At 40.1% G+C, this 72,089-nt stretch overlaps 1 protein-coding gene across 1 annotated transcript; it reads left to right on the forward strand.

Moving 5' to 3' along the window:
• The first annotated feature begins 6,876 nt into the window (after positions 1–6,876).
• Positions 6,877–51,343, forward strand: LOC122022298 (NAD(P)H-quinone oxidoreductase subunit M, chloroplastic-like). Its single transcript, XM_042580255.1, has 2 exons — positions 6,877–7,442; positions 50,967–51,343. Exons 1-2 carry the CDS (start codon positions 6,972–6,974, stop codon positions 51,126–51,128), a joined length of 633 nt encoding a protein of 210 aa, XP_042436189.1. The 5' UTR covers positions 6,877–6,971; the 3' UTR covers positions 51,129–51,343.
• Positions 51,344–72,089: the final 20,746 nt, after the last annotated feature.

A 72,089-nucleotide genomic window follows, 5' to 3' on the forward strand; every position in this document is an offset into this window, starting at 1 on the left:
AGTCAACTTCAGAAACTTCCCAAAAATTCAAAAAAATTCTAAAAATCGTGAAAATTCATGTAGACACTACTTAGGGGGATATACTATCAAGGAAAAATAGTTTTCTATGAAAATACATTCTATTTTCCAAGATTGACACAAACTTGAAAACTTGTAAAAACTTTAGTGTTTTCTTCTAGTTTGTGTTTAACATTTCAATAATGATTACTATCAAAAGATAAACTTGAAAAATAGTTTAGGTAGTCTTAGCATGGAGAGCCATATGTTTTTTTTTTAATGTTATCATGCTTCCTATTCTTATAGTAAATAGAATTAAAATGATATAAATTTAAATTAGCATGCTTTTTACCATTATTTAATAGGGTAGGCTCAACAAATGATACCTTTCATTTTACCTTGGAGGCTCCCCCGAGAGTTGTGCTTCCTCCTTGAGCCTTGACCGCTTTCTTCCCCTTTGGACATTGTAATAACCTAAATTTTCTCATTCTGAGTCCTAATAGTACTTAAAAATATTTAGAAATGCTTTAGAAAAATTCTAGAGATTTTTAGAAATTTTTAAAGTATTTTTATACAATTTTTAGAGGTCGTTTGGTATTTTTATCAAAAGGAAGAAGTTGGAAAAAATAGGGGGGGTTCGAACCCGCGACCTCCGACTCAACCCGAGTCTTAAGCGAAGTGTGATAGCCAAGTGCCCAAGCTGGCGTTGCTGATCAAATAGAAGTCGGAATTATATTTAAGCAGTAGTTAGATAACATAATGCCCTAGTTATAAAAAGAGGACTTAATTTTCCCGAGACCTAATTCCTCTCTTCCCTTCTCTCGCGTGCACCGTTCTCTGTTCGGGCGAAAACAAGAAGACGAAGCTAGGGCTTCGTCTTCGGCGGCCAGCGAGCACCTTTCTCCGTGAGGTTTTCACACATTCGTAATCCCCTCGTCAAGAAGAGCAAGTAGATACAAAGAGATCATTGAGGAAGCACATCTCCGAAACCCTAGAAGCTTCCCTTCGGTTGTAAGTCAGCAACTCACCTGCAGTAGGATAGCTCCGAGGTTTATTCCTTGTTCCTCTCCTTGTTCCCGAAGCTTTGCATGAAACCTTAAAGTTTGCTTGTAGGTGAATTGATGAGGTATTGTTGTCTCACAGCATGCCTCAAGAGTCGTACTTCCTTTTTATTTCACAGCACGCCCTCAAGAGTTGTATTTCTTTTGTTGCTATTCTTTTTGTCAAGCCAGGACAACCCTTATATTTAGCATACAATTTTGGATTCCTTGTTACTGCCGTGAGCATGAAATAGTCTTCATCTATAGGAGCATGCAGATTTAGGTTCTTACTTTGCCACGGTATTGAGCATGAATGATGTTTAGCCTTGCAGTTTTCTGTTTATGGTTCCTTTGTGACTTTAGTGAGCATGAACAACCCTACCATGAACGTGCAGATTTAATTAATTCCATGTTATCCAATGAGTATGAGCAGTTTTATTTTAGAGCATGCAATTACAGAATTTATGCTACTTTCATGAACCTGAACATCTTCTCATTTTGTGCATGTAGTCCTAGATTTTCTGTGTCATTTAATAAGCATGAATAGCCATGAATTTTGGTGGAGTGTTTATGTGTTCCATTAAACCCTTTTTGAGGATTATGAGTAGCTATAAGTAAGAAAAGACCTAGGTCTTGATAGGATTCCTAAATTTTAAGAATTGGGATCAGCAGCACACCAAGTGCTCAAAGAAATGCCAAGATATTTTATTATAAGAATATTAAAAGATAACAAGTATTTTATTTTAAAAAAGGCTAGTACCCGACTTCCAAGGTTGTCGTTAAACAAATCCAGGTGACCAATTCCAAGGTCTTGGCCCTGGTAAGACCAAGGTCTTTACCCTCGTAGGACTGGTGACTAGCTACCACAGTCTCTATTAGGGAGCGCGCATTGGTACTAAGCCTGGGCCCAAGAGAAGCTTTATTATTATTTTGAAGTATTAAACTGTATGTATTTGAACTAGCAAAGCAAGTGTCATAAAAGTTTAATTCAACAAGTTAGCTTCTTTATTTTCAAGTTCAGCAAGTTAGAATTGATGGTTTCTTTTAGCACTGCAAACCTTAGTTTGATTGCTACTTTTATGAAGCATTGAAGATATTAATTTTTAATTAGTAGATTTCTAGATTTCTTTGCTATTAGAATTACATGAGTAGATTTTCTAGTTTTCATTTGCTATTATTAAGCACGTGCAGCTTTTATTTGCCATGAGTTGAGCATGACCAGTTTTCTTTACTATCAGATATACATGAGCAGATTCTTTAGTTTTCATTTGCTATTGATTCGAGCATGAGCAGTATTGATTCTTATTTCTAATTCCTTGCTATTAGTTGAGCTTGAGTAATTTTCCTTGCTATCAGATGAGCATGAGCAGCTTCCCTGTTAAAGCATTCAGTTTCTAGTTTCTTTTTTAATACATGCATATTCGAGTTTTGTGAGTTAGATAGCGCTTACTAAATAATTTTGCTTATAGATTGCATTTCCTCTTACTGCAGATAAAGGAAAGGAAAAGCTATAGCAAAGGAAGACGACAAGGAGGTGTTCGATGATGTGTGATGCCAAGACTATGGGAGAGACTTGGGGCATTATTAAGTTTCCGTGTTTTAGTGGATAAGAAACATTTGAGATTGTACCTTATATTCCATGTCATTTGAGATTATTCTTGTTTTATATTGCATGCTAAGATGAGTTCAGTTTAGTAAGTAGGTACTTTTGTGGTTGCATTGAGATATAGTTTCACATGTTTATGCTATTATGAGTTACATGTGCATGTTCTAAATTTGGAGTATTGCATTGTATTTTAGTCCTGCCGAACTGCATATACTCTGCCGAAATTTTAAGTTTTCTGGGAAAAAAAAATCAAGTACAGTTTGCTATACTAGTTAAGTAAGAATCTATAGTAGATATGTAACGGTCACCTTTAGGGAGTAGTGAGAAGGGTGGTCGTTACAGACATTGGCTCCGGTAATGTCCCTTTTGATTGCAAGAAAAGCACATAATGTGCTCCTTGCTCTTCTTTGTTCCAGGAGCGGTCTCCTTGGGCTTCTCCTTGCCCTTTGGTGCCACTTGGCCCTTTTTCTTGGCTAATTTAGGGTATTTGCTCTTGTAGTGCCTATGTTCCCTACATTCAAAACATATAATGTGATTTTTATTTTTAATTGAACTAGTTATACCTTCATGTGTAGGGATGACACTTGATCCTCCTTTTGATCCGGAGGTAGTTGCTTCCTATTGATTTGACACTGATGCTCCTCCAATAGATTTGACTCGACTTGTGGAGGTGGAAGCTTCTTTATCCTCTTCTTCTCTTGACCCGGATGTGGAGACTTCTTTTTCTTCTTGATCCGATGTCAATGAAAATCGCTCCCCCTCAATCCCAGAGGTGGAGGCTTCATCATCTTCATCTTGTACATGGAACAAAGAGTATGCTCCCTCTTTGCTCTTTTCATTGCATTTCTTTGAAGATGAGGCTTCTTGGACTTCTTCTTCGGAAGTTGAGCATCTCTCAACTTCGGAGTCCACTTCCTCTTGATCTTGACCCACGGAGTCACCCTCTTTGTATTCTTCTTGAATTGGTATAGTGGAGGAGATCTCATGAATCGTTGCCAATTTGCTCCAAAGCTCCTTGGCATCTTTGAATTCTCTGACTTGAGCCAAAATATTGCTTGGCAATAAATTAACCAATAGCTTGGTCACTTTGTCATTTGTCTCGCTTCTTTGAATTTGCTCTTGACTCTATTTGCTCTTCTTTAAGATCTTGCCTTTTGAATTCTTTGGAGTTTCGAAGCCTTCTATTAGAGCAAACCTTTGCTCTATCTCCACCATCAAGAAATTCTCGATCCTTGATCTCCAAAGATCGAAGCTCATCATTGTGAATAGTGGAGACACCCTTGTATCGAATCCAAGTCCGTCTTGAAATTCCATCTTGAAGTTGAGCCCTTTTTGAATTCTTTGACTTGATGAATTTGCTTCAAACTTCTTCACCCTCTAGCTTCTTGCCCCTTCCGGTGATGATTCCGATGAAGAGCAACCTCGCTCTGATACCACTTGTTGGGACCAAAATATAGTTAGAGGGGGGTGAATAGCTCGGCGCGTTCTCGTGCTCTTCATTGCTTGTTTCTTGTAGTGAAATGCAGCGGAAAATACAAAGAAACAACACTCAATGCTAACACTAGGGATTTACTTGGTATCCACATCAAGAAGAGGTGACTAATCCAAGGATCCACACACTCACGCACCCTCCACTATTTAAACACTCCTTTTTCGATAACTACCGAAGGCGGAGAAGCCCTACAATACTCTCAATACAATAAGAAACAAAGAGAAGCAAATACAAGGGAAAGCTTACACGGTTTACACAATAAACCCTAACCCTAGCTTCTTCTTCTTGTTGTAGATTCGCCTCTTGACTTGGAAATACCTCCAAGAACCTTCAAGATCTGGCGTGAGAGTGACTGTGAAGAAGCTCTGTGGTCACTGTTGTCGTTTGAGAAGAACGCCAAGAGATCTGCGGAGAGAAATGCTCACCAACAGCTAAATACGATGGCAACGGTAGAATCCCAATCGATTGGATTGCTCCCAATCGATTGGGGAGACTTTGGATCGATCGACCGATCGATCCAGAGCGCCTCTGTGCTCCTGGAAATTGCCTGGATCGATCGGCTGATCGATCCAGGGCTTATCGTGCAAAATCGCAGCTCCCAATCGATCAGCCGATCGATTGGAGGCTCCCAATCGATCGGCCGATCAATTGGGAGGCTTTCTGTGCGATCGACGATTCTCCCAATCGATCTACTGATCGATTAGGAGGAAGCTTATCGTGGGGACTCACCTAATCGATCGGCCGATCGATTGGGCATGAGCCAATCGATCGGCTGATCGATTCAATTCATGGTTTTTGCCCAAAACCAAGTCCAAAGTCCTCCAAACCATCATCCGGTCAACCATGACCTGTTGGTACATCATGCCTAGCATCCGGTGACACTTGACCTACCAGGACTTCCTCACCAAGTGTCCGGTCAATACCTTTGACCCACTTGGACTTTTCTCCTCGTGCCAAGTGTCCAGTCATCCTTGACCCACTTGGACTTTTCTCCACCAGGTGTCCGATCAGCCTTGATCCACCTGGATTTTCCATGCCTGACTTCACTCACCAGGACTTCCCTTCTTCCTAGCCTCACTCACTAGGACTTTCCATCTGCCTGGTCTCACTCACCAGGACTTTCCTTCTGTCTATCTTCACTCACTAGGACTTTCCATCTGCCTAGTTTCATTCACTAGGACTTCTCATCTGCCTGACTTCACTCACCAGGACTTTCCATCTACCTAGCTTCACTTACTAGGACTTTCCTTCTGCCTAGCTTCACTCACTAGGACTTTCCTTCTGCCCAGCTTCACTCACTAGGACTTTCCATCTGCCTAGCTTCACTCACTAGGACTTCTCATCTGCCTGACTTCACTCACCAGGACTTTCCATCTGCCTAGCTTCACTCACTAGGACTTTCCTTCTGCCTAGCTTCACTCACTAGGACTTCTCATCTGCCTGACTTCACTCACCAGGACTTTCCATCTGCCTAGCTTCACTCACTAGGACTTTCCTTTTGCCTAACTTCACTCACTAGGACTTCTCATATGCCTGGCTTCACTCACCAGAACTTTCCATCTGTCTAGCTTCACTCACTAGGACTTTCCTTCTGTCTGACTTCACTCACCATGACTTTCCTTCTGCTTAGCTTCACTCACTAGGACTTTCCAGTCAAGTATCCAGTCAACCTTGGCCTACTTGACTCTCCTTCACAATCTTCCCACATGAACAATTGCACCTGCAATCTCCATGTGTTGTCTATATGTATTGTCAAATATCGAAACTCAAACATCAAGCCTCGAGCTTGAGTCAATTCAAGCTCAGTCAACAAGGTCAACCTTGACCTAGGGAATATTGTACCAATATCTAGAAGCTCTAGACTCCCTCCCAGCTCCGTTTTGTTCTAAATTATGTTCTATCAATCGAAACAAGTTTAGAATAAATCTCTAAATTGAATAGTAGATAATATATATATATATAAAATAGAATTGAAAAAGTAACGTTTATTCTGAAAGGTAAAAATAGAAGAGCAGATCTTACATTGAGAGACTGCTAAGATGACGAATTTATGATTCTGTTTAGGTTGGATATCTCCGTTACGATGAAGCAATACAACATTTAATGGATTCACAGGGTATAACGTTTGAAACTCAACCAGGGCAAGGACATACCTTTCAGTGGATATCGACTACGGGCGAATTACCGTGCGTGTTAAACTAGGAAGGAGAGTCGTCTGTCTCCGAAATTAATCGGTCCAAGGATTTGAATATGGATTAAAAAAATGGATATATATGCACCAATCATCTTTCCAACCGACTAGGATAGGTCTGTGGGCACCAACATTGATGTCATATTTACCTCTTGCATCCTCAAGTTTTTCAAACAATATTCCCTTTTCGTTTATTTAGATTAATAATTATGCTCCTATTTATTTTAATTACATTTGATTATAATTTAATTCAAAATAAAATAATTTTTTTTAAAAAAGTTTTCATCACTTAAATTTCTATTTTATATTAATTTTTGATTCACTAATTAATCTATTTTATGATAAGCAACTCCTAAAATAAAATATTTATCTTTTACTTTTATTAATTAAGTAAAATTAACTTTAAACCGCCGAGGTTAGAAAATGTCCCTATAATCTACAGTGGTATTGAAATCTAAGAGATAAAGCAGAAAAAATAAAGCTAATCGGTTTACAGTGTCTTAAATGGCTAAAATCTTATCCATTAATTTAGGGATGCAGGGCTGAGGCTGAGGCTGAGGCTGAGGCAACGAGTGGAACTGAAGATGAAAATGAATAAAATTCGAAAGAGGAACAAGCTTCCGCAGACGAAATTAAAGAGTGTTTATGGCTACCACTGCTTTTCTTGCTCCAAGTGGCTTCTCCATCCAGAGATTGTCAGCATATGGCGAAGCACGGGGGAGGAAGAAAGCATGCTCTATAAGAGCCCAGCAGCAACAGCAGCTGAAACAGGAACGAGAACAGCAAAGTCAAACACTAAGCGAAGGAAAGTTGCCGGGGAAGCAGCAGCAGCAGCAAGGGGGAGGAGCAAGGGTGCAGCAGCAGCAGCCATCGCCGCCGCAGTCAATGGCGAAGAGCAAGAACATGAGCAGAGAGTACGGAGGGCAGTGGCTGAGCTGCTGTACCCGCCATGTGAGGATATACGCTGCCTACATTGATCCCGTTACTCATGCCTTCGACCAGACGCAGATGGACAAGCTCACCCTCCTTCTCGATCCCACCGACGAGTTCGTGTGGACGCCCGATACCTGTCAAAAGGTCTACGCCTACTTCCAAGAACTCGTCGATCATTATGAGGTACGTACGTGTATTCGTACTTAACAAGTCCATTACCGTCCTGTCTAACCTTGTTGAGCAAGCAAGAGATTCAAGAACTTTTTTAGCTAATACATTTCACGTTAGGCAGAGCAGGATCTAACCAATTTTTAGCTTATTTAAATGAGACAAATGTAAAAGTTCACCCACTTGACTTTTGTGAAACTCAAAGAACGAGTAGAATATGAGTAGTAGAAAACACAGCTCACGCACGCACTTGAATTCTTCACACCAATCGCACGAGATGAAACCAAATGTTGCCTTGTCAACGGTAACCCCATCACACTATCATGTGAATTTCTGGAGCTTCAACTTTAATGTTGATTTGAAAAAATTGCCAAATGACCATTATCTGTCTACAAAATAAGTTCTTGGGACTCCATTTCATCAGAGGTTACATGTACAAGTCAAATACAACAACCACCATTTACGTAGATGGATTAAGTTCGCTCATCAAAGTTGGCCAACAAACAGAACTCCAAGATGCTAGACATTGAACCAAGCATTGCCTATGGTGCCAAAAAGATCCCCTAGGATTGTCCGGATAATCTCTAACCTGAACAAGAAGAAGAGACACTGGGGCTAGATAATCGGTCATGTAAGATATAAGAACAATGCTCACTAGGGTACTTCCTACCAAGGGTCCAATCCTCAAGATACTTTAGTGATAAGACCATCCTAAAAATCTCTGACAAGGCTTATTGGAACAAAGCTGAAAACTGAGATAAGATGGGATAGTTGTTGGACAGGGTATCAAAAAAATCCAAACTAAAGCCATCCTCAAAGTTAAGATAATGAAAGCTTGTAGTATAATAATACTGTAAAGGGATTTGCTCTTGAGAACAGCAAGGTATCATTTACATATAGAACCAAGACTTAGAGCAACTCCTATTAAGGTCCTTGGCCTAACCATGGAGTAATGCTTGGTATAAAACATCCATCAACAAAATGTTTTAATGAAGAGATACAAACACAATTGATTACTTGGCTTAACCCCCGCCAACATTAGAACCAAGAACCGTGGTGGTAAATGGCCATGTTGGGTGGCACCACCTATGTTGACCCAATAATTCATTTGGGGGATGGAGCTAATAGATGGAATCACAAACGAGAAGAGAGGTGAAGTCATGGAGGAAGGTGAGTGGAGACAGTTCATAGAGGGTGGTGGTGCAAAGTTGAAGTTGTGAGATGTTGCGCGATGGTGAAAAAGTCACCATCGCTACTTCTTCCTTGTTTAGGTATTCCAAAACAAAATTGAATAACTATATATCATATATAATAAGTCTCAAAATTTTATACCAGTACGACATGGTATGACACTAAAATTTTATCATTCTGATCGGAGACTGAAACTATGATATGGTTCAACATTTGAAACTTTGCTAATAACCAATATTATGGTTGATTAGAATTGCCTGAGATCACTAGATATAATTAATATTATCTATGAGATCCTTTGCTTCAATAGTAAGTAGCTAGTACCTTTAAGATTAACACTGATGAGACTGAGCTATGAAATCCCCCCCCTCCCAAAAAAAAAAAAAAAAAAAACTTTCCTTCAATGTTAGAACTTATATCTAAAGCCTTTTACAAAAATGTAAATTATTGTTCTACTCCCTACTAATCTCTCGGTTGAATCTTTTACAACATCACTCAAAGATGTCATCATAAGGTGATATTCCAAGTGTGGAACAAGAGCTCGATGATCTTCTAGAGAAGAGAATGACACTAGTCATATTGAGATTTTAAATCACAATCCTCCCACTGATAAATGAATCTCACTATCAACAACATGAACTAGATTTCTAAGTAAATAGATAGAAAACTATCACTATTATGATTCTCCTATTCAAGGAGATATCCTCACCCATTGACCAAAATGTTCATTAGTTATAGCTAACGGCCAAAAGTCAATATTACTTTGAGTTTCACCCTAACAAAAGAGTCAACCAAACATTATAGTGAAACCCCAACATAGTGATCTAGGGACCCTATAAAGCCCTCTTCCACCAACTTGTTCGTGTAGAATCAATGAGCAAGAGATTAGCATTTGTTTGTCCTCAATGGCAATGATGCCATATCTTGACCATCTATTGAGCCACACCAAAATGTCACTTGATCTCAGGATTTTGGGTTTAGGGTCGACACTCTGAGACATGCATTAAAAGTTCCATGGTATAGAGGCTTGCTCTATGACCATGCTTTGAGCATTGATAGAAAATGATAATATTTTGACATTCAGTCGCTAGATGACCTTGCGCAAGATAGTGAAGCTTGAGGGTCTATGTTGAATAATAAGGTCATTGTTAAAGGCCACAACGTCATCATAAGAACAAGAATGCCTCTTGGCCTTCGATCCCAACTCAACACCTTCCTTTGGAACTAAACCTCTAAACTTGACACTAAAACAAGTATGAGAGTACCATCTTCCTTGAAAGGAGGAGGGCCTTGGATGCTCTTGTAAGCCCTACCCATTGTTAGCATCCCGTCACCAACCTCATGTTAACAAGCACCTCATCCGCTAAATTTCCTCCTTGATCATAATAAATTAAAACCTGTTAATCTATTCTCAAAGAGCCTTTAATAATGTATGATTTCATTAATATGTCAAACAAAACAAAGTGCCTATGAAGAGATTCCATTGAAGTTGTCTGAGACACATTACAAATAAACGACTAGCAATTATCACCATAGCAGGTCATCAGGCACACTTCACTCCTATATTGTGCTCTTTTCAATATTTTGTATATTCACAATGAATATTGAAAGAGTATGCTAATGTATTCATTCATAACATCATAATTGAAATTATATAAAAAATCACTTTTGCAAATTTTGAAAAAGAAAAAGAGTTGATAAAATTTATGCCCATACAACCTAAATACTCATGTCCCTATGATAATAAAAGAAAATCTTAAAGTACAACAATAAGAATATTTGCATGTCTCATATTTTGTGTGGTGTCTCTTTCCAATGTTCTAATTATCATGAAGTAGTTTAGTCTAGCTGTTCGACGGATTTGTCCAATTGTCATGCTGAACACTATGATCAAATAGTTGAGTGATGAAAAAAAGTTTGATGCAAGATAATAGAAAAGGAACTTTAAATGATCTATTTACTCTAGTCTTGAGTTTCCTTAACAACCTTAAAGAAAAAGTTCTTTGAAAAGATGAATTTAAACTGTCTCAATTTTTGAAGCCAGCTTCTGGTGTTTATTAGGATCATTTTTATTCATTTTTCTTGATGATGCATTCATGACCTTGCTCAAGTATGCTCATGTAATTTCTAGATGATCTTTGTTGTTTCTTTGAGATCACAACTAAAATTTTGAATAATACGAAGAGGATTTAAATAAATAGAATTAGTAGATTATGACCAAACATAATTTCAAAGAAACTTGTTTACTTAAAGACATTGTTAGAAAATTTAGCATGAGTTAAAAACAAGTATCATTGGCATAGATTCTTACCAAGTAAACTCTTTAAGAGATTTTTAAAAATTTGATTGGTTGTTACTATTTATCCATTAGTTTGAGGATGATGAGAAGAACTACATTGAAGTAAGGTACCATGTCGCCTGGATAATGTATGACAAAAATGACTACTAATTTAGAATCTTTGTTCGATGTAATAGGGCTTTAAAAATCATTGCAATTTGACCATCTTTTTGAAACCAAGATTGACTTAATGAAAAATAACGAAACTTATGAAATGATTCATTTTAGAAAAATGATCATCAACTGCCATATTTGAATCATTCTACCTTTCAATGTGGATTAGCAATCTGGAAAATATGGAATCTCTTATTATAGGACATCTTTAGGTAAAAATGGTCAATAATTATGTTCTTGTGATAATGTAAAATTTTTATCTTCACCAAAAGATCCATTAAGTCTCTCTTCATATGCTTCTTCAATAACAAATTCACATAGTGAACAATTAGGAATACATGATAGAGATTACTACTTAAAAGAAAGTCATATTAGTGCAAAAATTGTTGAAAAGGATAATCTTGATATACTTTTCAAATTTCGCCAAATTAATTATTTGGCCACTTCAATTTCACCTACATTGATAGGCAAATAGTGTCTTCTACTAAGAACATCAACCGCCTAATTTAGAATACCTACTTTATATGGAAATAAAAATGTAGAATAAGATTAATACAACATTAAATATCCCAATAAGTGAAAGACAATAAAGTATCTCCTCCAAAAAAAAATACCTTGAGTTTAACTCAACTATAGAATTAATTGAAGGATGACAATCAAGAAAATTAGAACTTAAAAAAAATAAGATAAGTGAATGCTTCCACTTGACACCTATCGTAATGATAAACGGCTCGTCTCGCCGTGACCTTATCTTGGATTCTCAATACTTCTGTCGCTCCATCCCCGCAGGACAGAGAACCCGTCGCTGTCTCGGTTGTGCTACCGGGGACTCTGGGGAAGTCGGAATAACCCTTTAGGACATTTAAATTACCTATAAAATTTGATATTCTAAAAGGAATTCTACTAGCCTTCCCTTTAGAAGGTTTGGGATTACTTATAAGTTTGTGTTAGTGCATTCTTACCCTAAGTGGTCCCCTTGTATCATATTGTTTAATGTGTTTGACGAAGGAGTTAAGTAGTGCATGAACATAGCAAGATTCACATGAAGTTTTTATAGGTTGATAGCTTGAGATTCACTGAAGATTGGAGAAGGATGGAATGAGACATTTGAGGGACCATAAAACAACAAGCATTGAGGTGGCAATGTTAATGACAGTTAGAAGAAGGCGTACTACATTGGTGAAGCATGGAGACATTGGAGGGAAGCTCAATGCATTTGAAGAACAAGTAACCTAATAAGAGATGACCTTGTCGGGGAAGTCAAGCTAACGATGGTAAGTTCTTAAGTGAGTTGTGAGTGTTAAGTAGATTCTTATGGAGGCATAAGATTCAAAAAAGTAAAAGAAAAAGTGTTTTAAGGTTATAGTTAATGTTTTAGACAATTAATGAGTTAAGTCAACTAGGAGTCAACTAAGGTCTAATTAGCTATGAAGAGAATGTTTCTGTTTGGTTTCAATATGGGCTTAGTCGACTGAACAGTCAATTGATTAATTGGTTGAGTTATAAATTTAAAAAAAAAAAGATTGTTTAAAGAAGATCTTGCTCGTTATAAATTAAAAAAAAAAGATTGTTTAAAGAAGATCTTGCTCAAAGCAATTCTAACGTGACTTTGATTCAACTTGGTTAGTTTTGAGTCAATTGAATGGACAAAGGGTCAATTGGAGACAACAGTTAATCTTGTCATTCAACTTTGACTGGTGGCTTAAGTAAGCCGCAAAAATTATAGAACAAATATTGGTGTTTAGCCATGGCCACTTAGAGGGTTATAAAGGTGGACAAAGGGCACTCGAAAATTTCCAAAATTCCACTGTGTTGGATTGAGAGAGACGGGGGTGGGGTGAATAGATAATGAAGTTTCCAAAATAGCCTATCACTTTGCTTCATGCTTATTTCTATAATGAAGTTTAGTGCAACGGAAAACAAACAAATATACAACAAATAGATAAGAACAAACAACCAAAATTGTACCTATGATCTATTAATGGATTATCTCTTGAAGTCCACTATATTTTCTCCTTGGCAAACAACTAGAGTTCGAGAAACCTATTACATTTCTTATAAAAGGATTTAAGATTGAGTAAATAGAAGGAAATCAATTACACATGGGAACACGAATATTGAGCTTATGAAAAAAAAAATAAAACACTTCAGTAATCTTATATATTAGGTCTACAAGACCCCATATATATGCTCAGGTTTTTTCTCCTTTTTATATGTTTTTCCAAGTTGCAATTAGTCAACTAAATCATAAATCAGTCAATTGCCAACTTGATTTTGTTAACTTGCTGCCCCATAATAGATACTTAAGTTGACTAACTATAGATATCTATCCTTTAACTGCTAATTTGATTTTGTTAACCTGGCTGCACCATAATAAATACATTTGTCGACTGACCTGTAGATATCTAGCCATTGCAGGCCATTGTTGTTAGATTAATAGCTCTTTTTCATTTTCAATTGCTCATCAATCAATTGACCATTACATCCAGTCATCTGCCTTGACTTTAGTTGATTGACTATTTGACTGATCCTTGAATACAAACATTCTGTTCATTTTCATTTCTATGTAGTGTCGAGTCAATTGATTTGAAGTATCAGTACACCTATACCCATGAATTAGCCCTAAGTTGACTACCTACTTGACTCATATACCAGTCGAGTAAAAGACTCTTTCACTTGACGATTGTTCTTGGTACCTTAATTACTTATAATTTTGAATTTGCTTTATAAGTCTAGTCTTGTGCCCCAAGTATAATTGCACTTGACTCTACTAATGAGAGCTTATCTTCATGCCAAGATGCTTTCCATGCCTTTGGGAGAGTTGTCATGCAAATAAGCCTTCTCGCTTTCTAGTCTTCCATGCCTAAGGACTCCTCATCGCTAGAACTTTATCACTTTTCCTAACGTTCCATGTCTTAAGTACTAAGTATTTTTTCCTTGTCAACCTACTCGGTCTTCCACATGTTAAGTATTTGGTCCACATTTACCTATTTAGACTCTCACGTGTTAACTATCCCATCTGTTGGGTGCTACTAGGAATTCCGTTCTGTTTCCCCTGTACAAAAATTTGTACAAGCACAGAACTTTTCCTAGCAACCCATGTGTTCTTAAACTTAGATTGGAAACGAAACTTAACATTTTTATTCCAAGTTCAAAATATGTGTTCTTTATAAGTTAAACTTGGATTGGAAACGAAACTTAACATTTTTACTCCAATTCAACTTATGTGTTCTTCAGAAGTTAAACCATATTACATAAGTTGATTAAATATCTATTTCAAGGATTGACTTCCAGGTCATTGGCGAGACACTCGGCCTTCTTGGTCATGAGATCATCCACCACTTCCTATACAAAGCCTTTCAAAGACATTGAATATTTAAATTCCTCACAGTAAACCCTAGGTTTAACTAAAGAGACCTCAATCGAAACACAAGATCGAAACACAAAATCGAAGCACAAAATCGAAACACAAAATCGCTAGCCTCTTGTGTTGGTATTTCAGGATCCATACAAAGAAAAACTAAACTAGTTCGCAGCGGAATAAAGAACTAGTTGTACCTTTCTTTGTAGCTAAAGACCTCTTGATCTTCTGCTGTATTCCTCTCCTCTTCTTGGACGTCGTGTGGGCGACTGATCCTGTCCGAACCAGGAGTCAACGGAAGCTGGGGGTGTGGCGCTTCTTGCTGGATCCTCGAGTGCTCCGGTGAACCTGCAACAAAACCGAGCCGGGAGGGGGGGTGTCCCGGCGACGGCCCTCCGACGCTTAAGTTAGGCGAGGGAATAGAGGAAGAAGGTGGCTGCAGAATGAAGACCCGCGTACCTCCGGTGAAGAAATGAAGACCTTATATAGACCTCTCGAAGGAGCCTGGGCGCGCCAATCAAAGCAATCACCTGCTTTCGACCATGCCCAGGTATGGGTCTGTCAGAAGGACCATGCCCAGGTATGGGGCTATCAGAAAGACGTCCGTAAGGCCATACCGCTACTACGTCAACCTCTCCATGATGTGACGGCGAGATCCTCCCTCGTGCAAACTTGTGTACGGCCTAATCATCAGACACGCCTCTGCTGACATCCCATATCCCGAGCCGAACGAATAGGCCACTCGGCTAATCTTCGTACCCTCGCCCTTATCCTGGCCGAACGGACCACCCGCTCGGCCCTTCGGTCCCAGCCGGGAAAATGCCCCGCTCGGCCATTCGGTTCTCCCGCCTTGGCGTCGGAAACCCAAGCCCATGGCTGGGTTATCTTTGGTTCCGCTCGGACCTACTCAGCTGCTCGGCGCGGCCATTAACCGCTTAGTCAGCCCTCCATCTGTCCTCAAGCTGAGACCCTTCAGGAAGTGGATCCCCCATTCTTACCGCCGGATCACTTGCCTTCCCTTCAAGTCTAGTCGAAGGAGGCAGTGAGTCCGACTGACTGGACTATGTGTCCGAGCGGGCGGTCGTCGCCTTACCGTCGCTTATAATATCCCTTGAGCCGTTCGGCCCTTATGCCAAATTCAGCCGCTCGGCTCTTCGTTTTGGTTGTCTTGTCGCTCAACGTGGATGTTTGCTTGTCTAAATCTTCTCGAAAATCATGCAAATCCTCTCCATTAAGCCGAAGCATGCGCGGTATGGGCGCATTAATTGCGCTTGGTGACAGAGCGCCACGTGGCTCTTCTTGCGTGGCGGTGATGATCCGTACGATGGGACGTCGATTACTTTGAAATGGACGGTTAGATGATGACCTCGTCTCTCGTGACCTGCATCCGACGGCGGAGGCCGACCGGCCTCGGCCGTATAAAGCCTCCGTCTCCTTCCTTCGCCGCATGCTTGCTTGCGCGTTGTCCTTCTGCCTCTTCTTCTGCTGCGACCTCCGACGATCCAGTACCTGTTTTTCGGCGGCTACCATCCCACCGGTGATCCTTTCCGCCCGTTTCCTTCTCAGTGAGTCTTCTCCCTTCGTTTACAAGGTCTTCCCAACTCGTTTTGCCTCTTTCGTTCCCATTCCTTCGGTTTCTTGCTATCTTTTTGCTTCTCCGAGATGGCAAGCTCCTCCGAACCCGCTGTTGATGTTCATGGCCCTTGGTATCTGACCATGGAGAGTCGATTTGATGAAGAGGGCGCTCGGCGCCTTGTTCGGACGTACGGGATTCCTGATGACCATGAAATAGTTATAGCCGACCCGACCGACCGGCCCCATGACCCTCCGATCGGTACCGTTTGTTTTTTTCTAGACCAATTCCAGGGCGGCCTTAGATTTCCTACCCATCCCTTTATTTTAGAAGTTTGTAATTATTTCTGCATCCCGCTCGGCCAACTTGTGCCGAATTCCTTTAGGCTGCTGAGCGGGGTGGTCGTCCTCTTTAAGCTGCACAGTATCCCACTCGACCCCAAGATATTCCACTATTTCTTCTACCCCAAACAATCCTAGTTGGGCACTTTTATTTTCCAAAGTAGAATAGACTTCAAATTTTTTGATAATATGCCGACCTCCAACAAGCACTGGAAGGAGTTCTTCTTCTATATACGACTTCCCGAGCGGCCAGCATTTAGAACCAAATGGCAGACCGCTGTGCCGACCCAACCCATGCGGCAAACTGGTTGTCCGGTCAACGGTACAAAATCGACCAGTTGCTTCTCAAGGGGGTGTTGTATATTTTTGGATTATCTCCCGTTCGGGCCAACCTCCCCTACCGCATGGGTAAGGACTCTTTACTTCTTTCACCTTTTTTGTCTAACTGATTTTAATTTCTTTTGCTGCAGCTGAAGTCATGTGGCGCTCCAAGGCTACCGATCATCTGAAATTGAAGGCCGTGGAAATTGAGGCGGCCACCAAAAAAGAACTCGCCAAGCGGGGTCTCATCCCCAGCCGCCCGGCGGATGCAGGAGAGGGGGGGGCGCAGTCTGCCCCTGAAACAGAAGTTGCCCAAGCCGCTTCAACGGAGGTCGAGGCGGATCCTGTTTCTTCTGCTCCAGCCGAGCTGGGAATCCCCCAGACCGGGGATTCACCACCGGGAGTTCGGCGGAAACGTCGAAGAGATTCCAGCCTTCCGCCGACCAAAGAGGGCGAACCACGGGTGCCGATCGAGATTGCCTCGCCCGATCGCACGGAGTCGCAGATCGGCACCCCCGTGGCCTCTCCCATCGCACAACACTCTGGTTCTCCTCCGCGGACTCGTCGTCGCTTACGACGGTTGGGCGAGACTTCAACCATAGGGGAGTCCTCGGGCCAGGCGACTGCGGCCGAGAAAGGGCCGGCCGGCCACCCGACCATCAAGACGACCCTCCGATTTCCTTCAGAGGAATATTTATTATCTGCCGATCGGCCATCAAGCCCCATTCATGAAATAACCCTGACGGGTCCGCTCGCCAAGCTCTTCGAGGATGCCCAGATTCAGGTGGCCCTCATGACGCCCAAGCAGCTCGGCGATAACAACATGCAGCAGGCCACTCAGGTACGTTCATTTTTCTTCCTGTGCCGTGCTATCGTTTGGCTCTTAATTTTATTATTTCCCTTATAGCGTTGGGCTGAGCAAATCGCTACTAGCCATCGGCTAGCCGAGCTGGAGGATCTCCTGGAAAAACTCCAAGTATCGGGAGGTCCTTCGGCCGAGCGGGAGAAACAAGCCCTCGAGGCCGAACAGAAGAAGGCCGCCGACCTGGCTACAGAGGTGGCCCGACTCGAAGACTTAGTGAAGAAGCGCGACGGGGACGTGAATCGTGCTAGTAGCCGGAAGAGGCGGGCGATTGCTGATCTGGATAAGATGAAAGTTGAAGTCCGAGCCCTAGATCAGCAATCTAAAAAGCTGGAGGCACAACTGGCTGCCGAACGGGATGAGCGCTCTGCTGAACGCACCAAAGCGGAGGTGGACCAGAAAGTTCTTCAAGATTCACTGATTGCCTCTCGGGCGGCGCTCAGACAATATAAGGAGGGAGAGTCGAGTCGCCTAGCAGCAGCGCGCCAAGAATACCTCCGCTCGGAGCGGTTCGGCGCAAAATTCGGCGGCAACGTCTCCTCAACTTTCGCCGAGGCGGTCAAGGTCACCATGGCGTACTTGAAGAAGGGTGGCCACCTTCCTGCGGGAATGCACATTCCCGCCTCCGACCTGGCGGCCATGATAGATGATATCCCGGACGCCTTTTTTAATTTTGAGGACCCGGAGTGAGGCGAGTTCTTTTAAGTACTTTCTGTATTTATCCGCTTTGCGAATGTAAAACTTTTGTATGTGCCGTTCGGCATAAATGTGTTCCTTTACTTGTATTTTTGTTTGCCCTTCATTGCCCCTTTTTATTCTGTTTGATGCTCATTCGTAGAATCAATTAGGCCCCACGTGTTTCTCACTAAACGACCGATCAGGTTAATCGATTGGCTCGTTTTCCTCAAAATCGTTTAGCGCTTGGCTATACTGTTTGCGTTCAGCGAATGCGAAGTATTGACAAACTGATGGCCGATCGGCCTTAATCAATTTAGTACTTGCGAACGCTCGTTATTTGGCGTCCTTAGTTCCGTCCAAGAAGTTCACAGCCGCGGGTTCGACACTCGATCTTTAACGTCGGAGCTCGACGGCGCGGATATTTATAGCCGATCGACGCGGCTCTCGATCTTTAACGACGGGGCTCATCGACCTTCCGCTCGGACGTTTATAGACGCCGGCTCGTCTCTCGATCTTTAACGTCGGAGCTCGACGGCGCGGATATTTATAGTCGATCGGCGCGGCTCTCGATCTTTAACGACGGGGCTCGTCGACCTTCCGCTCGGACGTTTATAGGCGCCTCGTCTCTCGATCTTAACGCCGGAGCTCGACGCGGATATTTATAGCCGATCGGCGGCTCTCGATCTTTAACGACGGGCTCGTCGACCTTCCGCTCGGGCGTTTATAGACGCCGGCTCGTCTCGATCTTTAACGTCGAGCTCGACGGCGCGGATATTTATAGCCGATCGCGGCTCTCGATCTTTAACGACGGGCTCGCCGACCTTCCGCCGGACGTTTATAGCCGACTGCGTCTCGATCTTTAACGCCGAGCTCGGCGCGCGATATTTATAGCCGATCGGCGCGGCTCGATCTTTAACGACGGGCTCGTCGACCTTCCGCTTGGATGTTTATGAGCGTCGGCTCGTCTCGATCTTTAACGTCGAGGCTCGGGGCGGATATTTATAGCCGATCGGCGCGGCTCTCGATCTTTAACGACGGGGCTCGTCGACCTTCCGCTCGGACGTTTATAGACGCCGGCTCGTCTCTCGATCTTTAACGTCGGAGCTCGACGACGCGGATATTTATAGCCGATCGGCGTGGCTCTCGATCTTTAACGACGGGGCTCGTCGACCTTATGCTCGGACGTTTATAGACGCCGGCTCGTCTCTCGATCTTTAACGTCGGAGCTCGACGGCATGGATATTTATAGCCGATCGGCGTGACTCTACGGTTTAACGTCTGGGCTAGACGGCCTTCAAGGCTAACTCCTTACCAGGTCGAGCGACCTTGACCTTCATAACTTATCCCGTGCTTGAACAGTTTTTATGCCCATCCGAACGGCACGGGTCATTTGCTTACGAATCTAAATGCATACTCCTCCTGGCCGATCGGCTCGGGGGCCTTCGCTATTTGAACGCTTGGCTCGAATACTCCATATGCCCCTGCTGAACGGTACGCCGTTCAGCGGAGAATGCTCAATGTGTTTTCATCTTTTTGCTCCCTGCATCACAAGTATATAGGCGACCAAAAAGTATATAAATTTATATTTAGCGCACCTTTCTCCTAGCTTGGAGAAAGTACTCCTGGCTGAACGGCTCAGGGTCTGCTCGGTCGAGCATTTCGGCTCGGATAATTTACCTCCGTCCGAATGGTACGGGGCCTTCAATTCTTGTTGATGATGCCTTATATATTTGTTCTCTTGATTCTTCATTTCTGCATTTTAAGTATTCAGTCGAAAAAAGTACACAGGATGATTTATATTGATACACCTTTCACCCCGCCCGGTAAGGCTGGAGGTGGTTCGCGCTCCACGGTCTATCTAACTGCCGACCGTCCTCATCCTCCAAATAATACGCGCCCGAGCGGAGCTTTTTGATGATTTTGAAGGGACCTGCCCACGGAGCTTCAAGCTTGCCGACGTCGCCGACCGGCTTGACTTTCTTCCAGACCAGGTCGCCGACCTGGAATGATCTGGGAATGACGCACCGGTTGTAGTTTTGCTTCATCCGCTGACGGTATGCCATCAGCCGAACGGATGCCTTGGCTCGCTCCTCGTCAACCAAATCCAGCTCCCTGTTCCTTCGCTCGACGTTGTCTTCATCGTAACATTGGACCCGGACGGACTCGACGCCGACTTCAACCGGAATGACCGCTTCACCGCCGTACACCAGATGAAAAGGTGTGACGCCCGTTCCTTCCTTAGGAGTCGTTCGCATGACCCACAAAACGCCCGGCACTTCATCCGGCCAACTTCCTCCCACGTGGTCGAGCCGAGCGCGCAGAATACGGAGAATTTCCCGATTGGCTACTTCGGCTTGACCGTTGCTTTGGGGGTAAGCCACGGACGTGAAGTGTTGCTCGATGCCGTAGCTTTTGCACCAATCTTCTAGCACCTTCCCTGTGAATTGCCGCCCATTGTCGGAAACCAATCGGCGAGGGATACCGAACCTACAGATGATGTGTTGCCAGATGAATTTTTTGACCATCTGCTCGGTGATCCTGGCTAACGGTTCGGCCTCCACCCACTTGGAAAAATAATCGACCGCCACCAGCAAAAATTTCCTCTGCCCGGTCGCCATCGGAAATGGACCCACAATATCCATTCCCCATTGATCGAACGGACATGAAACGGTTGATACTTTCATCTCCTCTGCCGGTCGGTGGGAGAAGTTGTGATACTTCTGGCATGAAAGGCATGTAGATACTGTCCGAGCGGCGTCTATTTGTAAGGTCGGCCAAAAGTATCCCGCTAGCAGGATCTTCTTAGCTAGTGACCGTCCGCCCGGATGTCCTCCGCAAGATCCTTGATGTACCTCTTGGAGGATGTAAGCCGAGTCTTCCGAGCTCACACACTTCAACAGCGGGCGAGAGAAAGCCTTCTTGTAGAGCTGATCGCCGATGAGTGTGAACCGACCGGCCCTCCTCCTGAGCAGCTGGGTTTCTTCCCGATCGGCCGGTGTGACGCCCAAACGCAAAAACTCTGTGATGGGAGTCCTCCAGTCGTCCGGAAACATGAGGCCTTCCATCCGGTCAACGTGTGCCACCAAAGATACTTGTTCAATTGGCCTTGGTACAATGACCGGCGTTATAGAACTTGCTAGTTTGGCCAACTCATCGGCGGCTTGGTTCTCCGTTCGGGGAATCTTCCGAATAAGAACCTCTCGGAAAGTAGCTTTGAGTTTTTCAAAGGCCTCAGCATAGAGTCTAAGCCGAACGCTGTTGATTTCAAAGGTGCCAGAAAGTTGCTGAGCGGCCAACTGTGAATCCGAATAAAGTGTCACCCGACCGGCTCCTACATGCCGTGCTGCCTGCAATCCGGCTATGAGGGCCTCATACTCCGCTTCATTGTTGGTTGCTTTGTAATCCAGCCGGACGGATAGGTGCATCTTTTCTTCTTGAGGTGAGAACAACAATATTCCAATCCCACTTCCGAGCTGAGTGGAAGACCCATCCATATATATTCTCCACATAGCTTCCGGCTCTGGCCTTTGCACTTCGGTCACAAAATCAGCCAAGGATTGCGCTTTGATCGCCAAGCGGGGCTGGTATTGGATGTCAAATTCACTTAGTTCTGTCGTCCACTTGATGAGCCGTCCGGACGCTTCTGGATTCAACAGTACTCTTCCTAGTGGACTGTTCGTCCGGACAATGATGGTGTGAGCCAAGAAATATGGTCGAAGGCGCCGAGCGGCTAGAACCAAAGCAAAGGCCAACTTCTCGAGATTCAGCATCTTTTAAAATGTGGCTCAGAAAATACACCGGCTGCTCTTCGCCGCCCTCACAAGTGCCGAGCCTACAGCATGCTCGGTTGATGACAGATAAATATAAAGTGACTCACCCCCGATCGGCTTGGCAAGTACAGGCAAAGAGTTAAGATATGTTTTCAATTCTCCGAATGCTCGGTCACATTCTTCATCCCACTGGAACTTAGTAGCCTTGCGCAGGATCTTGAAGAATGGTAGGCTTCGATCGGCGGTTTTGGAGATGAATCTGGACAAAGCAGTTATCCGACCGGTCAACCGCTGCACTTCCCTTGTATTTCTGGGAGGCGGCATGTCTTGTAGAGCTTTCACCTTGCTGGGATTTGCCTCGATTCCCCGCTCGGTCACTATGTACCCCAAGAAACGCCCTCCTTTTGCTCCGAACAGGCACTTCTGGGGATTTAGCTTGACTCCATATTTGCGTAGCGTTCGGAAGGTTTCTTCCATGTCCTTGAAGAGATCGGTCGCTCGGACGGATTTGATAAGAATGTCGTCCACATAGACTTCCAAATTCCGCCCGATCTGCTCCCTGAACACCTTGTTCATCAAGCATTGATAGGTGGCCCCGACATTCTTCAATCCGAACGGCATCACATTATAGCAATATGTGCCATCGGCAGTCACGAAGCTGACTTTTTCTTGATCTTCACGGGCGAGCGGCACTTGATGATAGCCTTGGTAGGCGTCGAGCATACATATTAACTCGCAGCCGGCCGTAGAGTCCACCAGCTGATCTATCCGGGGCAGGGGATAAAAATCTTTGGGGCATGCTTTGTTTAAGTCCCTAAAGTCGATGCAGACTCTCCACTTGCCGCCCGGCTTGGAGACTAATACTACGTTAGCCAGCCAGCTCGGGAACTGCACCTCGCGTATGTGGCCAGCCTCCAGAAGTTTCTCTACTTCCGCTCGTTTTCTCTGCTTTATCGGCCGAGCGTCCGATCGGACATGCAACTCATGCTGCGCTATGCTCGGCGAGATTCCGGCAATTCATGTGTCGACCAGACGAAGACATCATGATTTCGTTGGAGGCATTGGATCAGCTCCGCCTTCTGCTCCTCCTCCAGATCAGAGGCGATAAAAGTCGTGGCCTCCGATCGGGTTGGATGGATCTGAACCTCCTCCTTTTCATCATAAATTAAAGCAGGAGGTTTCTCGGTTATGGCGTGTACCTCGATCCGGGGCGCCTTCCGAGCGGAACAGGCTTCTGCTCGGATCATCGCCGAGCTGCTAGCTGATCTCCCCGTACTTCTCCCACTTTGTCCTCCACGGGGAACTTGATCTTCTGATGGAAGGTTGAGACGACTGCTCGGAATTCGCTGAGCGCCGGTCGTCCCAAAATGACGTTGTAGGACGAAGGAGAGTCGACCACCACGAAGTTTATCGTCCTAGTCCTCCTGAGCGGCTCTTCTCCCAGCGAGGTAGCCAGTCGGATCTGTCCGACCGGCTGCACTTCGTTACCCGTAAACCCGTAGAGCGGCGTTGTCATGGGCAGCAGCTCGGCTCGATCAATTTGCAGCTGATCGAACGCCTTCTTGAATATAATGTTGACCGAGCTCCCTGTGTCAACAAATATGCGGTGAATAGTGTAATTTGCTATTACCGCTTTAACGAGCAGAGCGTCGTCGTGGGGCACTTCAACGCCTTCTAAGTCCCCAGGCCCGAAAGTGATTTCCGGTCCACTTGCCCGCTCTTGGCTGCAACCGACTGCGTGGATCTGGAGCTGCCGGACACCCGCCTTTCTGGCTCGGTTGGAGTCTCCGCCGGTCGGCCCACCAGCAATAATGTTGATCTCGCCCCGAGAAGTATTGCTCCTATTTTCCTCTTCCCGAGCGGACGGTCGGGACCGTTCTCTGGACGCTCGACGACTCTCCTGTCTTGGAGAGCGGTGCCGATCGGGCGTCTGTTGATGTCGTCTCTCGGTGCGGGTCCGGTCGGCTTCATGGGTCCTTTATCTCCTGTCGATGGAAGGAGACCGTCGTTCGGCATTCCTGGGAACGGGATTAGCCACGAAGGGAAGACTTCGACAATCCCTCGTGTTGTGCGTATCCGTCCGGTGGAAGGAGCAGAACATAGGGGTCCATTTCTTCTTGGGCTTGCTCCGAGCGACAGCTACTTCTTGCACTTGGGACCTCATACGAGGGGAGCGGATTGCTTCAGCTCTTGGTCCTTTCGGCGATTGATGAGCGGCGAAGGGTCTCCGCTCGGCAGGAGGAGCCCGCTCGGTTGCCATTTCTTTTTTCCTGGCCGCTTGCGCTTCCTCCACGTTGATGTATTCATTGGCTCGGTATAGCATATGATCGTAATCTCGGGGCGGTTTCCGAATGAGTGATCGGAAAAAATCCCCATCCACTAGACCCTGTGTGAAGGCATTCATCATGGTCTCCGAGGTGGTTGTTGGAATGTCCATGGCCACAGTGTTGAATCGCTGAATGTAGGCTCGGAGAGATTCGCGGGCTTCCTGTTTGATGGCGAACAAGCTGACACTTGTCTTCTGATAACGCCGACTGCTGGCGAAGTGGTGGAGGAATGCCGTTCGGAAGTCCTTAAAGCTTGTGATGTATCCGTCCAGCAGCCTCCGAAACCACCGTTGAGCCGATCCAGAAAGAGTGGTAAGAAAGACTCGGCACTTTACACCATCTGTATATTGATGGAGCGTAGCTGTGTTATCAAATTTACCCAGATGATCATCCGGGTCCGTTGTTCCGTTGTACTCGCCGATCGTCGGGGGCACGTAGTGCTTGGGTAGAGGGTCTCGTAGAATAGCCTCCGAAAATTGGCGATTGATCCGCTCGGGAGATGAGTCCACTCGGGGAGCTTTCCCCTTTCTGTCGTCTCGCCTAGGCATTTCGTCTGAAGAAGATCCTCTATCTCTCCGAGCTGGTACGACTTCAGGGGTGCGAAATAAGGCCCGATGGAATGCAACGGTGGCTTGAGGTGCTTCTGCTCGGCCACCCGACGCAGATGTTGCTTGTTGCTCCGGCCGCTCGGCGGCTGCTTTCTGTTTTTGCTCCACAAGTTTGGCGGCCCTTATCTCGACCAGAGCTTCGAGTTCTTCCGTCGAAAGCGCCACCGTGTGTTGTCGTCCAGCCTCATCCATTGTTTCCAGTCGGATGCAGGAGCGTTCCCACAGACGGCGCCAAATTGATCCTGTCCGAACCAGGAGTCAACGGAAGCTGGGGGTGTGGCGCTTCTTGCTGGATCCTCGAGTGCTCCGGTGAACCTGCAACAAAACCGAGCCGGGAGGGGGGTGTCTCGGCGACGGCCCTCCGACGCTTAAGTTAGGCGAGGGAATAGAGGAAAAAGGTGGCTGCAGAATGAAGACCCGCGTACCTCCGGTGAAGAAATGGAGACCTTATATAGACCTCTCGAAGGAGCCTGGGCGCGCCAATCAAAGCAATCACCTGCTTTCGACCATGCCCAGGTATGAGTCTGTCAGAAGGACCATGCCCAGGTATGGGGCTATCAGAAAGACGTCCGTAAGGCCATACCGCTACTACGTCAACCTCTCCATGATGTGACGGCGAGATCCTCCCTCGTGCAAACTTGTGTACGGCCTAATCATCAGACACGCCTCTGCTGACATCCCATATCCCGAGCCGAACGAATAGGCCGCTCGGCTAATCTTCGTACCCTCGCCCTTATCCTGGCCGAACGGACCACCCGCTCGGCCCTTCGGTCCCAGCCGGGAAGACACCCCGCTCGGCCATTCGGTTCTCCCGCCTTGGCGTCGGAAACCCAAGCCCATGGCTGGGTTATCTTTGGTTCCGCTCGGACCTACTCAGCTGCTCGGCGCGGCCATTAACCGCTTAGTCAGCCCTCCATCTGTCCTTAAGCTGAGACCCTTCAGGAAGTGGATCCCCCATTCTTACCGTCGGATCAGCGACGATCTACCAATACGAAGACACCCGATCTTCTCCTTCTTTTCCAAGCTTTCGACCACCAAAGAATACAAAGTGAAGAGGCCTCCTCCTTTTTCTTCTTCTCCTCCAAGCAACTGACCACAAGATGAAGGTCCTTCTCCAACCTTATGAAGAGGAAAGGGAAAAGAGGGAAGAGCCGGCCACAAGAAATTAGAAGAGAAGCCTTAGGTTATTTTTTTAAAGAGCATCCCCTCCTCTTTTATAATCTTTGCTAGCGGCTAATAAAGAAAGTTTTTAATAAAATTTCCTTTTATTTGCTATTGTAGATGGTTATAAAAAAGGAAAGATTTTAACAAAATTAAAATCTCTATTTTAAACCATTGTAAATAGCTATAAAAGGAAATATTATAACAAAATTTTGTTTTAAACAAAATCTTCCTTTTATTCCTATAATGATTGGTTACAAAAAAGGAAAATTTTTAACAAAATTAAAATTTCTCTTTTAACCATTGTAGATAACTACAAAAAAAGGAAAGATTTTAAAAAAATTAAAATCTTTCTTTTTGTTGGGTTTTTCGGGCCGCAAAAATCGCTTTTTGCATTGCGGAAACCTCGAAACCTATACCACCGGATCCGTGCAAAGTATTAAAATTTCATATACATGTTTTCTACTCCTAGATCTACAAGATCAGAGGGTATACCTTTGAAGCGAAGCCCTTCGCGTATCCCGCTCGTCCAAGATTCGTCGGATCTCGAGAGTATCAAAGTAGATACTCCTCTATGTGTATCCACACAAGAAAGAGATGGAGAGAAACCACTAGGATGTGCTAGCACCCTTGATGGTGTCGGCAAGGAGGAGGAGAGGGAGAGAAGAAAGCTTGAGAAAGAAGATGGAGGTTTCAAAACAAAATGAAAACTCCCAAGATGATTAAGTGGCCGACCACTTTCATGAGAGACTTTTAAACCCCATGGAATATCAAGAGTCAAGGCTCTTGATCTCCCTCATGAGGTGACACACACATGTGCTAGCCTTGATGATGTGGCACATCACCATTAGCCACTTAATGCCAACTCACCAATGAGGTGGCAAATGGTCAAGTCAAACTTGACCTTTCATCTTCCTCTCAAGTCAAGTCAAACTTGACCACTTCTCTCCCTTGGTTGATCTAATCTAACCATTGGTTCAAGTCAATTTTAATTTAATGAATCTCTATTCATTGAATTAAATTAATTAAATGAGTCTAAGTCCAAATTAGACTCACTTAACACATGAACCAAATTGAGTCCAACTCAATTAGCTCAATTTGGATTACTCTTAATCCAATTTGGTTCATCACATGGACCTAATCCTTTAGGTTCATCAAATGAACCTAATTTCCATCTAATTACCCTTTGTGTGTGACCCTATAGGTTCTTGTAACATTGGCAATGCTCCTAAACCCATTTAGAAGCATAAGTAATGAGCGGTATCTAACAACACATCATTACTATCCAAGTTACAAGAATGTTGAGATCCAACATCACCTTGTGACTACTAATTGTGACTTTTCACAATATATGACAAGTGCCCTTCTATCCTTGACATCTAGATTGATCAATATGAGGCATAGACAGTGTCATCCTCTAATCAATCTAAATCTTGAACTCCAAGTAGACTCACTCAATCAAATGAGCTCAATATCTCATATTGACTCATTTGGGCATGGCCATGCACTTCGTGGTCTCATTCTATCAAGAATATCGATGTCACTTCCGTCATATAGGAGGGATAGATCCCATCTACATCACTCACATCCCTCCGCATAATTTGTTACATACCCAGTAATCGCCTTTATAGTCCACCCAGTTACGGGTGACGTTTGACGAAGCCAAAGTACGTAACGCCTTATGTAGGGAACCATGGTTACTTCAGGTCCAAGGACTAGTAGTCATACTAATAGCCACATGAGAAAGTATATGACACTCGTATAACGATCCATGATACTTTCTCATGGTGGGTCATTCAGTATACATTCTCCAATGCATACCCATGTGTCAACTTGATATCTCCATATTCATGACTTGTGAGATCAAGTCATCGAGTTGACCTACATGCTAGTCTCGTCGCATTAACATTGTCCCTGAATGTTAATACTTGACTAGGAATGATTAAGAGTAGTGTTCCCTATATCATCTCACTATCGATTCAACTAATTGATTGATATAGGTAAGAACCTTCTACTCAAGGACGCTATTATACTTAGTTATTTGGCACAAATACAAGTAAGCAAAATAATCATAAACAAATGCCTTTATTTATATACAAAAATATGATACAATGAGTCCATACAACAATCATCAAATGATTGGCTCTAGGGTTCTAACTAACAATCTCCCACTAGCACTAGTGCCAATCAGTGTACGCTCTAAGGCCTAATGACCTAGTGTAACCATCATGCTTTCTCTGTGCCAAAGCCTTGGTCAAGGGATCTGCGATGTTAGCCTCAGTGGGTACTCTGCAAATCTTCACATCTCCGCTATCGTTGATCTCTCGAATGAGATGGAAGCGTCGTAGTATGTGTTTGGTCCACTGGTGTGAGCGAGGTTCCTTGGCCTGTGCTATTGCTCCATTGTTGTCACAATAGAGCTCAATAGGGTCAGCGATGCTAGCAATCACCCTAAGTTCAGTGATGAACTTGCGGATCCAAACTGCCTCCTTTGCTGTTTCTGATGCAGCAAAATACTCGGCCTCTGTTGTAGAATCAGCGACTGTGTCCTGCTTCAAACTCTTCTAGCTCACAGCACCACCATTTATGTAAAACACGAACCCTGACTGCGATCGATAATCATCCTGGTCGGTCTGGAAGCTGGCATCACTGTAACCCTTTACAGCTAGCTCATCATCGCCTCCATATATCAAGAAATATTCTTTAGTCTTTCTCAAGTACTTAAGAATATTCTTGACCGCTATCCAGTGATTTTCATCTGAATCTGACTGTATCTGCTCGTCATGCTCAAAGCATACAAGACATCAGGACGAGTACATAGCATGGCGTACATGATAGATCCTATGGTTGAAGCATAAGGGTTCTGATCCATGCGATCTTTCTCCTCTATAGAAGAGGGACTTTGAGTCTTCGAATGACTCATACCATGTGACATCGGCAGAAATCCCTTCTTAGAGTTTTGCATGGCAAATCGAAGTAATACCTTGTCAATGTATGTATTCTGACTTAGGCCAAGCAACCTCTTAGATCTATCTCTATAGATCTGTATGCCTAGAATGCGAGTGGCTTCACCTAAGTCCTTCATTGAGAAACAAGTCCCTAGCCAAGTCTTTACAGACTGTAGCAAAGGGATGTCATTCCCAATGAGTAGTATGCCCTCCACATACAATATAAGGAAGACAACTGTGTTTCCTACAATCTTCTTGTAGACACAAGGTTCATCTTCATTCTTGATGAAACTAAACTGTTTGATTGCATTATCGAATCGAAGATTCCAGCTCCGAGAAGCTTGCTTTAATCCATAAATGAACCTATGCAGCTTGCATACTCTGCCAGTATGCTGTGGATCTACAAAACCCTCAGGTTGTGTCATGTACACATCCTCGAGCAGGTTTCCATTCAGAAACACAGTTTTGACATCCATCTGTCAGATCTCATAATCGTAGTACGCTGCAATAGCAAGCATGATTCGAATGGATTTAAACATCGCTACTGGAGAAAAGGTTTCATCATAGTCAATACCATGAATTTGCTTGAAACCTTTAGCTGGATCATAAATAAGTCCATCCATGTCAGTCTTTCTCTTAAAGACCGACCCACTTACACCCAATAGGTTTGACCCCTTCAGGTGGATCAACCAAAGTCCATACTTGGTTAGTGTACATGGATTCTATCTCGGATCTCATGGCCTCTAGCCATTTCTCGGAATCTGGTCTTATCACAGCTTCCTGATAGGAGGTAGGCTCATCCTCTATGAGCATAACGTCATCATGGTCAGACAAGAGAAATGAGTATCTCTCAGGCTGACGACGTACCCTATCAGACCTGCGAAGAGGTATGTCTACATGAACTGGTTGTGGTTCCTCAACTCCTTGTGGAACAACATCATCCACAACACTTTGTGGTTCCAGTTCACCTTCCATCAAGGCTTCAGTGCTATTGTTCACATCTTAAACTTCTTCAAGATCGAACGTACTCCCACTAGTCTTTCTAGAAACAAAATCCCTTTCTAGAAATACCCCAGTCTTAGCCACAACTACCTTGTGTTGACTGGGAATGTAGAAGTAATATCCCTTCGTTTCCTTGGGATATCCAATGAAATAGCACTTATCGGATTTGAGTCTTAGTTTGTCCGAGACTTGACGTCGAACGTAAGCCTCACAACCCCAAATCCTCATAAAAGACACCTGGGCATCTCTCCCAGTCCATATCCTATATGGGGTCTTTATTACAGCCTTAGATGGAATTCGGTTGAGAATGAAGGCTGCTGTGTCTAGAGCATAGCCCCAAAGATACATAGGAAGATCTGTGTGACTCATCATAGATCGTACCATATCTAATAAGGTACGATTCCTCCTTTCAGATACACCATTCCACTGTGGTGTTCCAGGAGGAGTGAGTTGAGATAGAATCCCACACTCAGCTAGATAGTCACGAAACTCATGGCTAAGGTATTCACCACCTTGATCTGATCGAAGTATCTTAATACTTTTGCCAAGCTGGTTTTGTACTTCATTCTTGAATTCTTTGAACTTTTTAAAGGAGTCTGACTTATGTGTCATCAGGTACACATAACCATATCTACTGAAGTCATCAGTAAATGTAATGAAATACCTATAACCACCTCTAGCAGTGACATTGAAAGGACCACATACATCACTATGTATAAGACCTAACAAGTCAGTCGTTCTCTCACTGTTTCCACTAAAGGGAGTCTTGGATATCTTGTCTAGAATGCATGACTCGCATGTCTCATATGATTCAAAATCAAATGAGTCCAGCAAACCATCTTTATGGAGCTGAGATAAGCGTTTGTCATTTATATGACCTAAGCGACAGTGCCAGAGATAGGTTTGGTTCATGTCATTTGACTTGAACCTCTTGGTACTAATGTTATAGAAAGGGTTCTCAAAGTCTAGAATATAGAGTCCGTTTATCAGAGGTGCACTACAATAGAACATTTCATTTAAATAAATTGAACAACATTTATTCTTTATAATAAATGAAAAACCTTTCTTGTCCAAACAAGAAACTGAAATTATGTTCTTAGTTAAAGCAGACACATAACAACATTCATCTAATTCTAATACAAGCCCACAAGGAAGAGATAGATGATAAGTTCCTACAGCAACAGCAGCAACTCGTGCTCCATTGCCTACGCGTAGGTCCACCTCGTCCTTCCTTAATGTCCTGCTATTTCTCAGCGCCTGTACATTAGTACAAATGTGAGAAGCACATCCGGTATCTAATACCCATGATGAAGAAATAGATAGATTGACTTCTATAACATAGATACCTGAAGTGGAAGTCTCACTTATCTTCTTCTTAAGATCTTCCAGGTACACTTTGCAGTTCCTTTTCCATTGCCCAGTCTGACCGCAGTGGAAGCAGGTAGCATCCTTGGCGACCCCTCCTTTGGGTTTCAGTGCCTTGCCTTTGCCCTTGGCTTGGGACTTTCCCTTACCTTTAGACTTGCCCTTGCCCTTGCCCTTGCCCTTGCCCTTTTGCACCATCAAAATGGAGTTGGGCTTAACCTTCTTAAGGTTAATCTCAGCAGTTCTCAACATACTCAGAAGCTCAGGCAGTGACTTGTCAATTTCGTTCATGTTATAATTTAGAACGAATTGACTATAACTATCTGGCAAGGATTGCAAGATCAGATCAGTGGCCAGCTCTTGGCCAAGTGAGAATCCCAACCTCTGTAGGTTTTCTATGTACTCAATCATTTTGAGTATATATGAGCCTACGGGAGTCCCATCTTGCATCTTGCACTGAAACAGTGCCTTAGAGATCTCGAATCTTTCGTGCCTCGCTTGTCCTTGATATAGTTGACGAAGATGTTCAACCATATCATAAGCGCTCATCAACTCGTGTTGCTTCTGAAGCTCAGAGTTCATAGTCGCGAGCATGAGACAAGACACATCTAATGCGTCATCTTGATACTTCTTGTAAGCATCTCGGTCAGCTCGCGTGGCAGTGGTAGGAGGTGCCTCCTGAATGGGCTGCTCTAGAACGTACAGTTTACGTTCTTGTATGAGAACGATTCTCAGATTCCTGTACCAGTCCAGGAAATTAGCTCCGTTGAGCTTGTCCTTCTCAAGGACGGAACGCAGGTAGAAAGAGTTCGCATTTGACGTCATGGTTATCTACAACAGAAAAATACAGAAAAATAAATATTATATTCTATTAATCATTTAATTAGGCCGTTTAATTAAATGATGCTCCCACTGAATTCTATAATTCATGTGGGACAAGATCCACATCATGCTACGCCTTGAGTTAGCTTTGGCTAAATCGCCCAAGACTTAGTATGATCGGTAGATAACTAATTTACCAATTACATCTCTATGCAACTCATGTTTATAGGATCAAAATCCGCATTTATATTAAAACTCGAGTTAGCTTTGGCTAATACGCCTAAGAGTTAATATAAACGTGATTTTGACCTATCTATCAACAATTGAAAAATGCCTATAGTTAAACTCGATCTAATTGAGTTAACTAGTTACTCAATCTAATTGAGTTGTACTCACCCATGGGTTGATAGACGGGACCAAGATTGTCCCTCCGCACCCTACCAAGATAGTATGCGTTGCTCTGCTTTGGCAGATTCAACAACATGCGATCGAGGTAGTGATGGGTATCACGACATGGTAGGCATTTCGAGTTGACGCGATTTTGATCTAATCTAATCGACGATGCGTATCATATACTCGATTTAGATCTAATCTAATCGTGAGGGCGCATCATGTACACGATTTAGATCTAATTTAATCGTTAAGGCGCTAATTAATTATTATTCTAGCATGCATCACATATACACACACAAGCAATTAATTAAATATTTTGTGATTAGTCATGACCCTACTACGATCTTCTCAAGCCAATGAGAAGATCGGATGGTCAACCTAAGGTCAACAGCTTCTTAAGCTCCTTCCTTTGACCACCTTGTGTTGCTCGCGCCCTCCTCGTAACTCCGTCTCGAGTGGACCTTCCACCGCCTTGATTTTGTACATTACAAAGAGTGAAACTCGAGTTACATTCGAGTCTAAACTATTTACAACAAGAATAAATAAATAGAAAGGCACGACGCGCATGTCGCGTATCAAATATACAACACGCACAATCACATGACGGCACGCAGGCCGTATTATGAATTACAACACACAATATCCAATCAAATTGGATCTTTTGGGCCATGGCCATCACAAAATAATACATAATTCTAAATTATGTAATTTCTATAAATTTCTTTAATTTTTCTTACAATTTTTACAATTTTTATGAGTAAAAATTCTTAGCGGTCCCGTTTAGCGATTTCGGGCGCAATCGCCGAATGAAGCCCCTTGCGGAGTTAGGGGCAGTACCTCTACCCGCGATATAACCATCGCGAATGTTCCTAAGCGATCCTACAGCGCCTTAGCCCGCTGTCCCAAAACGATTTGGGGCGAAACCTTGCTGTTTCGAAAATATTTTCTCGGTAGTCGAAACCTACAAGTGTCTAAACACTTGTGCTTCGCTTCTACGAGAAAATTACCCATAAAATCTATAAAAATCATAAAAATACAGAAACTTATAGATCTGTAGTTTTCATAAAAATACAAAATAAAACATGTATACGCTTCGCACGTGGCTCTAATACCACTGTTGGGTTTTTCGGGCTGCAAAAATCGTTTTTTGCATTGCGGAAACCCCGAAACTCATGCCACCGGATCCGTGCAAAGTATTAAAATTTCATATACATGTTTTCTACTCCTAGATCTACAAGATCAGAGGGTATACCTTTGAAGCGAAGCCCTTCACGTATCCCGCTCGTCCAGGATTCGCCGGATCTCGAGAGTACCAAAGTTGATACTCCTCTATGTGTATCCACACAAGAAAGAGATGGAGAGAAACCACTAGGATGTGCTAGCACCCTTGATGGTCTCGGCAAGGAGGAGGAGAGGGAGAGAAGAAAGCTTGAGGAAGAAGATGGAGGTTTCAAAACAAAATGAAAACTCCCAAGATGATTAAGTGGCCGACCACTTTCATGAGAGGCTTTTAAACCCCATGGAATATCAAGAGTCAAGACTCTTGATCTCCCTCATGAGGTGGCACACACATGTGTTAGCCTCGATGATGTGGCATATCACCATTAGCCACTTAATGCCAACTCACCAATGAGGTGACAAATGGTCAAGTCAAACTTGACCCTTCATCTTCCTCTCAAGTCAAGTCAAACTTAACCACTTCTCTCCCTTGGTTGATCTAATCTAACCATTGGTTCAAGTCAATTTTAATTTAATGAATCTCTATTCATTGAATTAAATTAATTAAATTAGTCTAAGTCCAAATTAGACTCACTTAACATATGAACCAAATTGAGTCCAACTCAATTAGCTCAATTTGGATTACTCTTAATCCAATTTGGTTCATCACATGAACCTAATCCTTTAGGTTCATCAAATGAACCTAATCTCCATCTAATTACCCTTTGTGTGTGACCCTATAGGTTCTTGTAACGTTGGCAATGTTCCTAAACCCATTTAGAAGCATAAGTAATGAGCGGTATCTAGCAACACATCATTACTACCTAAGTTACAAGAATGTTGAGATCCAACATCACCTTGTGACTACTTATTGTGACTCTTCACAATATATGACAAGTGTCCTTCTATTCTTGACATCTAGATTGATCAATATGAGGCATAGACCGTGCCATCTTCTAATCAATCTAAATCTTGAACTCCAAGTAGACTCACTCAATCAAATGAGCTCAATATCTTATATTAACTCATTTGGGCATGGCCATGCACTTCGTGGTCTCAGTCTATCAAGAATATCGATGTCACTTCCTACATATAGGAGAGATAGATCCCATCTACATCACTCGCATCCTTTCGCATAATTTGTTACATACCCAATAATCGCCTTTATAGTCCACCTAGTTACGGGTGACGTTTGACTAAGTCAAAGTACGTAACTCCTTATGTAGGGAACCATAGTGACTTCAGGTCCAAGGACTAGTAGTCATACTAATAGCCACATGAGAAAGTATATGACACTCATATAACGATCCATGATACTTTCTCATGGCGGGTCATTCAGTATACATTCTCCAATGCATACCTATGTGTCAACTTGATATCTCCATATCCATGACTTGTGAGATCAAGTCATCGAGTTGACCTACATGCTAGTCTCGTCGCATTAACATTGTCCCTGAATATTAATACTCGACTAGGAATGATTAAGAGTAGTGTTCCCTATATCATCTCACTATCGATTCAACTAATCGATTGATATAGGTAAGAACCTTCTACTCAAGGACGCTATTATACTTAGTTATTTGACACCAATACAAGTAAGAATAATAACCATATACAAATGCCTTTATTTATATACAAGAATATGATACAATGAGTCCATACAATAATCATCAAATGATTGGCTCTAGAGCTCTAACTAACACTTTTAACCATTGTAGATAACTACAAAAAAAGAAAGATTTTAATAAAATTAAAATCTCTTTTAACCATTGTAGATAACTAAAAAAAAAAAAAGAAAGATTTTAACAAAATTAAAATATCTCTTTTAATCTATTGTAGAAAACTATAAAAGGAAAGATTTTAACAAAATTTTATTTTCAACAAAACTTCTTTATCTCTTCTTGTATGGCCGGCCCCATGCTTGGGCACCAAGCATGGCTTGGCCGATCCCTTGCCTTTGGCACCAAGCAAGGATGTGGCCGGCCCCTCATTTGGGTAAGAAGCAAAATCAAAACGGGTGAACGTGAGACTTTATAGAGGCTATAGCAGGGACCGAGAGGAGGAATTGATTTTGGCCTCCTGATGAGCTTGAGCTTCCTGTGTTCGCTCCGAACACCCAACTCAAGTTCATCAATAATAACTCATACCACTAAAGAGTTATTATTGAATTACCGCACCAATCCCATATTACATTATGGGCTCCTTATTATGAGTGCATTAATCTTCATGTGTTTAAGATATCGAATGTCCATTAATTAAATGAATTACTGACAACTCACTTAATTAATATCTAGCTTCAAGAGTAGTATCACTCACCTTCATTGTCATGTCGGACTAAATCCACCTGCAGGGTTTACATGACAATCCTTATGAGCTCCTCAAGGGGGCATCATCAACCTAGATAACTAGGACACAGTTTTCTTCTATAATCAACAACACACCATATAAATAATATTATTTCTCAACTTATCGGGCTTATTGATTTAACGAATAAATCTCGCCCATTGATAAATTAAAGAAATAAATACTAAATATATGTGCTTGTTATTATATCGGGATTAAGAGTACGCACATCCATAATAACAGAGGTTATGTTCTTGCTGACTCCTATTCCAAGACCCACGATCCTTGATCGCACCATTGGACAATTTACTAATAATCTACTTTCCGAAAACTTCGGAGAAGTAACTCATACAAATAATGTATAGGATAGTAACAAACTACTATCTTACAGAATTAATGCAAGCACAAAATATACCGACAATAATTGAAGAATTAGAGCGCAGATCATCGAAGAAGATTCATAGTAGCTTGCACACGTAGTTGAAGCGTAGTGGCAGCACAAACAGAAGAGTAGTAGATCAGAAGGTTGCACAACCGTTGTCGTCGTCTCCTTGGATCTTGAGGTCTTTTTTATAAGCTTCGTTCGGTCGATCGAAAAGACGTTTGGTCGACTGATACTTTCGGTCAACCAATCTCCCTATCGATCGACTGATCCACCAGCTTTCCTTCTTCGTCGAGATCCGATCTTCGTGTCATTAAGAGTATTAATTGATCGATCGACTGATCACCTTGATCGATCGATTGATCTCTCTGGTTTCCAAGTTTTGCTGAGATTAAATCTGCCAAGTGTGTTACTAAATTAGGTTCGGTCGATCGATCAGCCTGACTTCTAAGTTTGCTTTGCGTGATCTAAATCCTGCCATATCAGCTATGTTTGGTAGACTAAATCTCTTGTTTAGTCGATCGATCCACTTGGTTTCTGCAAAACAGAGTTAGTTTACACGGTATAAACTATCCCTGTAACACAAAATTAACATACTATAATGTTGCATGAGTAAGAAAAGACAGTAAGATTTATCTTGATCTTAACTTGGAAACCTTTCGGTTTCTTAATTTGGATCAGCGATTTAGGGTTTGTCCGTTTCCGGGACACTACCTTCCTATCGCTCAATTCCAGTTGATTACCTCAATCTATCTGCTAAATATTTTGTCCTTCATACCTATTTGGACTTTCTTTGCTCAATGTCTGATCACCTGATCCATTAAGACTTTTTCTGTAATACTAAATTAGCTAACAACAATAATAGTAATGCAAAATACTCTGATAAAACTAAACTTAAGTTTACCAAGATCTGCTAGTCCGGACGACCGCGCGCGGTCGACTGGAAACCTTTCGATCAACCTTGTTTGGAGTTCACTCCTTCAAAACTTCTCGTTACCTGAGGTTACCTCTCCCTAGGGTTTTTATCATCTGACTTCACTCACCAAGACCTAGGGTTACCTCCCCCTAGAGTTTTGACCACCTGGTTTTACTCACCAGGAATCAGCATCGGATCGGCCCGCCAATTATTCGATATCGGGTCCTTTAAACCTACCGAATCTTACCTGGTTTTCACGATCTGTCGATATTTCCCTTGCCTAGTTATGATTAGGATTTCCCTTGCCTAATCGCAGTTAGAACTTCCCTTACCTAACCAACAATCTCTCATTTTTTGATGTTTGACAATATATTTAAGTTAGGCTATTTAACCCAACTTATCAAGTCTTATGCCCAAAAATAATTAGGGTTTTAACTTAAACCTTTCTTCTCTCCCTTTGGCATACATCAAAAAGATTACTAACTTAATTGCTTTAATTCCTAAGTGTTGGGGATCATAGCCCGGCTAGAAGGGGAGTTGAATAGTCGTTTACCCCAAATCGTTAACTTCCTACAAGATTAGTTGCGTAGTGGAAATACAAACAATATAAAGGAAGTTAATCTAAAGACTACAAAGACAAGAAATCAAACCACACTACACGTTCGTTTACATGGTTCGGAGATAAAACTCCTCCATGGCGTGCTCGTAGAGTAGACGATCCTAATCCGTCGGTAGATGGTTTTCCGACAAACTCCAGCTAAAGCTTAGTCTTTCTCGGTGGAGCAGAACCTCTCACAAAGCTCTTTTCCTCTATACAAGATGGAGACTTATGTTTAGGATTAAGAGAAAAGATGTGGAAGCTTAGGGTAAACACTTAGGAGTATTCAATAAGAATCAATAACCTCCTTCATACCCCAAACTTCTTTTAAATAGAGAGGAAAGAGTTGATCCCGTGCCAACTCATTTTTTGCATCAATCGGCTAGTCCATACATCAGTTAGTGCAGTCATTTGACACAACCAACGAGTTTCCACATAATCCGTGATTCTATTCAATGACTCTTTTCTAGTCGACTGCTATAGTGTACCAGTCGACTAGCTACAGTGTACCAGTTGACTGGTACTGTTCATCGCCGTCGGACATAGAAACATTCTATGCCCTCGTGAATTTGGACCAGTTGACTGGTTTCAGTACCAGTCGACTGATCCCCTACATTCACTTATATTTATCCTCTCTGGAGTCGCTCTTGAAACCCTCTTCCTTGACCTTTGTCCCTCAGATGCACTTGAGCCCATGGCTCCTCTTCGTGCCATCTTTTGCGTTGCCTTGAAGTCCGCTTCCCTCGGCTCACTCCTTTGCTCCTCGTCCAATGGTCCCTTGGATGCAGCATCCTTTACCGATCTCAAGGACCTGAGCCATATGATTCACTTTACCAAACTTGGTTGTACCAAGTTTCTCATGTGTGGTTTACCAAGTCTTATACGACTCAAACACACATATCAAATCCATATAAAAATCTAACTTAAAATCTTTCAAAATCATAAGATCAAACACATATCAAACCAATTGAAAGTCTAACTTAAATCTTTTGATGTGTGGTAATATTTTTAAGTTAGACATAAATAACACTTGCAAATTAAAAGTGTAGTATAAACATGAAGCATAAAATCTAAGCTCCCCCGTAACATATGCTCTATCACTTAATTTTCAAGTTTGTTCAAATATAGAGAAATAAAAGTTTTCAACTTAAACCTTTCCATTTCTCCCCTTTTGACACCATCAAAAGATTGCCACCAACAATCATTCATACTATAGTATCAATTTTGACCTAAAATTTGACCAAAATTTAATTTTTGAAACAATTCAGAATTGCTAGAAACAGACACCAGTTGACTTCCCTCTACTGTAGTCGACTGACACAAACATGAGTGTATTTTTTAATTTTCGAAACCACATTCAGAAATGCACAGAAAATTCTAAAAAATTTAAAAAATCATGAAATTTTGAACACATATTTCTTTTAATGTCTTCTAACAAGAAAAAATATATTTTCATAAAAATTCATTATATTTTTAAAGTTTTTGACAAAAACTCAAAAAATTTGAAACTATTCAATTTTCTATCAACTTTAAACCCGTATTTTGAATTCTTACGTTTTTAAAAAGCTAAACTTCAGTTTACAAAACATAAAATTATTTTCAAAACATTTAAAATGTCCAACTATGATCTATGGGCAAGATGTTCATTAATTAAATATTTGCTTTCCATATAGTTGGTCAATGATCACTAAAATTTGATAAATCTTATAATTCATCAAAGTGCAAATTATGAGTATCATCTTATCATCTCACATCCATGTCTAGAAATATATAAACAAGTCATGCTTATAGGGTGTTGTGAGATGTAATGAAGGTAATGGTTTTAGTTTTCTTTTTTGTCTTAAGTCAACCATTTATAAAAGAATTTTGAATTAATTCTTCTATGGCTAACTATCCCAAAATCCTATAACCCTTGAGGATTGACTTTGACACCTAATAGAAATTCTTTCTAATTGGATTAATCAAATATTTCTTAGGGATCCATTTTCTATTTATAGTTTTTGTCTTTGATTGCCCCTAGCAATTAGACAATGGTAAAATTTTCCATTGTTTGATTCCTTGTATCCTAATCCCTTTTTGTTAAAGTTTGCTCTTTGACTCCCTATGATTATATTTAAGGTACTGGAGCCAATTGTGAATTTTTCAAGGGCTTTACTAAAGCATTATATCTTTTCTCTTAGTTCCTTATTTTCTTCTAAACATGAAACATTTGAACTAGAAGAAGTATGCATACTAGAGGAATCTTTTACCTTAGGAGACATGTATTCTAATTTTTTCTCTAGAATACTAATCTCATTTTTCAAGGATTTATTTTTCTTTTTAGTCTTAAACAAATCTTCATTTGTGCTTGAAATAATTTTAAATAAAGCACGAGTGGGAAGTTTATATACCTCACTTACCGAGAAGTCCAAATCGGAAGTTTGTCCTCTCCCTTCACTTGAGTTGTCTTTTTCACTTGAGTTCTTTTCTTTTTCATTTTCCGATGAAGTGGAGGTAATGTCATCAACTCCCATTAAAGCAAAATGGGGCATGTGATGTTTTTCTTCTTCTTCCGATGAGAGACCCATGTTTCTTTTAGGTTTTGAGTCTTCTTCCCTTTTTCTTTTGTCTTTTTTTTTTTTGCTTCTTTCCTTCTTTTTCAAGAGGCGATATTGATCTCTCATGTGCCCTTCTTCTTGACAATTATAGCATATTGTCCTCCTTGTCCTATTCGTGCTCCTTGAACTTTTCCTAACATGTGATTTGTTAGATCAAAAATTTTTAAATACTTTTCTCATTCTTCTTACCATATATGCCTCTTGATCGCTATCCATTGAAGCACTTGACTCCTCGGAATTAGAGGATGGTGGAGATAGAGACTTCTTCTTACCCTTCTCCTTGTTAGCTACAAAAGCTACTCCCCTTGATCTATGGACTTCTCATCATCTAGAGTACACTTCTCTAGATCCTTTGAAATGTAAAATGAGTTTACAATTGATATCCAAATGGTGGTTCTTGGGAAAGCATGGATGGCTTTCATCATCACATCCCGATTGGAGAGTTTCTCACCTATATTTGTTAGTCTATTTAGAGTTTTCATAATTTTAGAATGAAATATTGATACATTTTCTTCTTTTTCATGTTTGATGTTAATGAGTTGAGTTCGGAGAAGATCTCTCCTTAAGTCATACTTAACCAGAATCTCAGAACCGAGGTATTACAATCACCCCTACTTAAAGACACAACACCCTCGTTGTGTAACCACGAATCACACCACAGACAAATCCCAGAATCTCCCTCGCTAGGTGGTGCCCTGGGTGCTCCTGCCACAGACGCACTCACGGTCGCAAGGTCGCTCTGATACCATCTATAAACGGCCCGGCCAGGGCGGGCCCCACCCGGACCGAACCGGGAATGCCACCAGAATTGCCCATCGGGTTGACGATTAGCTCCACAGACCATCGGAGGTTCTTTCAGTGTGCTTTGTCCTCACTCGCACGCACCCTAGAAAACTTCTCAGGAGGTCACCCATCCTCAGATTTCTCCAAGCCAAACACGCTTAACTTTGGTGTTCTTAAGTTTGGGCTTCCGAAAAGGAAGGTGCGCTTTGGTGATATGGATAGTACCATCTAACCTTTTAAGCCATACTTAACCAGAATCTTAGAGCCAGGGTATTACAATAATGATGCTCTTATTGGCGATTAGTCTATTGAAGAGAAACCTCGCTCTGATACCACTTATTGGGGATCGTGACTCGGCTAGAATGGGGGTTGAATAGTCGTTTACCCTAAATCATTAACTTCCTACAAGGTTAGTTGCATAGAGGAAATACAAACAATATAAAGAAAGTTAATCTAAAGACTACAAAGATAAGAAATCAAACTACATTGCATGTTCATTTACGTGGTTCGGAGATAAAGCTTCTACTCCATGGCGTACCCGTAAGGTGGACGATCTTTATCTGTCGGTGGATGATTTATTGACAAACTCTGACTAAAGTTAACTCCTTCTCGGTGGAGTAGAACCTCTCACAAAGCTCTCTTCCTCTTTACAAGATGGAGATTTAGGTTTAGGAGGAAGAGAATAGGCTTGGAAGCTTGAGGGCAAATATTTAGGCCCTAAGTTTCTTTTAAATAGAGACGAAAGAGTTGATCCTGTGTCAACTCATTTCTTGCATTAGTCGACTGGTTCATACATTAGTCGACTGGTCCATACATTAGTCGACTGGTGTAACCGTTGGACACAGCCAATGGGTCTCCACAGAATCCATTATTTTGTTCAACGGCTATTTACTAGTCGACCACTACAGTGTATCAGTCGACTGACTACAGTACCAATCGATTGACTACAGTGTACTAGTTGACTGATTTTTACAACCGCCGGACATAGAAACATTCTGTGCCCTCGTAAATTTGGATAAGTCGATTGGCCTCAATATCAGTCGACTGATTCCCTACATTCTCTTATATTTATCCTCTCCAGAGTCTTTCTTAAAACCTTCTTCCTCAGCCTTCATCCCTCATATACGCTCGAGCCCACAACTCCTCTTCAAGCCATCTTTTGCATTTCCTTGAAGTACACTTCCCTCAGTTCACTCCTTTGCTCCTCGTCCGACGACCCCTCGGATGGACCATCCTTCATCGATCTCAAGGACTCGAGTCATAAGATGCACTTTACCAAACTTGGTCGCATCAAATTTTTCATGTGTGGTTCACCAAGTCTTGTACAACTCAAACACACATATCAAATTCATATCAAAACCTAACTTAAACTCTATGACACACATCAAAACCATGATCGTACTGGATCAAACCTAGGTCGATTGCACCCGCACTAAGGAACTCCTTAGGTTTTGTCTCAACAATTATACACATTTTGCTTTCCCTCTTGAAATACAATAATAAAATGTATTTAGGGTTTTTAAAATGAAAATGAATCAAAATTTTTAGAAAATCTTTTCATAATTTCAAAAATTCTTTTGAAGGAATTTTCAAAGAATTTGAAAAATCATTTGCAAATATTTCAAGATACTTTCTAAAATAATTTTTAAAAATATTTCCAAATTAATTTCAAAAATATTTCAAGGAATTTTTAAAAAATTTACTAAGTAAAATCTTTCAAGAATGTTTTTCAAAAGGATTTTTCAAGACTTAAAATATTTTTGTAAAATCAAGATATTTTTTCGTAGAATAATTAATGCATCCAAAATAAATTTTCAAAAATATTCGACAAGGATTAAGAGTTCTCAAAAAATTTTAAAAATATTTATGAAGTATTTTTATCAAACATATTTTAAAAGAGTTTTTCAATGTAAGAAACATAATTTTCTAAAGAAATTTTTAAAATATTTTTCAAAACATAGTTTTCAAAATGTTTTTTAAAATATGATTTGGAAGAATATTTTTAAAAGAATATTTGAAGTCAACTTTGAAACCTCTTTTTTATTTAACATATATTTTTAGAAATATTTTATTTTGAACCTCTTTTCAAAATATATATTTCAATAGAGTCTCTCCCCTTTAACCAGACGCTCTTTTGGATATCTTTGTTACATACAAGGAAGACATTCCTATACATTTAGAGGTTTGAGAGATTATGGTTGACTTTAGTATCTATGAGCTTAGGTGTTGGTAACAATAATTTTTTTAAAATATATATAATACACCTAATCAATTATCAACTAAAATTTGAGAAGAAAATAGATTTATAAGTTTTTAAAAATATTTTCGATTTACTTTTCTTAGCATCTCACTTATTTTAAATTTTCAAATATGGTAATCTTATAATTGTGGGAGATGACTTTCATGATTTTGAGTTTGTTGTAATTCAATTAAGTTAAAATTGAGTTTGGATTTTAGTGAACTTGGATTATTGAGTTAAAATCAATTTAGGATTTAATAAAATGATTAAACTTAATTTTGAGTTAAGTAAAATTAATTTTATTAATTAAGGTGATTAATTCAAATTGATTTGATTAGTTATTATTTTTATTACTTTCGGATTAACTATTAGGGTTAATTAGTATAATTGATTAATTTTTGTATTAATTTAGAGTTAATTTATTAAGTTCAATTTTTTTTAATAGTTGATTTCATAATTAATTAGTTAAGGATTAATTGATTATGAATTATTGTTAATTAAGAATTAATTTAATTAATTTGGTAGGAATTAAGTTTAAGTTAAAATTAATTAAGAATTAATTAGGTAAAAATTTAAGATTAATTAATAAGTTAAAATTAATTAGGTTTAAATTATTTAAGAGTTAAGGATTAAGTTAAAATTTTTGTTTTGATTAATTAAAGTTGATAAAGTAATTAGTTTATTATTATCTTGAGTTAATGAGAATTATTTATTGATTGATTAATTTAATACTATTAATTAATTTAAATTAAAGTAATTAATTAATTAATTAATTTTAAGTTAATGTTAAGTAATTCATTAATGAATTAAGTTAATTAAAGTAATTAATTAATTTCAAAATATTTCTTATACTTAGAATTAGTTGAATTTATTATTTTATTATTTTATTATTATCTGAATTAATCATTATTTTATTTAGTTTAATTAATTAGGGTATTCAAATTTAATTAATTAATGTAATTATTTGATTAATTATCTAATTTGAATTAATGTTTATTATTGTTTTGAGTATTGATTAAGATTATTTCAATTGAAGTTGATTAATCAAATTATTTTGAATTATTAAGAATTCTTGAAAATTATTGTTTGACCCTGTTAGATTCAAGGAGTTTATAAGTTAAGTTTCTAAATTGTGATGAGTAACAATGGACATCATTAAAGTAACCACATTTAAGATAACTTCCCAAAAATAACCAACCCAAAGAGTTTAATACTAGGTTTTGATCTAACTAGCTCATGTTTGACTGGAGTAGCTTCGGCCATATCCATTAGGCCTACTGTACCAGGTAGAACACATATGATTCAATCTAGACATGTCTCGATAAAGTTTCCTTAGCGTATTAGTTTCTCAATCCATTTCGATGCTATGTTCTTAGTGTTTGTTAAACTTTTTGTAACTAACCGTTCTAAACTAATAGCATAAGGATAAAATGCATGACATGGTATATAACAAGTAATTTAAAATATGCATGATACAAGTCAATCAATTCAAACAAGTCTTGTTGTTGTTGTTGTTGTTATTATTGATTAGTTTTATAGTTAAAATATACTTGATTATAACATTGTTTGTAAAATTTAAAATTTTGATTTAGGTTTGACTTAAACTTGTAACGTACGTCTAGATTTTTGTGAGTTAGTAAAATTATTAATTAAATTTTCTAATTTATCAATTTTATTTTTCAAAAGATTATTTTTTTCTAGTTTTCTAAAATTTGTATTTGTATTTTTAAATTTAGAAAACTTATTTTCTTTGTTTTTTATTTTCAAGGGAGGATTTTAATTTTTTATAAGTAAAAAGTTTATTTTTTAAATTCATATATTCAAAGGTTAAAGGATTAAATTTTAAATTTTTATAGTTTAATTTTTTTATCTTCCAAGTTTTTAATTAAATTTTATTTATAGATAATTATCATTTAAATTTAATTTTAAATTATCTTGAATAAATAGATTTTGATTAACTAGATCTAAGTTTTGATTAAAGTTTAGGTTGATTTTATATCCATGCTTGTTAAATTTGAATTAGTTGATTTTTTATTAATTAAGTTATTTTTGTTAAGTAATGTTAATGTTGGATTTTCATACATTTTTAAATTCATAGTAAAATCTAAATAAGAAAGATCTAAAGTATATAAATTTTCATGTAATTTAAATTTATTTTCTTTAATTGCTCCCTCTGGATCTTGATCTTCTCTCCGGACATTAAAATTTGTAATGACTCATTCTTTTGTATTTGAAGCATTTAATGTGGTCCTTCCTTTTCAGAACTCCAGGCATCAGTTGCTCCTTAATTGCTCCTTCCTTTTCCTTTATCTCTAGTTGTGCGGATCGGTTCTTTAGACATTTACTTTTAAAGTGTCCTTTTTTACTGCACTTGAAACAGTTATATGATATTTAAATTTTGAATTGACAATTTTACCTTTTGAATTCTTAGTAGGATTCTCCCTCTTGACCATTGTCATCTCTGATTCGGGCTTGGACATTTGTTCTGATTCGAGTTCGGATCCATTAGCCTTCTCCTTAGCTATTAGTGTTATGAAGTTAATTTGGTCTTGATCTTTTGAGTCTAACTCTGAGGATAACTCTCTGGATTTGGACACGGATTCAAATTCACTTTTTCCTTAATCTTCTAGCCTTGATGGAGTCTTGTGAAGCTCAATCAATTGGGTCCACAACTCGAATGCATTCTTATAATTTTCTATTTGACACAAATTTTCATTAGGCAAAACACTAATTAATATATCCATTACCTTTGTGTTTGCTTCTTGGTTTTAAGAAGGTTGTTTCAATGCAATCTAGTTATCGAAACTGGCACTTCCTACGAAACATTCTATCATTCATCTCCAGAAATTGAAATAGACTTGATCGTACAGTGGAGGTTCATAGATGCTTCTCCCTTGATAGGATATTGACATTTTTGCAAGAAAGAAAATAGAAAACGAATTTTCAAGACTCCATCTTAGGATTAGTGGTGCGGTATGGAATTATAAAAGGAATACAACAAAAATAAGAGTAATTTTCTTTTTTAACAAAAAGAAGAAAAGTTTTTTAAAGTGCTCGAAAAACAGTTAAGTTAATTTAGAGCGTTTGGCTCTGATACCAATTGAAGGATCGAAAAGAAACGATAGAGGGGGGGGGGGGGGGGGGTGAATATCGTTTGTTTAAAATCCTTTTCTTTTATCAAAGTAAGCAGCGGAATAGAATAGTAAAAGTAATACAAGTGACTCGTTTGGTTACTTGGTTCATAGCCTATGTCGACTCCTACCCCAAGACCTGCGATCCTTGATCGCACCATTGGACAATTCACTAATAGTCTTCTTTTTGAAAACTTTAGAGAAGAAGTAACTCGAACAAATGATGTATTTCATAGTAACAACTATTATCTTATAGAAATAATGCAAGCACAAATATATCGACAATAATTGAAGAATTAGAGCGCAGATCGTCGGAGAAGATTCGTAGCAACTTGCACACGTAGTTGAAGTGTAGTAGCAGCATGAACATAAGAGCAGTAGATTAGAAGGTTGCACAACAGTTGTTATTGTCAGTTCGAATCTCGAGGTCTTTTTATAAGCTTCGTTCGATCGATCGAAAAGACGTTTGATTGACTGATCCTATTGGTCGACCAATCCCCCTATCGGTTGACTAATCCACCGGATTTCCTTCTTCGCTGAGATTCGATCTTCGTGTCATTAAGAGCATTAATTGATTGGTCAACTGATTCCTCTGGTTTTCAAGTTTTGGTGAGATCGATTCTGCCAAGTGTGTTACCAAATTAGGTTCGATTGACCAATCTCTGGGTTCGATCGATCGATCCACTTGACTTCCAGGTCTGCTTTGTGTGATCTAAACCCTGTCATATCAACTAGGTTCGGTTGATCGAACCTCCTGTTCGGTCAACCAATCCACTTGGTTTCTACAAAATAGAGTTAGTTTATACAGTATAAAATATCCCTACGACACAAAGTTAGCACAGTAGTATAATGCTGCATGAGTAAGAAAAGACAATAAGACCTGTCTTGATCTCAACTAGGAAACCTCCCTGTTTCTTCAGTCGGATCAGCGACCTAGGGGTTGTCCCTTTCTGGGACACGACCTCTTCGTCACTCCATTCCAGTTGATTATCTCAACGTAGCTGCCAAACATTTTATCCTTTAAACCTATTTGAACTTTCTATGCTCAGTGTTTAATCGCCTGATCCACTTAGACTTTTCCTGCAATACTAAATTAGCCAACAACAATAATAGTAACGCAAAATACTATGGTAAGACTAAACTTAGGTTTACCGAGATCCGCTAGATCTTGTTTGGAGTTCGCTCCTCCAAGACTTCTCGTTACCTAAGGTTACTTCCCCCTAGGGTTTTCAACATCTGGCTTCACTTACCATGACCTAGGATTATCTCCCTCTAGGGTTTTGACCACCTAGTTTCACTTACAAAGACTCAGCATTAGATCAGCCCACTAGGGATTCGATATTGGATCCTCTAGATCTATTGTATCCTACTTGGTTTCCACGATCTGCTTAGATTTCCCTTGCCTAGCCACTACTAGGACTTCTCTTGCATAACCGCAGTTAGGACTTTCCTTGCCTAATCGCAGTTATGACTAGTCATTCGGTAGACTTCTTACCCTATCCTTACTAGTCATCCGGTCAACCTTGACTTGACTAGACTCCATTAAACATATTGTCAAACAAATATTAAAACCCTGTAGTCGATTGCACCAACAGAGTTAATATGGAGAAGTTCAACAAGTGTTGACATGGGTGAAAGTCCAACAAGGACTTGATAGATGGAAAGTCCAAAAAAATTAAGATTGACTAAATGTTTGATAGGTGTGGAAGTTTTAAGTAGGTTAATGTTAATTGGATGGTTGGTGAGTAATGACTGACTAAATGTCCGGTAGGTCAATAGGAAGAAAAATGTTGATTGGATGAGAAACAAGTGAAAGTCCTAGAGGAGTGGCCTCTTAGCGCATAGAAGTTTTGGCCTGTGAAGATTAACGTGAGGCTCATCAAGTGAAAGTTTTGGCAGGTCAAGATTAACCTGAGGCTAGGCCGTGAATGCCATTGTAGGTTAAGGTCGATTGATACTAGGTAAATGATCATGTTGGAGGCAAGGATTGTATGCAGTTGAAGCTCTAATAGGTCGATGTTGAAGCTCTAATAGGTCGATGTTGATCGAGACTAGGTAGATAAAGATGCCCCAAAGACATGGTGCCTCTTGGCAAGATGAGACTCAACCTTAAATTGGTTGGAGTTAAGAGTTTAGTTGACTAATGTAAAGTTTCAATCGGCTAACGGTTGAGTTGACTAGACAGTCATCTCAGTTTGGAATGCAAACAAACAAAATGTTTTTATTTGAGAGTTAGTTGATTGGGTATGACTAGTCGATAGATAGGTGAGATCGATCGACTAATGCAACTACATCGATCGACTAATGCAACTACAGGAATCAATGAAGAAAGCCATTGATACAACAAATTTGATTGATGACTAAGATGCTAAGGTTCTTTCAATTGGAAAGATCATTAGACTCAAGTAGCCGTTTCAAGCCATATCAATCAACTATATATAGGTTCATTCGACTTAGTTGAAGTAGTAATCTGTCAATTGGGGGTAAGTAATCAGTCAACTGATAAGGCAGGTTCTAGTAGCATGCAAGAGCTGTGTAAGAAGGGGACTTGTTGGAGATTTTGGCACCAATTCTTGAGTTAATGCAACAACATTCCTTACCCTACTTGAGTATTCAAAGTGAGACAAAATAAGTAAAGCTCCATTGTTGTAATTCCTTCTTTCTTGTTGTAATTGTTTTAGTTAACATTTGTATTCTCATGTTATGTAAGTTCAAGGTTGTATGCGGATTCTCCACCTATGGAGAGTATTCGAGAAGGAGAAAGTACAAGACATTCCGAGAGTAATCCATTAACTAATCATATGTTAGAGAGTAGGAACAAAGGGTTGTTGAATCATTTATATTAGTTTGTTGCTTGTGGGTTTTGTTGTTTGTGTATTTTTTTTTGTTTTCTTCTTGCACTAACTCTATTGTAGATATGAACAAAAAACGAAGTGATTGGCTATTCACTTCCCCCTTCTAGTCACAATTTCGATCCAACACAATGCTTAACCTTGAGCTCTAATGATACCAATTTGTATTTGATTAAGTACCCTTAAAAGATCATAATAAGTATCAAAAGTCAACTTCGATTCTCCATGATACATGTATTTTGACAAAATTAGGTACGTAGTCAAGAATAAGTTTAACCTTGAACTTTGACTGAACATTTCACTAGGTTGATCTTAATACTAAGTCCTCTAAGTTAGGTTCCTCCCCATATTTTTATGAAATTAAATTCTATTTTTAAAATTCGGCACAAAGTTAGAAACTAAGAAAAAACTCAGTGTTTTACATCCAACTACATTAGACAAAAAATTGTTTACTTCAATTTTTCATAAACATTTTGAAGTTTTCAATCATGATTTTTGAACTATATGCACATGAATTATTCATATTTTTCCTGTGATTGGTGATTTACATTATTCATTTGTATAATGATATTTTAGTTTAAAGTGATGCATCATTAATTAAAATCTTGAAAAAAGCACCCACCTCTAACATCACACATGGTTTCTAAGCATCTTAATATATAAATCAATTATCCTATTTTTTTTAGATGTATTTAAGGTATAATCCTACCCATGTGATCATGCAAATCTAGAATCACTGTCCTAGACACATAATACTAAAGTTTTTTCAAAGAGTACAATAGTAAGCACGGTTTGACTTGGATTTCACATAGTTAAGCACTATGTCATCTCTTGCCAAAATTTCCAGAATAAGTGATGCTTTACTTCAATCACTTCTTCCTAAGTATTTCATTGAATTATCTGGTCAAATTTATGGTGTTCATATTGTTACACAATACTTGGACATTCTTATAATTAAGTCTATAATCCTTAAGTGTGTGAATCATAGAAAGCGATTGCGCAACATACCCTCACGTAGCCACAAACTCTGCCATGGTTAAGTATAGGATGACATAGTGTTACTTTTGACTACAACAAACAAAGAAGGAAAGACAAAAGGAATTAATATCCTCTACTAGTACTCTTCCTATCCAATTTGTAATATCTATAATCGGAATAGAGTAATCAACCAATTGAGTCCATCATACATCGAACTAAACTGCCAAGGACATAGTTGCATGTGGCAACATACATATGACACAAACACTGGGGAAAAATAAGTTGTGAATTTGGGGAGTCAAATAACTATTTTTTTTTCAATGACAGGGTGCACCACTCTCTGAGTACACACTTCGCCTGGTGGGTTCAGACATCGAGCACTTCATTCGCAAGTTACTTTATGATGGTGAGATCAAGTATAATATGAATTGTAAGGTCCTTAATTTTAGTATGGGTAAGCCCCGTGTCAAGTTCAACAACAAAATGTAGAGAAAGAAAAATTAACAGTATTGTGGTATTGAAAATTCCATATAAACCATTTACCAATATAATTGACCAAGAATCTAAGAGGGGAAATCACCACATTTCTTGCTCATTTACATTTGGAGGGGAACTTTCTTTATATGTTGCACTTGTATGCCAAGAATGATATATTTTTATTACCAATTTGTACAAAACTCAAGTGTGAGATTTATTTGCTATTACTCTACATTTAGCAAATTTATTTATGAAACTACTAAACTCAAGTAAGAATATGTTTGTTTTTTTATCACTATCAAAATTTTGTTGACGAGAGCAATTTAGTTATTGAACTCAAACTTGTAAAGTTTATTTTCTACCACTTTCATATTTTTGTTTTATTTGTGTGAGTTAGTTTACTTAATTTGAGAAATGTTTATTAGACCCACACCCATATTTTATTATCCAAACCATAGGAAGCTTCTTTTCAATGTCTATCAATTTTGGATTGCCCATTTAACTAGGAGATAGACACTTGCCTAAAGGGAACTTGTGATTAGCTTCTTATTTGTCAGGGTGAGTCTGCCTCCTGTAATATCGTTTGTGATCGCCAAGAGCATCACTTGGCTGATCATTCTTGGATGGATTTCCAAATAGATCAAACTAGGTTGATCATAATTTGTCGTGAGATTACTAAATAAGAAAAAAAAAAAAGGTAGAGAGGACCATTTTTGCAACTTGTAGTTTCTTATATTCAGATCTCTCAAGATAAGTATGCCAACATCATATTGTTTTATAATAGAAGTCTTTAACTCCAGCCATCGATATCTCAATTCTTTGAATGTCATCTTAGTGTGTAGGATATTTAAGTTGTCATCTATGTATTCATGATTCGAATCTCATCTATAATGTATTTATAAGAATTTTTTCTTTAAATGGGGTGCAATCAATGTATGTTGGACTTTTGGGTTGGCTGTCGTGTGCGTTTCCTGATATACTTTGATGATCGGTGGAAAATTTTTATAGAACCGGATCGATCATCTAAAGATAATTAATGAGGCTAATTAAGATTATTATTTTTTTTTTCTAAGGATCTGTTATGTAGATTGGTGAAGAAGATTAAAAATAAAGGTGATTGAGTATTGCAGTGTCTAAGGTTCCTCCTATGTTCAAAGCATTTTCTCGTCTGCCATTTATAATATGAGATGACTGTCTAAGGTTCCCATTGTCGCATTCAATGGGAAAGCCCATAGTTTCAACACAGTCCACAAACTACTCTAACTCGTATCCAAAGTCTTTGGATAATCAATTTTGTATTGTAACAATTTCTTGTTCTCTTTAAGCTCAAGTTCACTATCTCCCTGGCACAGATATAGTAGCAGTCTTTTCTGGCCTGCCGATAATTAAAGCAAATTGATAGTCAGAAACCAGTTCCTTCATTTGTGCCTGTCGTATGATGCTCAATCAAGACCATAGAAATCAGTTTGATCAACATCAACATTACAATTATTACCTATATCTAATTCAAAGATTTACTTCATAACAAGGGAAAATATTTACTTCATAACAAGGGGAAAGAGAACCCAAATACATCAAAGAAAGCAAGCTATAACCTAAATCTAGAAGAAAAGAGAAGGAAAACTTGATAGACGGGATAATGAAATCAACCTCGGATTGTCGAAGAATCACCGGAATCTATTATGGATTTGGACCTTGTGGGTTTCTCTAGAGGGGAAAATCCTTCCTCTTTCGAAAGAGTAAGAAAAATCCCCTTTTATAGTCGGGGACATGGCCCTGCCTGCACCCCACACGGTTGTGCTTGAGAGGCATGACTATGACGTGTAAGCCACGGTGGAGAGGGCACGACTATGCCTCTTAGGTACGACTAGGCTGTGAGATTTGAGAAAAAGAGGTGGTACGTTAGTGTCTCTTGGGCACAACCTGCTCGTGGAGTTTACTAGACTGAAGCACGGTCGTGCCTTTGGGGCACGACCTCATCATTGGGCTGGTAGGAGCAAGACATGGTCATGTCTTTGGGCATGATCATGCCATGTATAGTTCTAGGCATCTCTGCTGCTCCTTGGAGACACGGTCATGTTAGCTGATGAAACATGACTATGCCAAGGGGGAACAACCATGCTTTGCTGTTTTTCTCCAAAGATGCTCTAATGTTCATTTTTGTTCAGTTTTCACTTCAAAATGTGTCATGTCGATAAAATACACAAAGAGTAGATCTCCGAATAAAAAGAGTAATTATATTGATATAATGATGAAATAGGGTATGATAGAGTAAATAATGCTTATGAAATATAAGTAAATGTACGTCAAACAATACCAGATAAGTCAATCCTTAAATGTTAACTGGTCATAAAGACCATATAAGTCACATAAACTATCTTATAATTAAGTCACAAAGACTAGATAAGAACTAGTTAGTCACAAAGACCAAATAATAACATCCATTCCACACATTAGGGAAAATGGTTTGTGCGACAACAAGCACACTGAGCAATTATTGCTAAGAAGATTGTTACACCTTACATAGCTACTCTTTGAGCAATTAATGCTAACAAATTTGTTACACTTTACTTAGCCGCTCTTCCAAATGAATTAGAGACACTTTCATTATGACACATAGCCTCTCTCCTGGCGGAACAAATCCGTTACCCAGGAAATATCTAATCTCCCAGTGGCACACAACCATTATCTAGGAGATATCCATGTCTTGCTATTTACCTAGATTAAATAATCTTCATTTACATCAATATGAACATATCTAATTTCTCATAATGACTATTATGTCAATAGCATATTCCATATTCAATATTCACAATCATTTCTATACATAATAAAAATGGGTCAACCAATGAATAATATCAAAAGATGTAAATCTATTTAATCTTTCTTTTTAGATAGAATCTATTCATTTTAATCAGTGACTTTCCTAGTTATGCTCCATAAACTGAATCATCCATAGTCAATAGGAAACATGCTAAAGTAGCAGACACTGATTATAACTTCAAGTAGACAGCTAAATAGTCACTGAGGGTAAAATTGAGATTAACTTATAATCTCAAAGGTCTCACATAGTAGAGAAGCAGAGATCCATTCTCCTATTACCCTTCTTGTCGCCATAGCACATGTGGTATGAATCACATACTACGATGTTATTCTCTTTACTAAAAAGAGTGCATGTTTTTCTCAAATTTTAATATCGTATAGATTTCGATCTAGACATACCTAATGTCTAATCTTGAATTCAACATATGAATTCCAATCTGGCCTTTAAACAGATTCAGTAAATGGTGGGTACATTTACTCCGGTCATTACATAAATGATCTCATCTTAATACAATTATCAAGGTGACCGTAACTTATAGGTATGTTTTTATTCACAACTACATAAGTTGTCCCATAAATAACGATCTTACCTCTATTTATACTTAACATATAGAGATGATTGCCCATGTGAGTGAACCAATCTCAATCTGCCAACATGCTCATCAAGACTTTAATCCAAAATGTAACAATTTATATACTGAATAGATCATGACATTTTATAACGTGCTACATTTTACGAAGTCACAAAGACTTCCCATTCTTTGAAATGACTCTTTAGTCAATGACTTAGTAAAATGATCTGTAAGTATAGTACGTGTAGGGATATACTCAAGAATTATCATTTTCTTGTCCACAATATCCCTTACAAAATTATGCTTAATTCTATATGCTTGCCTTGGCTGTGATATTTGGGATCCTTAGCTTGACTATTATAGTACACTGTAACAGAACTCTCACCGTCCTCAGCAATGTTCAAATGCTTTAGGAACCTTTTCAACTAGATAGATTGTTGCACAACTGATGCGTAAGCCATATAGCTTCTATTGTCGACAAGGCTACACAAGCCTAGCCATATAGCTTCTATTGTCAACAAGGCTACACAAGCCAAGACACACAACTTCCATTGTCAACACGACTACATAAACTTGCTTCTTGCTATCCCATGGGATGACGCCACCATTTAGCAAGAAGGTATAGCTAGATATAGATTTTTTGTCATTAAGGTCTCTTATCCAATCCACTCAGGCTTATCTTAGATCCTTGAAAATAGATACATAATCTGTTGTCCTTCTGAGATATTTTAATATTCTCTTCACTACTTTCTAGTGTCTCGACCTTGGGTTTAACTAGAAATGACTAACTAAGCCAACATTATAACTTATATCAGGATAAGTACACAACATAGTGCACATAAAACTACTAATAGTACTGACATATGTTGTCACGCCCCAGAGGAGTCCCTGTCTGAGAAAATTTTGGCAGCATCTCCCCTGTACGGTGGACAATCTGAAACTTTTCTACATCCTCATATACCTCAGCCACAGGCGGCTGGAATAATAAAAACAATAAAATACAACCACACATACATCCACGCAGTTTATATATACGTACACATCAGTAATATCATGACTCGAGAACAACCCTACTCCACTACACTCGTAAAGTTCAAATCCGACAATAAAATCAACTTACCTCTTCTGCCATCTAAGCAGACATGTAGTAAAAGCAAATCCAAAAAAAACAAATCCATCGACATCACAAAATCCATACAATGTCCAAGTATCATCAAACAAGAACAGAATCTAAAACAAATTTAGCATAGTCTATGTAAGAAAAATCAAAAGTCCAATAATATCCTCGAGGTCTGCAGGGGACTAGCGACTGGAACTCTCTCCCGACAGCATCAACCTGAAAAATAACAACAATGGAGGCGGGGTGAGTCCAACACTCAGCAGGTACAACTGATATACAAAGTAGGGAAATAACACCTAGCACTAATCATGCGTACAGTCACCTGATATAAGAAAGATAAAAATGCATCTAAAGTAAACAGGAGAGAAACTGTACTAACCAGAACCTGGGTATAAGGACAAACAGTCCGAGTGGTATAGAAATCCTGTATGCATGTCAAGCATAGGTATCCAAACAATATGCAGCATATAAATGCAGCAAACACAAACACAAGCAATAAATGCATCATGCATATGATGCTAATGATGCGTCCTGGTCACCCCTGACGCCAGTCAACCATCTCACACACAATAGTGAGGCCGAGTGGGTAGGGCTGTGACAACCGTGCACTCTGTCGTCACTACTCCTGATGAGTGACCGAGTGGACGGGATGCTGTCGGAGTACACCTATCCTCCTACCCCAAATCATAAATGGGGGAGCGCAATGCTCTCAACTCCCGGTACACGATGACGGGGAGGAATCCCTGCCGGATAACACGTTGTGTCACACTACCCATGAGCGGACCAACGGTGCCTAACATAGTCCCTGCTGCAACACACTCTGCCTGAATCGACCACTAACCCATGAGTGGTGGTGTGTGCAGATCCATGTAACTGGCGATGTGCTCACAATAATGGAGCGGACTATCGCACAACATGCAATCATGCAAATGGTGTATGTCACTAACAACAAAATATCCTGACCTAATCCATAGATATATAAAAGTTTATCATAGGTCAACAAATCAACTCAAATCAAAGGTACACAAAAGGTATAAAAACCTAAGTCCTGAACATGGTGAAGCATGGTATATCACTACCCCTATAAGCATGTATCAATAGGTAAGGAATACATGAGATACAAAACAAACAATCAATCAATCATGTAACAATTATCGGGTAGTGATTAACCGGAATAAATAAGAAACATAATTAATGCAACTTGTTATATTCACTACTATGTATATCAAATGACATAAGTCAAAAGTACCCGTCTCCAATCGAAAAGTCCAATCTGGTCCGAATACGACGTCGAGATACTCGTCTCGCGTCAAAGTCCTGTAATACCAATACACAGATATTTTATTTAGCTAAAAATTCAAATGAATTGCTAAATAAAATTCCCAACACAATTTAGGACAAAACCCTAAGTCATAATCATTAACCTACCTAATTAAACACATATAATTTAGTTACTCAACATGTATCAAATAACTAACTCAAACTCCTAATTCAATTAGGAAAAACCCTAATTATCTATCAACCTTAATTGATCATCGATTAACTTATCCACATCAAGACCTAAATCCACAAACATTAAACCCAAAAACCTTACCTCACTTCTCACAGTAAGAATGTTTGCTGGATATTATGGTTGCTGGACCCAAGATCAATCCGCAACAAAGCAACCCCTACAGGAAACCTTTCCCTCTGCTCGGATCAGATTGCGATACACAAATCACCAAATCAAGAAATCCTAATTATATAACACAAGTTCTTACCTCCCAAAAATCACCAAAACTCAGCTGAACCTGGTGGCCGGCGGCAGTGTGGTACCAAGACAGCGACACCAGGAAACTAGGGCAGAAGAGAAGAGAGGAAAATGAGGCTCGGCAGAACCCAGGGCAGAAGAATGGACGGTGGTCGGCGCTAGAGCTCGGGCGCCGGCACAGAGAAGCGACCGAGAGGAGTCAGTGGCGTCGGCGGAGATGCTAGGGCACCGGGGTGTGAGGCAGTGCTCCGTGCGTCGCCGGCGGCAGTGTGGCTCGGCGCTAGGGCACGGGAGAAGGGTCGGCGAAGCAAACTCGGCGACGGCACAACCCAATCTAGGGCAAGGCTGACTCTGCTCCGGTCCAGAGAGGGCAGCGGCGTCGGCAGGGCTTTGGTGCACTCGGGGAAGAAGGAAATGAAGAGGAGTAGCAGCGCCGGAGGAAATAATCCGAAGACGCTCGTGCGGTTAGGGCAGGGGGAAGGAGTCGCGCGGGAGAGAAAGGAAACAGTGAGAAGAATTCGGCGAAAACAAAAGAAAAAGAAAAGGAAAAGAATATAAATAAATTCAACTTTTCCTTGTTAAAACAGGGTAGCCCAAACAGGCTTTTCCGGACCCCGTTTTTGTCCCCGTTAACTCGTCCGTACGAGCTCCGAAAAATTTCCGAAAAATATCCAAAAATTCTGGAAAAATTCCCTTATTAATATTCTCCTATTTTCGATATTTTACATTCTCCCCCACTAATAAAAATTTGGTCCCCAAATTTCATTATCTACCATCAGCAAGTACCAACAATTGATATAAAGTATAAATGCTGAACGGTAAACAAATCACATATCTCAAGTGAAAAGATGGGGGTATCGAGGTCGGATAGTATCCTCGAGCTCCCAAGTAGCCTCCTCATCCGAATGATGTTGCCATCCGACTTTAACCAGCCGGATAGTCTTGTTCCGCAACTGACGCTCTTTTCGGTCCAGAATCCGTACCGGAACCTCCTCATATGTAATGTTAGGCTGAACTGGAACTGGAATATCTGCCAGCACATGTGTCGAGTCATGTACGTATCTCCTCAACATCGATACGTGGAATACATCGTGAACACCTGCCAGGGACGGTGGTAGTGCCAGTCGGTAAGCTACCGCTCCGATCCTCTCCAAGATCTCGAAAGGGCCAATGTACTGCGGAGTTAGCTTACCTCTGAGGCCAAATCTCTTCACCCCTTTCGTGGGTAAAACTCGCAGAAATACATGGTCACCAACAGAGAACTCTAGTGGTCTGCGTCTCCGATCAGCATAACTCTTCTGGCGGTCCTGCGCCTCTGACATCCTGCGTCTGATAGTACAGACCAACTCTGCATCCTGCTGAACCCTATGAGGTCCCAACAACTGGGCCTCTCCAACCTCATCCCAAAGGACGGGTGTCCGACAAGGTCTACCATACAACGCCTCAAACGGTGCCATCTGGATAGCCGAATGAAAGCTGTTGTTGTAGGCAAACTCTACTAACGGAAGATGGTCCTCCCAACTGCCTCTGAAATCCATAACACATGACCTCAGCAGATCCTCTAAAGTCTGAATGGTCCGCTCTGACTGTCCATCTGTCTGTGGATGAAAAGTTGTACTGAAACGGAGTTGTGTGCCCAAAGCCTGCTGCAGACTCTGCCAGAAATGAGACGTGAACCGTGGATCTCTATCCGAAATGATACTCAACGGAACACCATGTAGTCTGATAATCTCCCGACAATACAGATTTGCCAATCGATCCAGGGAATCAGTCCTCTGAATCGCTAAAAAGTGCGCAGATTTGGTTAATCGATCAACGATTACCCAAATCGCATCATGGCCTCATCGTGTCCTCGGCAACCCTACCACAAAGTCCATGGTAATGTGATCCCACTTCCACTCAGGAATAGGAATCCACTGAAGTAACCCTGCAGGTCTCTGGTGCTCAGCCTTCACCTGCTGACAAACAAGACATCTAGCTATGAAATCCGCGATGTCTTTCTTCATGCCGTTCCACCAATAGGAACGCCTCAAGTCCCGATACATACGGGTCCCACCTGGATGGATCGCAAATCGAGAACGGTGGGCATCCTGGAGTAGCTTCTGTAAGACCGGATGAGACTGAGGTACACATAATCTGCCTCGGAAGTATATAACACCCTCCTCGTCTCGTGTGAACTCGGTCTGCTGCCCGGAAGCTATCTGATTGCTAATGAACTGCAAATGCTGATCACCAGCCTGGGCCTCTCGGATCCTAGTCCTGATCGACGACTGAGCAACCATGGTAACCAGAATACCCTGCTCTGTCGGTCCCTGCTCCTCAAGATCTAACTCAGAGAAACCCTGAATCAAATCCGTAACTGAAGTCCGGTGGCAAGCCAAAGTCCCTCTGGACTTCCTGCTGAGTGCATCGGCAACCATATTAGCTTTACCCGGGTGGTAGCTAATGTAACGCCCGCCCCTTTATACTACTACCACTCCTGCCTAGTGAGGGTGGGGTTACTTTCTTACCCTTAGACTTAGTAAATTTAAACATTCATACATACATACAGCGGAAGACATACCAAGCATATGAATATGAAATAACATGGTTCAACTTAAATAGTCATAGTATCCATTTCTAGCACATGCATAAGGAATCATAAAAGACATCACATAACATAACATATTATTCTAAGTTCATTTCAGCAGGTCATTTTATTTCTTTATCCAAGTCACCATCACACATCTCTTGCCCCTTCCCGCTGCTCCTCTAGTTTCTCCATTCTTTACCTTTATCTGTGGTACAAGGAAAAGTATCTGTAAGCACTCAAGGCTTAGTGAGATCCTTTCCTACTCACAAAAACCAATGAAATCATGCAACATCATCAAATCATACATTAGAGTAATTGATGCTCATCTCATCATGAAATTAAAACATATCATATCATGGCATGAATCTCAATAATAACATAACGTAAGGTAGACAACATATTATGGCATAAATCTTATCATAATACATGTAACATCATATCCTAGCATGAATCACATCACAACATAAGAAATCATCATATCATGGTATAGTTCATATCATAGCATGGAGGCACTAACATAACATAAGAAAATCATCATATCATGGTATAGATCATATCATAACATAAGTGTACATCATAGCATGAGTAAATCATCATATCATGGTATAGATCATATCATAACATAAGTGTACATCATAGCATAAGTAAATCATCATATCATGAGCATGGATGCAAGATGTTCTTTAAAACATGAGAAATGTCATGTACAATATACCTTTCAAAACATGATTTATGTCATGGGTGGGATGTCTTAAAACAATATCATATAGTACTTGAAAATAATCTCAACATGAAAGGGGCCCTGGCTTAGTACCACATACATACATAATGCGCGCACCCTAAGTAGACCCAAGGTAGCTAGTCTTGAACCTACTAGGAAACTAGGCCCGTAGCTCGACCTAGGGGCATGTAAGGAGCCCACCCTTTACTAGGCCCGTAATTCGACCTAGGGGCGCATGAGGAGCCCACCCTTTTGGTACAAGCCATTCAAAGTAAAATACATGCCATATCATATCTCTATCATTTAATAACATAATTATGTCGTTCATAGCATATCTTATTCATGTCATTCATAGCATATCATGTTCATGTCATTCATAGCATATCATGTTCATATCATTCATAGCATATCATGTTCATGTCATTCATAACATATCATATTCATGTCATTCATAGCATATCATAATCATGTCATTCATAGCATATCATGTTCATGTCCTTCATAGCATATCGTTGTCATTCGTAACATATCATATTCATGTCATTAATAAGGTATGCATAAATGGGCACATAGCCATGCATACCTGGGCACACAGCCATCATACTTGTCTTGGGCACATAGCCATCATATTTGGGCACATAGCCATTTTTAGATATCATTCTCATGCATGGTTCATAAGCATATTCAAATGAGCAATATGACACAAAATGTAATACCCACTAAACTTGTAAGATAAATATATGAATGTGGGATTTTTCCTTAGAAAAATAATAGGAAGTGAGTTGAAGCAAAAAGAAATAAAATGAAATAAAAAGAAGAGGAGGTCAAGGATTGAACCATAAACCTCTTATATTATTTCATAGAATTAATTAGTAGAAACCAATTGGGATAGAGAGAAGATATTGATAGCAAAGGAGGGAAACTCATGATAAAGGTAAGAGTAAAAGCTAGCCAAAAGAAAATAAGAAAAGAGCAAGAGAAGGGCAACTTGCCTTCCTCCCTTTCTCTCCCTCTTCCTCTTTGATTTTTTGCCGAAAACTTAAAGAGGAATTAAGGGGATTCATTCCCCCTTATTTTATCATGAATGGTGAGAATAAATAGAAAATAAAATAAATGTAAGAAAAATAGAAAATGGGTTAAGGGAGAAGGAAAGCAAAAATCAATTTTGCTACCTCTTCCCCCTTAACATAAAAGAGAGCAAGAAAAGAGAAAATTATTTTTCTCTCATTTTCTCTCATTCATCCTCTCCCTCACCGAGAACACCTCAGTCCCCTCTCCTCCACCTTCGGCCCCAAAGCCAAGGTTTTCTCCTAGGAAGCCTAAGATACAAGGAGGACTAAGCAAGGGAATCAAGGGAAAAGGAACTAGAAGAAGAGGCTATTTCTTCTCCACCATACCTTAGATCCACAAGCGAAAAGGATGTAAGCTTCCCCTCACCTGTGGTACAAGGCTTTTATGTGATTTTCGGATTCTATAAGGATTAGAAAACCTAGGAAAGAATTTAAGAAAATTCGGCTAAAGAAAGGGTTTTCAAATCTAGGATGATTTGAACAAGTCCTTATTTCATGATATTCTTTCTATGCTATGTAGGAAGGATTTTCTCCATGTTTTTATACTTAAATGATGCTTGATCAGAGGAGTACCTAACCCTAGAATTTCGGCCAAAAATATGTTAAGGAGGTTAGGGAAAAATATTGTTTAACTAAACTAGTACAAAATTTCTCCCATGAACTACTAAGGGTTTTTATTGGTTTTCTAGCTTGAAAGTTACTTGAAACCAAAGAAATCCATTTATATGTTGCGGTCAAGAAAAGGGCTTAGGGTTAGGAAGACCTTTAAATTTAAATAACCATGTTTGTATGATAGAATATAGAGTTCTCTTAAAGAATTGCATGTTGTACATTGCTAGAAATTCATGAACTCTTATTTTAGATTTTCGGCCATGATAAGATGGATAGTTTAGAAAAACTTAAACAAAATTCTAATATGCTCAAGACCTCTGTGATATTATGATATGAAAGTTGTTTAATGCTCTTATGTTTAAATTGAGTATAGAAAATTAGTTACATGATATATGACATGTAAGATCATAAGGGTCCTAGCTTGTTTATGAACCAACTTTGTATATGATGTTCTTAGTAATTTTTTCCATGAAACTTACTTAGGTTTTCCATGCTTTAGGCCACTTAAAACTTAGTTTAGAGATTGGTAGGTTTCGGCCATAAGGAGAAATAAAAGAAAAAAAAAAAGGGAAAGAAACCTAGGAAGTCTAAAACACAATTCACATGTATGTTTATTATGCTTGTCCTTACACATGCTATGAAACTTGTATAATTTCTCATGCTTTTAGGCTATTTGAAGCAAGTTTATATTCTGTGAGTTTCGGCCAAGTAGGGTTTAAAAGACCTAGAGGCCTTAGAAATGAAACCAAATGTGTTAAAAGTGCTTCTTATGAAAATATGATAAGGTGTTGATTGTGTCACATATTTGTATAATTTTTCCATGACCTAAATGGATCATTGTGTGTTTCGGCCATGAAGGAATAGATGCCCTAGAAACCCTAGAACAAGAATTAAATATGCTTATGTCACTCTACATGAAATATGATAAGTAGAAAACCAAAGTTCTCATACTATATGTTGTTTAGTGACCTAAATGAGGCTAGGGTAAGTTTCGGCCATACCTATTGTATGATATCTTGTTATGAATTTATACATGATGTTAGTTCAAGTTCACATGCTTGTATGTTTGTTTTTAGCCCTAATGAACACTTGTTAAAAGTTTGACCAAGATATACGTTAAGGGCTTGAAGGACTTAAGAACTAGCTCAATATGCTTACTATGCTATTTGAAAAAAATGCTATAAATATGGTTTAAGGTTTCCATGCTTTCATGACATTTGGGACCTTGTTTATATACTGATAGGGTTCGGCCACATGAGTTTAAGGACTTGGAGAACTTAGAAACCAAGTTAATCATGCTTATAATGCTTCCTATGAAATTTATGTGATGATGATTTAGGTTTCACATGCTTGGAGGTTGTTTTTACCTAAATTGAGACCTAAGGGGGTTCGGCCATGATAGGAACCCAAGGGTTTAGGAAGGTTAGAACCCAAGTTAACTAAGTTACCATATTTCTTATGATAGTATAATCACATGATACACCCTTATGCTTAAACATGTATGCTTGTGATTTATACTTTCTATGATATGATATGTGTTTAGAATATGCATGTTTCTATGATATGATATGTGTTTAGAATATGCATGTTTTTATGATATATGTGGTTAGAGATATGCATGCTTGATGATATGCTATATGCTTAGAATATGCATGCTTTTATGATATGCTATGTGGATAGAAGTGATGCATACTTTTTATGACATGATGTATGCCTAAGTGATGCATACTTTTTATGATATGATGTATGCCTAAGTGATGCATACTTTCTTAAGACATGATGTATGCCTAAGTGATGCATACTTTTTATGATATGATGTATGCCTAAGTGATGCATACTTTCTTAAGACATGATGTATGCCTAAGTGATGCATACTTTTATGACATAATGTATGCCTAAGTGATGCATACTTTTATGCTATGCTATGTGACTAAATGATGCATTTTTATACATGCTATTTTACTTTGTAAGGCTTGTACAAAGGGTGGACTCCTAATCAGTCTCTAAGCCTTGCTTTGTGATCTAGGCTAAGCCTTGCTTTGTGATCTAGGCTAATAAGGGATGAGCTCCTTAGTACACCCCTAGGCCTTGCTTTGTGATCTAGGCTAAGCCTTGCTTTGTGATCTAGGCTAATAAGGGATGGACTCTTCAAGTACGCCCCTAGGCCATGCTTTGTGATCTTGACCTAGTTCCTAGTATGATTCAAGACTTGCTACCTTGGATATACTTAGGACGCGCGCATCTATGTTATGTATGTATGGTACAAGCCGGGGCCCTAATTATGTTGATATTATATTCAAGTATATATATGTAAAAAGAAAATGGTTTTAAAAGATCATGAGACATACACATGTTTTTCGGATACATGTTTTTAAAATCATGATGCATATGATCTATGATTATGTTGTGTTGAGGCTATGATTTAAGATATGCCATGATATGATTATGTTATGTTTCATGCTATGTTTTAAGAGATGATATGCCATGATATGATTATGTTATGCTTCATGCTATGTTTTAAGAGATGATATGCCATGATATAATTATGTTATGTTTCATGCTATGTTTTAAGAGATAATATGTCATGATATGATTATGTTATGTTTCATGCTATGCTTTAAGAGATGATATGCCATGACTAGTTACAATGTTAGTTATGTTGCATGATAAGCTTAAAGAGTATGATATGTTATGCCATGACTAGTTGAGATCATGTTAAGTTGAGACATTATTTGATTATGTGTTGATTGTTGGTTTTAGTGAGTAGGAAAGGAACTTACTGAGCCATGAGTGCTCATAGCTTACTTTCCTTGTGCCACAGATAAAGGAAAAAGTTGGATGAGTTAAAGGAGTAGCAGGAGGGGCAACGAAGATGTGTGTGGCGGTGGCTAGGCAACTAATTAAGAACCTGCTTTAAAACCTTTAAGAACTATGCTTTGGTTTTGTGAAATGTAATACAATATGGGTGACTTGATGTTGAGTTTTTATTTATTTTGTTATCATGTTATGAAACTATGTTAGTGTAGTTCGGTTTTAATTAAGTTAAGAAAAATAATTTTAAGTCTTCCGCTGTAATACGTACGTAGAGTATCGTAGCCCCGTCCCTTGTTGACAGCAGGGAGGGCGGGCGCTACACAAAAAAGAAAACATAATCATGCATGGTTCACAAGTTAACTTCTTCTAATTCATGTCATGGCAAGGGAAGTACATATTGAGTCATAACTTAGTCTAAATTCTCAACCCACTAAGGGTGGCCGAAACATGCATAGGCTCACTTAGGTTTCATGAAATCATACAAGCAAATGAACCCACATTCATTTCCATAACATTTAACATAGGGAACATCATAAGCATATGTGATTTTAAGTTCTATGCTTCCTAGGGTTTTAAACCCACCTTGGCCGAAACATACAAGGTTCCAACTAGGTTACATATAGCATGTAAGCATGTGATTCTAAATAAATTTTTCCATGCATTTATCATAGGCATTCACATGAGCATATTAGGTTAAAGTTCAAGCTTCCTAAGTTTACCAATGTAAGTGGCCGAATGCCACCAAAGCATGGATTCTAGACATGTGGGTACTCATAAATTTCATAGCATACATGGAGAGGAACATAAACATGTTAGGGTTGAATTTAGGCTTGCCTAAGCCCTACATTTCATGGTGGCCGAATGTTTAACATGTGAAAAACATAACCCTCAAGTGCATAATGTTATCTTCATATCTTTTCATAAGGTAAAACATAAGCAAGCTAGATTTGAGGTTGAGCCTCACTAAGGTATTTAAATCCCTACATGGCCGAAACCTTGTGATAGGGTCCTCCTAGTTCTAAGCAACATACAAGTTATAAACAACAAGAGAACATTAACAACATATGGTGGAAAACTTCATACTTAATACCTCTTCTAGAATTTACAAGCATGTGAGTACCTTATGAATTTCATAGCATATCATGGGGAGGAACATAAACATGTTAGGGTTGAATTTAGGCTTGTTTAAGCCTTACATTTCATGTTGGCCGAAAGTTTATCAAGTAAAACCTAACCCTAAACAACATGAATCCCAAGTGCTTTATGTCATTTTTCATATCTCTTCATAAAGAGAAACATAAGCAAGCTAAATTTGAGGTTTAACCTCCTTAAGGTATTAAGTCCCTTCATGGCCGAAACCTTAAAGTAGGGGTCTACTAGTTCTAAGCAACATACAAGTACAAACATCAAGAAAATATTCATATAACATCATAGAATAGGTCATAGACATGTTAGTTTTTAACTTGAGCTTTCCTAGGTTTTAAACCTCTTCATGGCCGAACCCTAAGGTAGGGTATTACCTAACCCTAAGCCTTATACAAGCATGAAATATCAAGGTTATATTCATAACATATCATGAGGAAAACTTAAACTTATGGATTTTGGTTTTTAAGCTTCCATAACTTCACAAGCATCATAACCGAAATTTCTAAAGGAGAGCTCTAGGTTAAAATTTCATATAAACTCAAACGAAAACCATAGAACCACTTGTACCACAGGTGAGGGGATACTCACATCCTCTTGCTTGGTCTTTTCCTAAGAGAAGGTACCCTTGGTGAAAAGAAAGAAGAGAGCTCCTCCTCCTAGTGCTCCTTTGTGTTTTTCTTGCTTGTGAGAGGTAGATCTTGAGGGTTCCTCCTTGTAGTTTGGTTTTCTTAGGGAGAAAACCTTAGTTAGATTTTTGGGAAAGAAAAGAGGGGGCTCTAGGTCACGGCAAGGTGAGGGAAGGGAAGAAAAAATGAAGTCTCTTCTTGATTTTTCCCTTTATGCTAGGTGGAAGTAAGAAGCAAAAAGAGGCTTTGCTTTCCCCTCTTCTTAACTCATCTTTTAGTCTCTTAATGATGAAGAAATGTCTTCATTCATCCCCCTACTTCCTCTCCTCTCCTTCTCTCTTGTTATCCACGAAAATGAAAAGAAGAAGAAGAAGACAATTTGTCTTTTTCTTGCTTTCTTCTCTTAATCATGGTCTTACCTTTATCTACAATATCCATCCTCTGTTTAACAATAACTCATGATGGTCTAGTGGTAATTCTATAATTCTTAGCTTAAGAAGGTTCAAGGTTCAATCCTTGACTAATTCTTTATATATATATATATATATATATATATATATATTTTCTATCTTATTTTCTTTTATTCTAAAAGAAATCTTCACCTACTTAGCTTAAGAAATTCGTGGGTGTTACAGCTAATGGTACAATCGTAGTCCTTCAGGAACTCCATCCATCTCCTCTATCGGAGATTAAGCTCCTTCTGGGTAAAAATGTATTTGAGACTCTTATGATCTGTGAGAATCTCAAATGTAATGCCATATAAATGATGACGCCAAATCTTCAATGCATAAATGATGGCGGCTAACTCCAGGTCATGAACTGGGTAGTTCTTCTCATGCTCCTTCAGCTGACGAGAAGCATAAGAGACTACTCTGCCGTGCTGCATCAAAACAGCACCCAAACCCTGTAGAGAAGCGTCGGTATAGAGTACAAATCCATCCTCTCTAGAAGGTAAAACCAAAACTGGAGTCGACACTAATCTCCGCTTCAGCTCCTGAAAGCTGGTCTTGCAATCCTCAGACCATGTGAACTTCACGCCTTTCCTGGTAAGGCGTGTCAGCGGCATAGCAATACGCGAGAAACCCTCGACAAAACGTCGGTAATATCCGGCCAATCCCAGAAAACTACGGATCTCCTGAACTGACTTCGGCTGCTCCCAACTGGTGACAGCCTCGATCTTCTGAGGATCAACTGAAATACCTCTGCTCGAGACCACATGTCCCAGAAAACCGACTGAGGATAGCCAGAACGCACACTTGCTGAACTTCGCGTACAGCTGATGTCGTCGAAGAATCTCCAAAACTGTACGAAGATGTTGTGCATGCTCCTCCTCGGAATGAGAATAGACCAATATGTCATCAATGAAAACAATAACAAACTGATTCAGATACTCCAAAAAAATGCGGTTCCTCAAGTCCATAAACACCGCTCGAGCATTGGTAAGCCCAAATGGCATTACCAAAAACTCATAATGACCGTATCTCGTACGAAAAGCTGTCTTCTGGATATCTGAGTCTCTGACCCTCAACTGATGATATCCGGATCGCAGATCAATCTTAGAATACACTGATGTACCTCTCAGCTGATCAAACAAATCCTCAATCCGTGGTAAAGGATATTTATTTCTGACGGTCACTATATTCAGCTGTCTGTAGTCAATACATAACCTCATAGTGCCGCCCTTTTTCTTGACAAATAATACCGGTGAACCCCATGGAGAAACACTAGGGCGAATGAATCCCCTGTCTAAAAGCTCCTGGAGTTGAACCTTCAGCTCGTTCAACTCTTTTGGTGCTATACGATAAGGAGCTTTTGATGCCGGTGCGGACCCCGGAATCAGCTCAATAGCGAACTCCACTGGCCTTCTGGGAGGCAAACCTGGTAGCTCCTCTGGAAATACATCTGGGTACTCCCGGACTACAGGAACGTCGGAGAGCTGCGAACTACTGTTGTCCTCAGTACTAATAAGAGATAATAAGAAACCATGACAGCCGTGAGACAGCAGCTTCTGTGCCTGAATCGCCGAAATAATTGAGATGCCGTCGTCTCTGATGCCAGTGAAACTCCACAAAGGTTGGTTCGGAGGCCGGAAGGTGACCACCCTCGTCTGGCAATCAACGGTAGCATCATATACTGACAGCCAATCCATGCCAAGAATGATATCAAACTCGACCATCTCCAATACTAGAAGATCTACCGTAAGTATCATGTTGCCAAAGTCTAACGGGCAACCTCTGATCTCCTGGGTGACGTCTAAAGTATCACCGGACGGTAGGGAGACAGTCAATCGCTGCAGTCTAACAGTAGGTAATCTACCAATCTCCCGCATAAAGGTACGGGATATCAAAGAATGCGAGCTACCAATATAACAATCATAAAATAAATATCATACCTATTTACTGTCTGGAGATGTTCCGTCGCTGTCCAGTCCCCAATTTGACCTCAAAATTACGAATGAGAAAATCGTCGGAAATCCATATAAATCCGAAACGGAAATCCGAAATATAACCATAATGAAAATCCGAAAATGCCTAGTTTTACTCGCAAACCTGGCTCTGATACCACTAAATTGTCACGCCCCGAAGGAGTCCTTGTCCGAAGAAATTTCGGCAGCATCTCCCCTGTACGGCGGACAATCTGAAACTTTCTACAAACACTATATACCTCAGCCACATGCGGCTGGAATAATAACAAAAAATAAACCATCACCACGCAGTTAATATGACAAGTAAACAGCATAATAATACCCTGACTCGAAATCAACCCTACTCAACTACACTCGTAAAGCTCAAATACGACGATAAGATCAACTTACCTCTTCTACCGTCTAGGCAGGCATGTAGTAGAACAAATCTAACAAAAATCCATCAACAAGGACAATCCAAACAATATCCAGGTATCAAACAAAACCAAGTGTAAACATGGTCAAATAAGAAGCAAAACAAAACCAAAAGATCCATAAGTCTTCGGGGTCTTCAGGGGACCAGCAACTAGAACTCTCTCCTGACAGCATCATCCTGAAATATAACAACAATGGAGGCGGGGTGAGTCCAACACTCAGCAGGTACAATTGATATACAAAGTAGGGAAATAACACCTAGCACTAATCATGCGTACAATCTCCTGATATAAGAAAGATAAAAATGCATCTGAAGTAAACAGGAGAGAAACTGTACTAACCAGAACCTGGGTATAAGGACAAACAGTCCGAGTGATATAGAAATCCTGTATGCATGTCAAGCATAGGTATCCAAACAATATGCAGCATATAAATGCAGCAAACACAAACACAAGCAATAAATGCATCATGCATATGATGCTAATGATGCGTCCTGGTCACCCCTGACGCCAATCAACCATCTCACACACAATAGTGAGGCCGAGTGGGTAGGGCTGTGACAATCGTGCACTCTGTCGTCACTACTCCTGATGAGTGACTGAGTGGACGGGATGCTGTCGGAGTGCACCTATCCTCCTACCCCAAATCATAAATGGGGGAGCGCAATGCTCTCAACTCCCGGTACACGATGACGGGGAGGAATCCCTGCCGGATAACACGTTGTGTCACACTACCCATGAGCGGACCAACGGTGCCTAACAGAGTCCCTGCTGCAACACACTCTGCCTGAATCGACCACTAACCCATGAGTGGTGGTGTGTGCAGATCCATGTAACTGGCGATGTGCTCACAATAATGGAGCGGACTATCGCACAACATGCAATCATGCAAATGGTGCATGGCACTAACAACAAAATATCCTGACCTAATCCATAGATATATAAAAGTGTATCATAGGTCAACGAATCAACTCAAATCAAAGGTACACAAAAGGTATAAAAACCTAAGTCCTGAACATGGTAAAGCATGGTATATCACTACCCCTATAAGCATGTATCAACAGGTAAGGAATACATGAGATGCAAAATAAACAATCAATCAATCATGTAACAATTATCGGGTAGTGATTAACTAGAATAAATAAGAAACATAATTAATGCAACTTGTTATATTCACTACTATGTATATCAAATGACATAAGTCAAAAGTACCCGCCTCCAATCGAAAAGTCCAATCTGGTCCGAATACGACGTCGAGATACTCGTCTCGCGTCAAAGTCCTGTAATACTAATACACAGATATTTTATTTAGCTAAAAATTCAAATGAATTGCTAAATAAAATTCCCAACACAATTTAGGACAAAACCCTAAGTCATAATCATTAACCTACCTAATTAAACACATATAATTTAGTTACTCAACATGTATCAAATAACTAACTCAAACTCCTAATTCAATTAGGAAAAACCCTAATTATCTATCAACCTTAATTGATCATCGATTAACTTATCCACATCAAGACCTAAATCCACAAACATTAAACCCAAAAACCTTACCTCACTTCTCACAGCAAGAATGTTTGCTGGAAATTATGGTTGCTGGACCCAAGATCAATCCGCAACAAAGCAAACCCTACAGGAAACCTTTCCCTCTGCTCGGATCAGATTGCGATACACAAATCACCAAATCAAGAAATCCTAATTATATAACACAAGTTCTTACCTCCCAAAAATCACCAAAACTCGGCTGAACCTGGTGGCCGACGGCAGTGTGGTACCAAGACAGCGACACCAGGAAACTAGGGCAGAAGAATGGACGGTGGTCGGCGCTAGAGCTCGGGCGCCGGCACAGAGAAGCGACCGAGAGGAGTCAGTGGCGTTGGCGGAGATGCTAGGGCACCGGGGTGTGAGGCAGTGCTCCGTGCGTCGCCGGCGGCAGTGCGGCTCGGCGCTAGGGCACGGGAGAAGGGTCGGCGAAGCAAACACGGCGGCGGCACAACCCAATCTAGGGCACGACTGACGCTGCTCTGGTCCAGAGAGGGCAGCGGCGTCGGCAGGGCTTTGGTGCACTCGGGGAAGAAGGAAATGAAGAGGAGTAGCAGCGCCGGAGGAAATAATCCGAAGACGCTCGTGCGGTTAGGGCAGGGGGAAGGAGTCGCGCGGGAGAGAAAGGAAACAGTGAGAAGAATTCAGCGAAAACAAAAGAAAAAGAAAAGGAAAAGAATATAAATAAATTCAACTTTTCCTCGTTAAAACGGGGTAGCCCAAACAGGCTTTTCCGGACCTCGTTTTTGTCCCCGTTAACTCGT

The sequence above is a fragment of the Zingiber officinale genome, chromosome 9B (genome assembly GCF_018446385.1).
Source record: "Zingiber officinale cultivar Zhangliang chromosome 9B, Zo_v1.1, whole genome shotgun sequence".
Classification (NCBI taxonomy): Eukaryota; Viridiplantae; Streptophyta; class Magnoliopsida; order Zingiberales; family Zingiberaceae; genus Zingiber; species Zingiber officinale.

Bases quoted from the DNA above. Each gene is read 5' to 3' on its own strand.
- LOC122022298 (XM_042580255.1), top strand. From the start codon at position 6,972: ATGGCTACCACTGCTTTTCTTGCTCCAAGTGGCTTCTCCATCCAGAGA. The intron at 7,443-50,966 runs GTACGTACGTGT...TTTCAATGACAG, and splicing joins AACTCGTCGATCATTATGAG to GGTGCACCACTCTCTGAGTA.